At 38.5% G+C, this 60,948-nt stretch overlaps 3 protein-coding genes across 6 annotated transcripts; 2 read left to right on the top strand and 1 right to left on the bottom strand.

Annotated features, from left to right (window-relative positions):
* Window positions 1-1,370: 1,370 nt before the first annotated feature.
* Window positions 1,371-12,969, bottom strand: TATDN3 (TatD DNase domain containing 3). 4 transcript variants are annotated; one of them, XM_087717764.1, is made up of 12 exons: window positions 12,877-12,969; window positions 12,039-12,151; window positions 11,684-11,716; window positions 11,066-11,139; window positions 8,424-8,578; window positions 8,207-8,291; window positions 7,039-7,101; window positions 6,083-6,192; window positions 5,264-5,319; window positions 3,928-4,040; window positions 3,147-3,227; window positions 1,371-1,600 (listed from the first exon to the last, which is right to left on the bottom strand). In XM_087717764.1, coding segments are annotated over exons 5-12 (663 nt in total). In that variant the 5' UTR covers window positions 8,426-8,578; window positions 11,066-11,139; window positions 11,684-11,716; window positions 12,039-12,151; window positions 12,877-12,969; the 3' UTR covers window positions 1,371-1,447. The 4 variants fall into 4 exon arrangements, with proteins under 4 accessions (XP_087573890.1, XP_087573891.1, XP_013920614.2 ...); XM_087717765.1 differs by lacking the exon at window positions 12,877-12,969 and having other exon boundaries at window positions 12,039-12,870; XM_014065139.2 differs by lacking the exons at window positions 8,424-8,578; window positions 12,039-12,151 and having other exon boundaries at window positions 12,877-12,963.
* Window positions 12,970-13,031: 62 nt separating this feature from the next.
* Window positions 13,032-27,524, top strand: NSL1 (NSL1 component of MIS12 kinetochore complex). Its single transcript, XM_014065138.2, has 6 exons — window positions 13,032-13,304; window positions 16,033-16,108; window positions 19,241-19,371; window positions 23,373-23,424; window positions 26,420-26,487; window positions 27,229-27,524. The coding sequence occupies exons 1-6, from the start codon at window positions 13,032-13,034 to the stop codon at window positions 27,502-27,504; spliced, it is 876 nt and encodes a 291-aa protein (XP_013920613.2). The 3' UTR covers window positions 27,505-27,524.
* A 6,561-nt stretch (window positions 27,525-34,085) lies between these two features.
* Window positions 34,086-48,037, top strand: BATF3 (basic leucine zipper ATF-like transcription factor 3). Its single transcript, XM_087719113.1, has 3 exons — window positions 34,086-34,478; window positions 40,376-40,480; window positions 46,577-48,037. The coding sequence occupies exons 1-3, from the start codon at window positions 34,410-34,412 to the stop codon at window positions 46,760-46,762; spliced, it is 360 nt and encodes a 119-aa protein (XP_087575239.1). The 5' UTR covers window positions 34,086-34,409; the 3' UTR covers window positions 46,763-48,037.
* The last annotated feature ends 12,911 nt before the right edge of the window (window positions 48,038-60,948 follow it).

The raw sequence follows: 60,948 nt of genomic DNA, 5'->3' as shown, positions 1-60,948 counted from the left end.
CAATTTTTCCCACATGTATGCTGGTGACCTACTAAGTCTTATTGATAATTATACATCTTCTATACCAACATATATTGATGTGTGTTGAAATTGCCAACACATATACAGACCAGTGGTGGGTTCTGGATGGAACGGCCCCGGCGTCACCCACATGGACGGGCACTGCACACGCGTGTGCATGCGCGTGTCACACGTGCGATACTTCCGCAAGCCTCTGTGACACTCCAGCTGCTTGGCAGAATGTCGCACAGGCACCATATGTGCCATGCACATGCGCGGAAGTGCCAAAGGCTTAAAGCACAGGTAAGCAGCTCGGGCGGGTGGGTGGGCCCTTCGGAGCACCGTACCGGAACGGTATCCAGTGCTCCGGGCAGGCTCCGATACGCCCGTAGCCGGGCCTACTGCCTGCAACCCACCACTGATACAGATTCAGTCATAGTTTCAACTTGGAAACTCAGCATCCTAGACCAAGATGGATCCAAAAAATTCCTGGAAGAATCCCTAGACACAGTGATAAACCACATTCACACAAAATGAAAAGTTAAGGAAAGAGCAGAGCACATCCTCTCCTTCAGCCGAAATCCAGATAAGCAGGGATTAACACCAGGCACACAAGCAGAAAACAATACTCTAATCAAGCAACTACCAAGGATAAAACCATATCTCCAACAAAATTGGCAGGGCAACATAAATATAAAGGTAAATGTTTCCCCTGTCCAGTCATTTGCAGCTCTAGGGGACAGTGCTCATTTCTGTTTCTTAGCCATGGGAGGCAGTATTGTTGAAGACATTTCTGTGGTCATATGGTCTGCATACACTAAGGCACACAGAATCAGGGGTAGTATTCACTTACCTTCCCTACCACTTCACAAATGTCCACGCATGCGTTCCGCCTTCCATGCATGCGCTTTGCCTAAAAAAAGGGCCTAAATGGGAGCTGAGAGTGGGTGGGCGGGGCTACCTGCAATTTCCGCTACTGGTTTGGCCGAACCGCTCAAAACCAGCAGAATACCACCTCTGCACAGAATGCTGTTAGCTTTCCACCGAAGTGGTATCTATTTCTCTACTTGCATTTGCATGTTTTCAAACTGCTAGGTGGGCAGGAGCTGGGCAAAGTAAAGGGAGGATACCCCATCCATCGCACGACACGTGGGTTTTGAACCCGGGCTGTCAGTTTTCCAGCTAACAAGCTCAGCATCTTTAACTGCTGAGCCATCATGCCTCCAAAGAAACCTACTGTGTATAAACAGGGAGCAAGCTACACTTGTACTGATGATGTTATCTGATTTGGTAATAAAACATCTGCAATCAAACAACCAAGCTTAGCAAGCACCAAGGACTCCACAATTCAACTCTGAGCTACACATATGCTCTTCTGTTAGATATTTTAATATTATACATTTTATGTAATTACACATATTTAAATAATCTGAATTAATCTCAGATACTATAGAATATCATCTAGGAGGAAGTTTTTCAGTTTAGGAAAGACCTTCAGTGAATTCTGTGTTGTTGCATGTAAAACATCTTCCACTGAAATTCCTTTTATTTTAGCAATGTATTCTGCAGCAATGAAGATATTCTTTGGCTCATTTCTCACCTAAAATGCAATTATAAGATTATAAAATGTATTAAAAATTGATAAAGAAAATTACAAAGTTTATAAACATTTATAAAATTAGATAACAGGTTCCTATTTCCTATTTCCTAACGAATTTTGTTGTATTTAAGTACAATGACAATAAAGATTATACTATTGAGCAATTCCTTTCATTTACAACTCATCTGCAAATCTTCTCAGTTCAAACCTAATTCATTGAGTTCTGCAGTAATGCAGGCATGATGAAGGAATGGGTAGATATGATCACTGACAGTTGCTGTCATAAATCTTCACATGAATGGCTCTTGGACCAGCTCTTGGATTATTTGTTTTTGTAACCAAGACAGCAGAGATGTCTAGCAGCATTCAGGGCAACTGGGCAGTCCTCCTAGAATAATGCTACCCACCGTCGCATGAGGGAGGAGATTAGAAAAGGTACTCTAAACTTGGCCTGCCCTACAACAATATCTGGCTAGTTGGAATAAAAGAAGAGATTATGAAATTCTGCTTTTCTCTCAGCAAGTCCTTGTATATCACCATTGTCAGCACCTATGCACCAACTTTCACAAGTTCAAGTGAAGACAAGGAAGTGTTCTACAAGGACCTGGACCAGATTGTCCAAACAACATCCCACTAGTGACAAAGTCATCATTTTGGCCAATTTCAATGCTAAGGTGGCAACAGACAGTGATCATGGGTGTTACATGTGCTTCCAGATATGACTTATGGTCACTCAGTCACACACACTAAGCCCTAGAAAACAGCTACTTGTACGCTCAAGCCACTTTCAACCAAATACTAGGCACAACTGGTTCTTGAGACAGAAGCTGCCAAGTCTGGGTCCAAAGATGACTCAAAGAGTGGAAGGCTTCAGGACCCCTTTTATCTCCCAAAGTCCTTGCTTGTTTTGCTTTGTTGACTGAAAGACTACCAGCTACTCTTGTCTTGTTAATTTATAAGTCTGGTTATTGCTGTTGATGAGATTTGGGGGGCTTCCCCACAAGCTCAGGCTCAATTTCTTTTGTCTGGTTCATATGAAATTTTTCCTTTGTTTCCTTAATGACTTAGTTCCTTCTTAGTTACCTCCCTTAAGGGATGTCCCTTAAGACATGGGGTGGAAAAACAGTCTGCTGCTTCTGAGCACATGTGCCAAGAACAACCTATGCACCACTAACACAATGTTTAGACTTTTGAGCAAGTACAAACTACTTGGATGCATCCCAGGTCCAAACACTAGTAATAGAGTAACATAGGTATAGCCTCAATGTTTGCAGATGTGCAAAGATAATATCACAACCTAGAAACCATTTCCATATTTCCTATGGGTGGTATGCTCAAGCGCTCCATTGGTCAACAAGTTTGGGCAAACAACACCTGCAGTTTATTTCACTGAGATAACCTCCCCCTTTTTTACACTTAAAGAGTCTTTTTAACAGTCATTTAGTCTGTCATTTTAACAGACTTTAACTGATAAAATAAATTCTACTGTTACACTGTGTATGTTATTGCTGAACTTGACAAGATAGAATCATTGATGGGTCCTCACCTGTTTCTCAGGACCTAGGGCAGGGGAGTCAGTTTCCAAGCAAATGCTTTCTAGAGGTAGCTGTTTCACAAGTTTCTGCTTCTTAAAGGAAATCACAGAAAGGAATCAACATCTATAGCTTTTAAGCTGAAAAGGCAAACTTTTGAACAAAAGACGGTTAATCAGTTGATAATTTCCACATAAACAATTGAAATATGCACCTTGCCAAAAGCTGAATACTTTGTCTTTATATACATACACAGTCCAAATAATTTTTATTCCCTATTTCGGTATATTCAAATTTTAAAAAAATGAAAAAGTCCAAGATCCATTGAGAAACCTTGCTTCTTTTGTTTAAGCAATGAATAGAATAGAATGAATGAGCCAGAAGGGACCTTGGAGTCCCTTCAAGCAGGAGAACCTATACTATTTCACTGAACTGAATACTTTACTTGATTAACAACTGACAATTAATTTGATGTACTGTAAATGTAAAAGACATCAGGCTAGAGACCAGACTATGAGTTCTAATCCTATCTTTGAGATGGGGCTAACTGGATAATTTTGGCCAGTCACTTGCTCTCAGCCGTAGGGAAAAAAAAGAAATGAAAGTTACTTCTAAAACTGTTGTCAAGAAAACTAGGAACTTGCTTAGGTAGGTGCCAGGAATCAAGATTCAGTTAGACCTTTTTTAACCTGTCCTGGAATGTATTTATAAATATGCTTATGTGTATTTAGGTTTGTATTACATAATGCCATGAATAAAGAACTTTTGTTCAAGATTTTGCTCCTTGAGCCTTACCTGTTCACTTCTTACAATTGAAGGAGGGATAGAGAAAAAATATCCAGCCTTCACTCCTTCCATTGCTACAGATGGTTTGCCATCAAATGCATGAAGCAACACTTTCTCAGCACCTGAGTATTCCAATAGACAGGAAAGAAGTCACATTACCAGTAGAATTACAGTGTCAGACCCTAACATAAGCAGCCAAATACACACAAAGAAAGTTGGTGTGTATCAAAACCCATATTATGCAACAGAGGCAGATTAATGCCCTCTTGTAGAGTGAGCCACAGTGGCACAGTGGTTAGAGTGCAGTACTGCAGGCTCCTTCTGCTAATCACCAGCTGCCAACAGTTTGACAGATCGAATCTCACCACGCTCAAGGTTAACACAGCCTTCCATCCTTCCGAAAGGGGTAAAATGAGGACCTAGATTGTTGGGGTCAATATGCTGACTCTATAAACTGCTTAGAGAGGACTGTAAAGCACTGTGAAGCGCTATATATGTCTAAGTACTATTGCTATTACCTTTTCATATATTCATTTTATATTTTTGTATCATATTGTTTATGCAGTTGTTTCTAACAGGCTAGGAATTTTTTGCAAAAATCACACAAAGGCAAAAATAAATATGCATTAAATTTGGGGAATCAATTTGCAAAAAATACTTTATATCATATGATCCTTATTGAAGTGCTGTTTAATTTTGGAATAAATATTATATTCATTAGAATAGTTAGGAAATTTTAGACTTTGGGCTCCATGACATTATATCCCTCCAGCACTTAGTCTGCATAATATACTACACAGGTGTCAAACTCGCCGCATCACATTGCTGTCACATGATGTTTTCCCCTTCACAGAGCTGGGGTGGCCGTGGCCTGCGCATGTTGCATCCTGCCTGCGGGCCACAAGTTTGAAACCCCTGATATATTACATGATTTATTACATAATGTGGTAAGCTAGCCCCTAAATAAACACATTTATTTCAAAATGTGGCAAATGTGACAAGATTTGGGGATTTTCCTGTTTCTTTTGCAAAATAGGGCCCTGGATTTCATCACAAATTCTGCCAATAAGCAAATCTTGCTAAAATGTAATGCTCCAGATTTGAAAATGCCTCAGATTTTCAAATGTCTGTGCTTTTTCCAATAATAACGCATGGTTTTGAAAATTGCAGTGAAAGCAGATGAGTTAGCAACTACTAAGGGATATATTCCTCATATTTCTGATATAACATCTAAAGAAGAAAAGTTGACTTAGACTCCCATGGAGATGAAACCCGATATCAGGGGCACACATATTTTAACAAGTAACCTAAACAAACTTAAACCATTAAGTAAAATAAATGATACCTTGTTCCTTTAAGAGGTTAATCGTTGGCCTTCCAGCTGAGCGGGAATGAACATTTCTAGAATAAATAAAAAGAACAGAAACTCAGCAAGAGATTTTGGCAAAACTAGCATGATTTTCAGGGTCAGATAAACCAGCTATATACTGTATATGACTGAGATTGCAGCAGTCTAGGCTTTTGGATTTCAGCTAGATATTTTAATTTACTGTTAATTTGTAGCAGGACTTAAGTATAGGATAATTATTAAAGTTCTAATAAATATCATAATATTAAAAAATAAACATTTGGGGATGAGTCTGTTCTTTATTATAGCATCTTATTTATTTGTATAGCCATCCATTTCACATGAGTGCCATATGAAAAGGGTACCATAGTCAATTCACTCGTTTTTAGATCTAGAGTTCTCTATCTACTCCTCATAGTAACAAGGAAGAGTGAGCTTAGAATCCCTTCCGTGAAACAATTCCATGTAACATGCATGCACCTTCTCTTCTATGGCACTTCCACTATGGAACATCATTCCCACTCTGAGGTTTTCTAAAATCTACATATGATGTCTTGCTGAATTGCTAATTATACAAAATTGGAGGGTATGATACAGAATAATAAAAATTTGAAAACATTTGAAATCACTATACGACTATTATACAATAATGCAATTTGATGCATTATAATTACAGTACATGAATTAACCATAGGATCTATGCAAAATGCAATCAGATTTTTAGAATAATAAGTTCATTTAAAGAAACTAAGGATCGCAAAGAGACTAATTCTATAAATTATAATAATAGCTATATTTTTGCAACAAGTGGCTTACAAAGGTAAGTCAAGTTGTTTTGCCAGTTGAATTTGTTTTATCAAGACTTGTCGTTGCCCTTCCTTCTGTTCATCACTGCTGGCAAATCTGGGAGTAAAATCCAAACCAATCTATAGAAAGAGAAGAAAAAAAAGATGGGTTGTGATTGTGAGACAAAAACTAGAGGACATGTTGTGCTCCTGGAAGAAAGAGAAGGATCTATATCTATCAAATAATAATAATAATTATTATTATTTATGAAACACTTGCAATCTTTAATCATTTATTCAGGAATGTAAATAGTTTATGAAGCTTACTTCAAAAGATGACTATTCTGTGAGATCAAAAGCAACAAAAACATGCTTGTTATTTAAAGATAATTTCCAACATGGAAAATATTGATTACATGGAAAATATTTCCTAGATATATTGCAAATACTATGCAATCCATACGTATCCATACATATTGTCATTTATGATAAGTGCCATAGATATGTAATGAGGATGTAACATATTTATTTTAAATGATTTCTGTATTTGAACTGCTCAAAATATATAAATGAATATGTATTTTCACAGATATAAATACTTCAGCAATTGCACAGTTTCCAAAATATACACAATTACACACCCAGGAAATATACAGGGATGTTTTTGTCATGGCATACTGTACATTGATATCTTATTTTCCATTCTATCTGTACAATTCTGTGTGAGTCCATTTACATATACTATAAGCCATTTTATTCAATAGGATTTAATTCCAGATAAGTGTACTGCAAAAATGAAATCTAAAGTTATGTAATGTGTAAACACCACAGGCTGAGTTGCAGTGTTGTGTCCTAGAAACCTTTATCTAGACACAAATTTTATTCAACTCTTTGGGGCTTAATTCTAAGTGATACACACTGCTTTTGGCAGAGGAAAAAATATATATGAAAAAGATAAATTAATAAAAATGTTATGATGATACTTGCCTCCCCAATGGCCAGCAAATGATCCTGATACAGTTCAATGAGTGGGAATGCTTCTTCTAGATCCTGCAAAAAGATTTAACAATATGAAATGAATATTAAAGTAAATGTACATATTTGTTTCTGCTCATTTAGTTTCACATCTCTCTTGATTTCTCTTCTATTTATTCATTTATCTATCAAATTTCTACACTGCCCATCTCACCTAAGTGACTCTTGGCAGTTTAAAATAAAAACATCAGTAGTATAAAATCATAGTTAAAAAACAGAAGTCCATGCTTCTTAAAGGTTGAAAGCACTGCTACATTGAATATTTTAATCTACATTAAAACTTTGAATTGTTCATGGAACCAAAAGGTAGCTGGAGCTAAGGTGTATCTTGCCTTATAAAGGTTGAATTTTACTTTCAAATATATGTGAGGATTTACCTCTAATCAACCAAGTTCACAAAGATTTCTTCCTGGCACACTATAGGAGACTCCTATCTAAATACCAAGCTACATGCCTTAGTACTCATATACTATACTTTTAATGGAAAACATTGCTTCTTCCTTTGTTCTCTTTATAAAAATATTGATATAAGATGTGCCCCATTGCTTCTACAAGAAGAGTCTTAGAACTATACTTTCAATCTTGAAATTCTAAACTTTCATTAATAAGTATTCTTAACAAGACTTGTAATAAGCAAATTTCTCTCATAAAACTGATCTAAATAAATCAATAAGGGGTGTTTTAATTGTATGTTTTTATGTAGGTATCTACTGTAGATATTTTTTTATTTATGTGTTTAGTCTTTTGTGATGGTAACTATGAATATATGCCTTATTCATATATCCATACGAGGGAATTTCTTTTTGTCTAGTATTTAGATTTCACTTACTTCATTTATTTATTAGATTTTTTTGCCATCCATCTCACTCATACAGTGACTCAATTAAACCAAACTGATTTTAGAAATGTTGATGATTTTTAATAAGTTGTTCCATTCTCAAATTCATTTATCTGTGATCTTAGGCACGTTTTTACTCACTGAACTTTATTCGGTACTTGTAAGATTAAAGAACTACTGACTACAGTTTAATAAAGACTGAAAAATCTATAACAAATCAAGACACAGTATAGACTTTAATAATGTATAGAATTTGAAAGTTGTAATTTTATCTTATGTCACCTTTAAAGTAACACTGCGTTCACATCCACCTGGAATACTTTGAACTGGATGGATGCCCAAGCACGGAAAAATAAATCCTGGATACCTAGACATAAGCATTTGTTAAGGCGTGGCATAAGTCAGGTGCACATTATACTGAATCACTAAAATTACTGTCAAATAAATCAATACTTATTTCAGATAAAAAGTAAATTAGTTTTCTGTTCCTAATTCTTACATTTTCAATGCATTCCTTGTCTGAGTACCACTCGAAAACAATTGCAACTTTATTTGTTTTGTGCCAAAGAATATCAATCTAGGCAGGAGTGTACTGATAAATGTTTAAGAATTGATTCTGCTACCTCCGTTGTTGCTGTTGTGCCTCACTGCTAGCTGAAAAAACAGATGATCGGCACATTAGGCATCGTGGCTCAACTCTACTCTCAAACAAAACACAAAATTCCAGAAAATTTTAAAGGTGGCTCTTGCAAGCCAGTTCCAGCACACCACTGAGTTAAAGTATCTCAAGTTTCATGCAGCATATATTGAATAATTGATGAAGGAAAAAGCATGATGCCAGATTAACCAACCAGAAGAACCTGCTGAGCCGTAAAATACAAATGAATGCTGACTCAGATACTGAGATAGATGGAAAGTACAAGTATTTGATAACATCTAGAAAAAAATAACTTGTTAATATGCACAGGCTTAGATCCCTTCATACAACTCAAAGAAAGCCACCGTATTAATTCTCATTTTCCCACCTTCTGATCTCATTAACACAGATATTGTCATATCCCAATCAAGTACTGATCAAATGTACAGTGGGGCAAAAAAGTATTTAGTCAGCCACCAATTGTGCAGGTTTTCCCACTTAAAAAGATGAGAGGGGCCTGTAATTGACATCATAGGTAGACCTCAACTATGAGAGACAAAATGAGAAAACAAATCCAGACAATCACATTGTCTGATTTGGAAAGAATTTTTTTGCAAATTATGGTGGAAAATAAGTATTTGGTCACCTACAAACAAGCAAGATTTCTGGCTCTCATAGACCTGTAACTTCTTTAAGATGCTCCTCTGTCCTCCATTCATTACCTGTATTAATGGCACCTGTTTGAACTTGTTAGCAGTATAAAAGACACCTGTCCACAACCTCAAACAGTCACACTCCAAACTCCACTATGGTGAAGACCAAAGAGCTGTCGAAGGACACCAGAAACAAAATTGTAGACCTGCAGCAGGCTGGGAAGACTGAATCTGCAATAGGCAACGAGCTTGGTGTGAAGAAATCAACTGTGGGAGCAATAATTAGAAAATGGAAGACATACAAGACCACTGATAATTTCCCTCGATCTAGGGCTTCATGCAAGATCTCACCCCGTGGGGTCAAAATGATCACAAGAACAGTGAGCAAAAATCCCACAACCACACGAGGGCACCTAGTGAATGACCTGCAGAGAACTGGGACCAACGTAACAAAGGCTACCCTCAGTAACACACTACGCCGCCAGGGACTCAAATCCTGCAGTGCCAAACGTGTCCCCCTGCTTAAGCCAGTAATGTCCGGGCCCATCTGAAGTTTGCTAGAGAGCATTTGCATGATCCAGAAGAGGATTGGGAGAATGTCATATGGTCAGATGAAACCAAAGTAGAACTGTTTGATAGAAACACAATTCGTTGTGTTTGGAGGAGAGAGAATGATAAGTTGCATCCAAAGAACACCATACCTATTGTGAAGCACGGGGGTGACAACATCATGCTTTGGGGCTGTTTCTCTGCAAAGGGACCAGGACAACTGATCCGTGTACAGGAAAGCATGAATAGGGCCATGTATCGTGAGATTTTGAGTGCAAACCTCCTTCCATCAGCAAGGGTATTAAAGATGAAACGTGGCTGGGTCTTCCAGCATGACAATGATCCCAAACACACCACCCAGGCAACGAAGGAGTGGCTTTGTAAGAAGCATTTCAAGGTCCTGGAGTGGCCTAGCAAGTCTCCAGATCTCAACCCCATAGAAAAACTTTGGAGGGAGTTGAAAGTCCGTGTTGCCCAGTGACAGCCCCCAAACATCACTGCTCTAGAGGAGATCTGCATGGAGGAATGGGCCAACATACTAGCAGCAGTGTGTGCCAACCTTGTGAAAACTTACAGAAAACATTTGACCTCTGTCATTGCCAACAAAGGATATATAACAAAGTATTGAGATGAACTTTTGATATTGACCAAATACTTATTTTCCACCATAATTTGCAAAAAAATTCTTTCCAAATCAGACAATGTGATTGTCTGGATTTGTTTTCTCATTTTGTCTCTCATAATTGAGGTCTAACTATGATGTCAATTACAGGCCTCTCTCATCTTTTTAAGTGGGAGAACTTGCACAATTGGTGGCTGACTAAATACTTTTTTGCCCCACTGTATATTGCAATTTGCATAAATCTATAAAAAAAGGTTGCACTTCTTTCACTTATAGGCTTATCTTTTACTTTCAGAACCGTAACAAACCAATTTATCCCTCAGTGGAACTGAGTGCTAGTCTCCAATGTTAAATGAATTATTGGGAAGTTCTCCTGCACATGATATCAAATTACTCCCAGTTGTTAAAATTGCATTGTAAAATACTGCGGGTGAATCCAATATTCCAAAAGAAATACTCCAAAAATTCAATGCATTTTTAACATTTTCTCTGAACACAGTTATTTATTGAACAACAGCATAGCTCAATTTAAATTTGAAACTAAAAGAAGCACGACAAAAGTGCAAATGAGATGTTTATTCCAAAAGCCTGTTAAATGGATATAACTAACTGTTTAATTCTTTAAATCCTAAATTGTAACTATTTTCATCCCATTAAGTACAGACTGGAAACATTAGTACCTTTCTGAAAGTTGAATAATTTTTGTGAAATCTCCAGAATGTTCAGCAACTACTACCAGGGCCAAAACTTTAGACTGAAACAGAAAATAAATTAGATAGAATTAAAAGCAGTAAATCACAAAACTATTCCAAAGTAAATCTATCCCAAAATATTATTCCCACATTTAAATGACTTGTTCCTAAAGTAATCTGTGTACAGAAAGTTTACAAAAGGAAAGTTCTGCATCTCATATTATTTCTATGGCAATTCTGACTGTCTCACAAAACCTGTATATAGAACTGCAGGTTCATTCTGCTGAAAAGAAAAGAGTTGAGGAAAGGAGATGGAGAAGCATTTCCTTTCTGAGACTTCCTTAAACCATAAGTTAGGGTCCAGTTCCAATTTTGGTCATTTGCCTCATGCTTCAACAGTTTTCACCCATGCACTCCTTTTGTCAATGTTCAAAAAAGGCCTTCCAACACTTGGGAGTTCTCAGGATAGAATCATAGAAGTATAGGGCTGGAAGAAACCTTGGACGTCTTCTAGTCCACCCCCCTTCCCAAGGCAGAAAACCTTCTTGCATCCATTCTTTCTAGGGTTTGATAAAGGGAAAATAACAAGTGAAAAATACTACAAACCTTTTTGGCTTCTTCCAATACACTTTCAATGTCCTGGAAAAGGTTAAAATGTTATTATACTGGCAGATCACTGTGTTTAAGCATAGCATATTTGCCACGGCCATGGTTCAGCATGCTTTTCTTTCTACCTATAAAGAGTAGTGCTGTCTAATCCACACACCCCCCCCCGATTTTTATTATGAAGAGATAAAAGATACAAATCTTAATACAGAAAATACATTAAAAAGAATAAATATTGTAAAAACACTCCCCAAAAGGAGAAAAAAGGAAATATAATACAGGTAGTCCTCAACTTACAATAGTTTATTTAGTGACCATTGAAAGTTACAATGACATTGAAAAAAGTCACACTTACGACCTTTGCAGCATCCCCATGGTAACATGATAAACATTCAGATGCTTGGCAAGTGGCTCATATTTATGACGGTTGCAGTGTCCTGGGGTCATGTGATCAGCTTTTGTGACTTTCTGACAAGTAAAATCAATGGGGAATCCAGATTCACTTAACAACCATGTTACTTAACAAATGCAATGATTCCATTAACAACTGTGCAAAGAAAAGTCGTAAAATGAGGCAAACTCACTTAACAAATGTTTCACCTAGCAACATAATTTTTGGGCTCAATTGTGGTCATGTCGAGGACTACCTGTAGACTCTTTTCTTTGGTATTGAAAAGTAGATTGACCTCTTCCAATATGTTGACTACTGTGTCTTTATCCAGATATGCTGGCATAGTTTGGCTAGAACTTTTATAGATTCTTCTTCTGTTGCTTTCAGTATCCATTTAGAAGTGCTTCAGATTTCTGCAGCCTTATCAGCCCTAAGTAGAATCAGGAAGATATGCCTCCATAGTATAACCAGAGGAACCACAAATGTTTGCAATCTTTGGGGAAATCCTTGGTGTATTCTCCCCTGATAGGACCAACATATATATTTTCAGATTCACCTAATAATCATTTTCGTTTTAAATTGCAAGCTGCCCAGTCATTGACTGAATAAATAAATAAATGTCACACGGCAAGTTCGAGCAGACGTTGCCATGTCAAAGTAGTAACCTAAATCATTCCTAATCTTTACATAACAGTATTTCCAGATGAAGAAAGCTCGCAATTCCTTTGCAAAGATTTAAGATGACTAAATAAGAGTAAGGATTCTGGTGTTTCTTTTCCCCCTTTCATCCAAACCCACTTACCCTTTGAAATTCGGGTGCCGCGAGATGGCAGTGACAATCCACCGCTCCCATCCTGGCACTCAGAACTGCAGCTGTCCCAGTTGCTGTTTCTACCCGGACCTATTTCTGGATTCCACCGTCGTGGGGAAGGGGGGGGGAGATTGGCAAAGCGTCAAATGAGGATGGCTTACATCTACTTCCGGGTTGGGCGGGAAAGTCAGAACGGCTTTGAAAGAGAGCGGGAAACGGCCGCCGAGATGGAGGCGCTGCCGCCGACGGGGGCGGCGGCTGATCGTCCCCCGCCGCGTCAGGAGCTCCGAGTGCAGTGCCTCTCCCGCCGGTGGACTGCCGAGTTGCTGGATCACTGCAGGCCTTTCGTGCGCAGACTCGGAGCCGGCCAGGCTGTGGAGACGGAGAACTTGGAACAGGCTGTAGGGGAATCGCTTTGGGTAAGGCTAAGAGGGCTCGACCGGGGTGAGAGTTGGGCTGCTAAGGAGGGATGGCGGCAGCTTTATTTGGATTGCTTTTCATTCAGATTACTTCTACCAGAGGAAGATTTTAAATGTATACTGAATTGATTGCGGGGCGTTGTTTGGTTGAATAGAGATTAATTCTTTGTCCTAAATCAGAGGTCTTCATACTTGGCAACTTTAAGACTTGTGGACTTCAACTCCCAGAATTTTCCAGCCAGCATAGCTGGTCCTCAAGTCTTAAAGTTGCCAAGTTTCCTAAATCATGAGGCAACTGAACCTCTACAATCCCATTGGATTTGAAATGGACACCTAATGGACATCATTAAAAAGACACACCCAAAGATGTTTTTTTCAAGGAACAACTGGACTTTCTGGTTTTTCTTTGAAGATGTTTCGCTTCTCATCCAAGAAGCTTCTTTTTCTGAAGAAGAAGATCTGAAGAAGTTTCTTGGATGAGAAGTGAAACATCTTCAAAGAAAAAAACAGAAGTCCAGTTTCCTCTTGAAAAAAACACGTTTGGGACAACCATGGGCTGGATGTCTGAGAATCTCTGTAGACTCTTTGCCCTAAAAATTTTTTTTACTAAGGGATGAGTAACCTATGGCCCCAAATAATTCTTCTACCATTCTTAAAGAACTATTGCTGAAAAAAAGGGCATTTCCGATTCATGTATTTTTGAAGTCAGAAGCACACACAAAGCTGTCATATAAGTTCTAAAATAAGCATAATTATCAGAAACCATACAGAACCTTATATTTCCTCTCCACCAATATGTACTGTATGATACGATCCTAACCACTTTTCATCCTTAAACCCTAGAAATTATAAATGCAACATAAATGTTGCTGATTTTTAAATACAGTATGACAGTAAGTCATTTTATTTATTTGTGATTTGTTTTCTATGAAGATAGGAAAGGCTTTTACAACTATCAGTTGTAAAAGCATTGAAAAGCAATATGGGAGCAATAGAAACAAGTATTTTCACAAGAAGAAACACATTGTTTCAAGAGGGATGTTGCTAAGCATTCCTAAAGAGATTTCACAATTGATGCCAACAATGTTGTAGAAGTTGACACTTCTGACACTAATCTTAATTTTAAAAAAAAACCTGTATCAGAAGTAGCCAATAGAAACTAAGCTAGACTGGTAATTAATTACTAATCTTTAAAAGTTATTACCGTGTTTCCCCGAAAATGGGACAGGATCTTATTTTCTTTTGACCCCTGAAATAAGCGCTTGGGCTTATTTTTGAGGAGGTCTTATTATTTTTGAGGTGCAGGAGGCGGCGAGCGTGATCACCTGATGGCTGCTGCTATGTTGCAATATTTTCATGGAGGGCTTATTTTCAGGGGAGGGTTTATTTTAGCGCATGCGCTCAAAATCCCGATTGGAGGCCTTATTTACAGAGAAACAGTAATAGTATTTAAATTGAAGCGTTGGCATTAAAACAGCCAATAATAGAATAAATAAAACTGTGCAGATCATTCTGTTATGGAAAGTTGCTCTTGTGTACTGTATTTACATGTATTTGCCATGCAAGGTTTTTTTCTTAAAATTCTGAAATGTGTTTGTTATGTTATGCTTGGAAATCCTGAGATCTTTCCTTAGTAAATTTATTTAGATTTTGTGATTATGATAGTAGATAAAGTAAACTAGTATACATAGTATGTCAAGACTGGCTTGATTATGGACATCTAATGAGTTTATAAAAATTTGAAAAAGACTGATTTTCAAACTGATAATACCTCTGTCTCTAGCTTTGCATGCAAAAAAATCCCAAAAATAAAACTCTGTTTTGAGTTCCAGAAAGTAATTTCTGACAATTGAGTGCTAGAGTTTGTCTACCAGTTAGGATATACTTTCTCTAGAGCAGTGTTTTTCAACCACTGTGCCGCGGCACACTAGTGTGCCGTGACATAGTGTAAGGTGTGCCGTGGGAAAATTACTTTATATATAGTCAATATAGGCACAGAGTTAAATTTTTTTAACATTTTCTAATGGTGGTGTGCCTTGTGATTTTTTTCATGAAAAAAGTGTGCCTTTGCACAAAAAAGGTTGAAAAACACTGCTCTAGAGTACATGTCCGAGTTTCCCTTCTCTCATTTGGGGGGGATTTTTTTTTCTTTTAACTGGTAAAATTAATTGTGAAAACAGACAAGAGAAGTAAAAGGTTATTTGCAATTATTCCCTTCATAGAGATTAATAGTATTTTTCTGTATATGAAGTCCAATCTGAACTGGGCAATTTGTTTCAGAAAGGGCAGTGGACTTATTACATCCATTAATTTTCCTTGAGTTTTCTGTTTAGCAACACAGAAGGTAATTTTCCCCAGTATGTGTGACTATATATTAATAGAGTTGAATTTTGCATTTGTTTCTTCTTATGAAAATACTAGTATCTGTAATGAGCATTTATTCCCCATAATTCTGTGCATTGTCATGCAAAATGTTTGAAGCCTTGTTGCTGAATGTTGGAATGTGCTGAAGATTGGAAATTATCTTGTAATTTATCAACATGACAACATCATTATGCTTGTAAATATTGTGTTTTGCTGAATGGATGTGCTTTGTCAGAATGCTGTTTATCAATGTCATTCCTTGCTGGTCCATTTTGTAATACAGTATTGGCATTTAAAGGTATCTTTTTAAGAATTCTTACATTATATATTCATATCTTTATATATTTTTGTTCATTTTGTATAGAACTTTGAAACAGCTGTACACGAAAATATCACTGTTAATGGGCAGCCATGGCAGGAATCATCAGATCTTCAAAATGGTATATTAATTTAAAAGTATCTTTAGAGTTAATATGCAAGATCTTGACTAATACCGTTGGAAAATCTTATGCATCAGAAATTACAGGTAGTCCTCGACTTACAACAGTACGTTTAGTGACTGTTCAAAGTTTCAACAGCACTGAAAAAAGTGACTTATTGACCAGCAAAGTCCACTGACTTTGAATCCAGATTCACTTAACAACTGTGTTACTAATTTATCAACTGTGGTGATTCATTTAACAATTGTGCAAGAAAGGTCGTAAAATGGGGCAAAACTCACTTAACAAATGTTTCACTTAACAACAGAAATTTTGGGTTCAGTTGTGGTCCTGAATCGAGGACTCCTGTATTTTACTGTGAACAGAATTACTCAGTCCCTTTTGCAGTACAATTCCTTGCAATATTAGACTAGTTTAAAAATATTAGTTATAGATATAGTATAGGCAAAACTTCCATTTGTGATGAGGAGACTAACATCATATACTTTATATGCAAAAATATGTTGTGTTCTTTTCCTGTCATCTCAGATTAAAGAGTCTGCTACTGCCATCTGTTGGCCTGTTATAATTTGTAAATGACAGTTTATAATTACGGTATATAAGACTCTAGTACAGTGATGGTGAACCTTTCTTGGCTCGCGTGCCATAAGCGGGGGGAGCGCAGGGGGGTCGTGTATGGGCATGCCACACCCATAATGCAATGCACAACACCCCCCCAGCACACAAGTGCACATGACAGGTGCTCCCCCCTCCCCCATTTTTTGCATGCTTTTTTCGCCCTCCAGAGGCTTTATAGGAGCCTGGGGAGGGCGAAAACAGCCCGTCTGGAAGCTTCAGGAGCTTCCCTGAAGCCCCCTGAGTACAAAAAAATGGCCCTACGGGCAAATCAGAAGTTCGGGAACAGACTTTGGGTTTGCTCATAGGGCTGGTTTAAGCCCTCTGGAGCCTTCAGGGGCCTTCCGGAGGCTTCCCTGAAGGCTCCCGGGGACTAAAAACAGCCCGGTTTGTCTGTTGGGTCATTTTTTGTCCTCTGGAAGGCCCCTGAAGGCTCCGGAGGGCTTAAACCGGGCCTACAACAAACCGGAAGTCCATTCCTGAGCTTCCGGTTTGCCTGTAGGGCCGGTTTTTGGCACTCCAGAGACTTCAGGAAAGCTCCTGAAGCCTCGGGGGGGGGCTGTTTTAGCCCTCCCCAGGCTCCTATAAAGCCTCTGGGGAGGGCGAAAAATGGCTTTAAAAAAGGCTGAACCTGACAAATGGCTCCGCGTGACATGTGTGCCATAGGTTCATCATCCTGGCTCTAGTAGTTTAAAATGATGTGAATTAATAACATTAGAACGTTTGTAGAAAAGTTGTACTATATTTCATTTCAATTGAATTATTGACTCTTTTTTTAAATTTTGTATTTTATTTTAAGTAGCAGTTATGAATTCTATAGTGCCAGTTTGGTATCATGGTTAAGGTATAAGGCTAAAAACTAAGAGATAATGAGTTCTAATCCTGCCTTAGACCAAAGACAGTTGGGTGTCCTTGGGCCAGTCATTCTCTCCAGCCCTAGGAAAGATCTAGTGGAAAACCACTGTGAAATCTTGCCAAGAAAATTGTAAGGGCTTGTTCAGGCAGTCGCCAGGAGTAAACACTGGCTCAAAGGCACCAAAAATAAAAATCCTTACCAGACTAACAATTAGGTGGCAGCAAACCATTACACCATTCTATATTTCTTAATAGCTGGTTAGTTTCCTGCAGCCCATATCTGGTATCCATACTCAATAACAATTATGCTTATAATTTAAAACCACTTTTGGAAACTGAGGAATGTTTGGAATTCCTGATGTGAACATATTTTTATGAAACTGAATACTTAGGTATATGTACTTTTTTGGTTCAGATTTCAAGGTACCAAGCAAACTTAAATGAGTGTGTATATGTGTTTGCATTTTAAATGCCTCATATAGAAAGATGGATGGATGGTATGGTTATTTTGTGAGTTTTGGATAAAGTTCTTTCTCCAGAATTTCTTTAAAGTAACTCATATTTAACCATTGAGGCTTTTCAAAATACTTAGTAACATAGTACCAATACAGATAAACCTTGACTTATGCCAGGTCATTTAATGACTGTTTAAAATTACAACAAACTTGGAAAGAGTGCTTTAGAAGACACTTTCATCCGTCATAAAATGTCTCATCACCCTCTCCTTTGGTCAAGTGATCCCATTTCAGACACTTTGTAACTGGTTCACATTTATGACCACTTGTCAAGCACCCCAAAATGTGAACACTATTTGCAATCTTCTCTGCTGGCTTCCCCAGAAAGTCAACGCGGATACCAGCAGAGATGGTTGCAAGCAGAGGGGACAGAGAGGAATTTAGGTCTTCCATGGGCAGCATGAATAGAGCAAGATACTGAAGATTTCAGCACCATAGCCCACCAAAGCATTTTCCCCCACCCCAGTGCAGTGAGGGGAACTGAAGTCCTTCAGCTGGCTGCAGGAACATTTGAGAACCAAAGGGTTGCCTTCTGATGGATTTCGTCTGCCAAAAGGCAGACCTTTCACTCGCTCTCCTTAACAACCTAGGTTAATAACTGCAAGTGGAAGTGCAGGAATTGCAGGCATTGATTGAAGCAGTCACATGGGCATTTCACTTAACGGCCGCTTTGCTCAATGACTGAGATTCCATTACCAATTGTGGTCATTAAGTGAGGACTACCTGTACCTGTATTTTTATTTTTACTTGAAGAATTCCAGTCAGTTTGTTGGACATGACTCTTTGTTTCTTTTTCAGCTAAAATAATTTGTCAAGAAACTAGTCTGTTTCCAGGCAATAATTTCTAAGCAAAATTTTATTAGACAGTTAATTCTTACAGTTTTGCTGGCAGTAAATCATTAGTTGGTTTGCTTTTTATGGATTTATCATACAGTTTGTCATTTAACATAAATTCAAATTTGTTTCACAATTTTAATTTTAATAATGAATAAAAATTTTACTATAATAAATCTTTTCTCTTCCCTTTATACTTTCAGGTCAAGATGATGATATGCATGTATCTTTTTCTATACCGATTGAAGTTAAAAATAAATCCACATACTATACTTTTCAAATATTAAACATTTCTATTTTTGTTGTAAAATAGATACAGATATTAAACTCCTTGAAGACCAGCTTGATGAATTAATTGTGGAAGTGGCTTCCAAGCGTTCTCAATATCCTAGAAAAATGCAAATAAACTTTGTTAAAAGCATTAAAATGCAACAAAAATTGTTGGTGAGTAATTTGAATACTTAAATCATTGGGTGAAAATATTTACTTTGAGAGACTCAGATAATGATTTGCTTACTGCAGTAGCAGATAGACTAGAATAGAATAGCAGAGTTGGAAGGGACCTTGGAGGTCTTCTAGTCCAACCCCCTGCTTAGGCAGGAAACCCTACACCACTTCAGACAAATGGCTATCCAACATCTTCTTAAAGACTTCCAGTTTTGGAGCATTCACAACTTCTGGAGGCAAGTTGTTCTACTGATTAATTGTTCTGTCAGGAAATTTCTCCTCAGTTCTAAGTTGCTTCTCTCCTTGATTAGTTTCCACCCATTGCTTCTTGTTCTACTCTCAGGTGCTTTGGAGAATAGTTTGGCTCCCTCTTCTTTGTGGCAACCCCTGGGATATTGGAACATTGCTATCATGTCTCCCCTAATCCTTCTTTTCATTAGATTAGAAATACCCAGTTCCAGCAACCGTTCTTCGTATGTTTTAGTCTCCAGTCCCCTAATCATCTTTGTTGCTCTTCTCTGCACTCTTTCTAGAGTCTCCACATCTTTGTTACATCGTGGCGACCAAAACTAAATGCAATATTCCAAGTGTGGCCTTACCAAGGCATTATAAAGTGGTATTAACACTTCACGTGATCTTGATTCTATCCCTTAGGAGAGATAGATTCTATGAATACCAGATTATAGTGTTTAATACATTACTAAGGTGAGGTAATGTGATCACTAAAATCTATTATAAATTATTGTGATGCAGGAAAATCCATATGTCTACTTACCGTATTTTTCAGAGTATAAGATGCACTGGAGTATAAGATGCAGCAAGGTTTTGAAGAGGAAAATTGTAAAAAAGTTTTCGTACTCTGCAAATCTCCTAAAAATGGCCCGTTTTTCACAAAAACAGGCCCGCTTTTTTTTCTCAAAAAAAAAAGGCATAAATAGCCCTTAGGAGGTTTGTAGAGTGCTCTGGGGGGGTTGTATGAGGGCCAGAAACGAGCAAAAAATGGCCTATTTTCGCAAGAACGGGCCTGGTTTTTTTAAACAAAAATAGGACATGGATAGCCTTTAGGAAGCTTATAGAGTGCTGCTGGAGGCTGGGGAGGCAAAAAAACAGGCCGTTTTTCACTCATTTCTGCCTCCCCGGCCCCCGGGAACACTCTGAAAGCCTTCTAAAAGCTATGCATGGCCATTTTGGTGAACGGGTGGGGTTTCAGGAAGCAGAAAATGCTGTATTCAGTGTATAAGACGCACCCAGATTTTCAGCCTCTTTTTTGAGGGAAAAGGTGTGTCTTATATTCCAAAAAATACAGTACTTAAAGCTTTAAAAAAAGGTACTTATTGGAGAGAGGTTCAGGATAGGAGCTGATATAGACACACATACAGCCAATACTTAATGAATTTTATTGTGGACACTGTTGTTTTATATAGCCACCCCTTTTAATACATGACTCTGGGTTAACAAATAATGTGTGTGTGTGTGTGTGTGTGTGCACGCGCGCATGTGTGTGTGCTGCAGTGGTGGGATACAAACAGTACGCTCCGGTACGGGGGTACCGGTGCCTGCTGGGAGCACCAGGTACCGTTCTGGTATGGTGCTCCTGAGGGCCCGCCCGCCCACCCTCCTTACCTGTATTTGAGCCGATCAGGGCTTACGCGCACGGAGCGTACAGTGCCTGTGCGACACTCCATTGAGCCGCTGGAGCATTGCGGGCGGTAAGTATGCATGCTGCGCACGTGCATGTGGTGGACCCCCAGCCCCGTTGCACCGTACTGGTTGCAATGGGATCTGGAATCCACCACTGGTGTGCTGTATATATATGTGTGTGTGTGTCAGTGGTGGGTTATGTGTGGTACACCCCGGTACGGGCGTAACGGAGCCTGCCCAGAGCACTGGATACTGTTCCGGTACGGTGCTCCGGAGGGCCCACCCGCCCACCCAAGCTCCTTACTGGTCTTTTAAGTCTTCGGTGCTTCCACGCACGCATGGCATGTACAGTGCCTGTGCGTCGCTCCGCTGAGTAGCTGGAGTGTTGTGGAGGTGCTAAGACATAGCGTTGGAACGGGATCTGGAACCCACCACTGGTTTGTGTGTATGTGTATATACGTGTGTGTGTGTGTGTATGTGTGTGTGTGTATTCATAGCCAAGGTGACCACAACCATCCATAGCATAAATGCAGCCACTACACAGGCTGTAGTTCACTCTCCATGTCTTTTGGCAAAACCATGTTTTTAGGACCTTGCAAAAATTCTTAGCACTTCCACACAATACTCCTTGGATGACAGGATCAAGGTGTGTCCCTCCTGCCAGACCTGATGGAACAAGTAGTCGTAATTGGACAGAGGAAGCAGTCCGAGATAACCCTTGAATTACACTCAGATGCAAACTGGCAACTAACACAACCCACAGGGAGAAATGTAACATAGTCCAATCAAGGGGTGCTTATAAGTGCTTACAAAGACACATGTTGCATCCCCATTTAGAAAATATTACAGTAATCCATATGAAAGATAACCAAGGCATGAGTGATTGTAAAGAGGACATGATTTCTCCGCTAATAAAGTAGTGGGGTCTAGTGTTATACATGTGAAAATATTTACAAAATCTGTATGTACATAAGAACATACAATAATAAATCTTAACCAGTTAACTTTCGTTCCTCTCAAGTCTTTTTCTTTCACTATTCGTTTGTACTGTATGATGGCTTTTTCTTCCCCTCTTTATCTCAATTATTAAGACTGGAACACAAACAAAGGCATTAATTCACATAGTTACACTGTTTCACTTCTGAATCTCCAAACATCCATCACAAAACCTTTCTTCTGCTTCTTATTGCTCTTTTTATAATCTGTAGCTAAGATATATATGTGCCATTGTATAGGTGCCTTCTAACATTTTTCTCTTTTTGCCTATGTGCTGTTTATTTGGGGGATACACATTCTAGTTTTGTCTCACTGGCTTTCTGAGAGCACTAAGTTGCATATTTGAGAACACTTGCTTTGCAGATTTTTCTTAAATATATATTTAATTTTGTTTCAAACAAGATTAAAATACAAAATACAATACTCCAAAAAAAGGGTTTTGAGTAAAAGAAAAATATTTGTAAAACATTTTCAGGAAACCAGTAAGACAGCAGAAGTGATTGGCGGCTGTTCGGTTACTTACAATCACTAATAACATTTTTTTTATAAAAGTCTGATTTTTTTAAATAAGAAATTTACCTTATCCTATGTCATGCAGCAGGGGGCACTGTTTTATTAGTCATCCAAATTGCTGTAAAGTTAGATAATATAGAAAATTGATTATTCAGATTAGAATATAAAATATATTGTAATAACAGCATTTAACTCATCTAGTTACTACAGGTAATCCTCCCTTACCAGCAGTAATGGGAAACTTTGTCACTAAACAGTACAATTGTAACTTATTGCAGCAGTCCCAGTTGCCTGTTAGGAGAATCCTAAGTGGTCACACAGCATCCTGTAGTCATATGATTGCCATTTACAACCTCCTGTCAGCCTCCCTGTTGATTCCATTTGTCAAAAGCCAGCAGTGAAAGTCATGTGAGTGTGGGCTGCTGCAACATAATTATGAGCCAGTTACCAAGCACCCAAATTGCTATCCCATTATCGTAGGGACACTGCAGTGGTCACACCTACAAAGACCTGCCATAACCACCTCTTGTTCAGCACCGTAACTTCAGAAGGTCACTGTAAGATCAGTGAGGATTTAACAGGATAACAGAGTTAGAAGGGATTTGGAGGTCTTCTAGTCCAACCCCCTGCTCAAGCAGGAAACCCTATATGAGATGAGACAGCAAAACCTGCTTTTACTAAATTTACAAATCAAATAATGGCTGCTTTTACTGAGATGTATTACATATGCATATGAGGATAAGAATTTTTATTTGCTTAAGATTCAAATATATTTAACCACGAATTAAGTCACATTTTAGATGTTATCATGCAAAAGAGATTTTAAATGCATTTGTTTGTCTCTTTAGGGCTATCAACCTTTTGTGAATTGTCAAGACATAAAAGTGGAACCTTCTCAAGGTAATTTTCTAAAATGATGTGCTTCATTTCTTTTCATAGAATATGGCAATTGTATGTTTTAAACACTCCATAACTCTTTGTTCTTTTCCAGAGTGGACCTCTCTTGATTCATACCAAATACTTCATAACTTAGCTTATTCATATGACATATGTTTTTGTGGACTAGACAGCATGCCAGTAGTTAAAGGGAAGAGTATCCTAAAATTGGCAGGTACATAAAAGTGCTGTGTAATAAAGAGAAAGAGAAAGGAAGAAAGAAAAAAAGAGAGGAAAAGGAGACGGGATAAATATGTGGGAACATTTTATGCTTCTGATGTGAATTCTAGTGGGGAAAAAAGTATAATATACAAAGTGTCTAACATAGTCTTTCCCCAACCTTTTTGCTCTGAAAAGGACCTTGAAATAATATTCAGGTCTCAGGGAACCCCTGCATAACAATTGTGAAAATACAAAAACTTCACAATAAAATTCACTTTTAGCCTACACAGCGCACAATTTGCAATGTTAAAAGAACAGCAAACTAATCATTGTGAGCACTAGCATGGTCTGTGCAAAGTTTAAAAAGTGATGCTTATTTTTTTTTTCAGTCATGCTTTCACAGAACCCTGACCAAAAAAAAAAAAAAAAAACCTTCAGATTTTTTTAAAAACTATTATTTTGGTTCCAATGCTTTGCAGGGTAAAAACAGAATACCATATAAAGTTTATGGTTTAAATTCTACCATTTTCCAAGCCATAGTGTTTACGTCAGAGGTGGGCAATTAATTTTCTCAAAGAATCACATGAGAAACTGGGACAATAGGCTGAACTTAATTCTGCTCAATATTAATTTTATTGCTTTATAAAAAGCATTAAATGGTATCATTTTATTAGGTGCTACTAGTAAGAATGCATGTTATAATAAGGCTATGAAAATATGGAGTAGGTCAAATATAGCAGTAAAAAATAGCAAAAACACCAATACTATCACTATTTCACTTTATTTTTAGCGTAACATAAGAATTACTAATCGCACACTTACTAAGGCAAATAAGATATTTTACTATCAAGTTTAACTTGTCTTCAGGGAGCATTTCTTCTAACTTGAAAACATTGCTTATGGTAATTTATTTGCAATGAAGAATTATTGCATACAAATTTGTTCTGCATGATTATAAAGTAAAACGATCTGATCAATCACAATTTTTTTAAAAATTCTAAAGTAGAAATAATGTTTAGGAAAACATTGTGCAAATATATAGTGAATGAACTTATTTGCACAGTCTGGAATTTGCATCTATCCCTGTGCAATAATTACAGTCACCAGAAACGAAAGATAGAATTATATGCTTTCATTTCCTTATTTCATTTCCCATGTTTTGGAAGCAGTGTAAACATCCAGTTTTTTAAATACTTCTCTAATGTACAATCATGTAATATTCTACCAGGGCAAACATGTTTATAAGGATTGCTGGGATAGATTGATTGGAATAATCTAGTTTGTTTTCAAATGAAGTTAATTGACCTTGGAAAAACCTGCAAGCAGTTGTTTTGTACTGATTTTACAGTACATAGTATGCTGTAATTCTTCCCATTATTTCTATTTTATAGATGGAATGCAGAAGTAAAGGGTTATAACTAGTCCAAGTTATGTCAAGTTGACCCTAAATCATCCAGAAAGAATTTATTACTGTTACAATACTTTTAGTTTTCATTGAGTTTTAGAAAGTTCAAGAGAACAGTTCTCAGGACAATGAGTTTTTAATATAAAAGGTAGCAAATGTAAAGCGAGTCAAGATTTTTATTTTTATATTTGGACTCATTTTTTAATGTGCCTTTGGATGCTTGACAGTTGGTTCATATTTATGACGGTTGCAGTGTCCCAGGATCATTTGACCATCGTTTGCAACCTGACAAGCAAAGTCAATGGGGAAGCCAGATTCACTTAATCCGTGTTACTGATTTAACAACTGCAGTGATTCACTTAACAAACGTGGCAAGAAAAATCATAAAATGGGACAAAACTCACAACAAATTTCTCATTTAGCAACGTAAATTCTGGTCTCAATTGTCATAAGTCGAGGACTACCTGTACTTTATATTATCTCTTCTAATAGAGATTATTATTACAACTACAGTTTACTGTTCTTCATTACCGATGGGGATTTGATACACTGTACAGTTCAGAATGCAACACAGTAATTTCCAGATAGATTAATCTAGGGTTCATGCAGTTTTGGATTAAATAGTTCTAGGAATTTCCTCTCAGAATTCTGATTATTAGGGTTCAGGAGCTGCAAAAAGAAAAGCTGTGTCTGTTGAATTACCAGAAATCAGCATTTATGACATTAGATACAATAGCGATAAAAAATTTGTCCGTGGAAGAAAAGGCGTTTATGACAGTATAAATATATGTATATGTATAACAGTTTAATTTCAGAGGTTTCTGTCAAAAAGTCTTTTAAAATATGGTTTTGAAATAAACATTAGATTAAAATGGGATAATTATTAACAACTTGAAGAATTTTGCTCCTTTGTATAGCTTTATTTAAAAACACTATGAAATTGCGATATGACAATTTAGAGCAATGGGAAATTGAGTTGCGTGCTGAATATGGATTTTAAATGAAGTATCTCTAAGTTCCTTAGAATCTCACTATATCATCTGAGTAGTTATAGATGTGATAGGAAAAGGGTTTATTTTTAGTTTTGCATATTTCAGAAGTGATTGTATATGTAACACATTGAATGTCGTAGTATATAAATTCCATATCAAAAATAAATTGATAGTAAATTGCAGAATGAAGTAACGATCCACAAAACATTTGTACTTTTTACATTTTGAAACTTTTCTTTTTAGATGTTGAATAAAATAGCCTCTTTGGAATAGTAGATAGCCCATGATACTAACTTAATATTATTCCTCCTTTTCTCCATCTTTTACTTTATAATGCAGCAAATTGATATTTTTCTTGGTTTATGTTCTAAGAGAATACATGAATCTTTTTCCCCCCCAGATCAGTCTATGGTAGAATTGAGACTTTCAACAAAAACTATGTCTAGACATACTGGAGAATCATTTAAGGTGAGATTTCTAAAGATATAATGGTTTGTATCTAAATTTAGTTGATTAATTGACATAATGGTTCATGCATTAATGACTCAACTCCAACTGACATAAGATAGTTGTAAGTACAATAAAATCTGGTCCAATTAGTAGCATTTATAAGTTGGAAATATAACTGTGAAAAATTACACATTCCAGTCTTCAAATGTTCCACTACTCTCTGGAATTCAATGATATGCTAGTTCTAGAAAGGTTTGTGTCTTTCCAGAAGTGTATTTTCCAGGATAGGAAATGGTTGATGGTGTCCTACATAGAGTCCAATCTCTAAATATTCATTTTCAGGGAATGTATAATTTTACAAATTCCTAACATTAACTTATTGTCAAGCAATGTTATAGAACGCTTGTGAAGACCTGATTCATTAACTATTTTAAGAAAAAGACTACAGTAGTCTCATATTTTTCAACTGAATAGATCTATTCAGAATTTGTCTGCTATACTTACTGGCAGTATCACCTAAGTATGTTTTGAATCTACAGCTCTCATTAGAATCTACAATTTCATTCCTTTTAAATGTGTATTGAAATTACAAAGTGGTTTTAGGGAAGGTTTGTAATACATGTCACTTCTGAATTGATGTTTAATGTACTATTGCTAGAATTCATTAAAGCTGCTTAGAAATTCTAGTACTCCCAGGATATATAGTAGCTCAATTTGAATAACCTGGATTTTTTTTTTCTTCTGTCCTGCCATTTCCAGTCCCTGTCATCCCTCGTGGAAAGAGCAGAAGGCTTCTCAAAAGCATTGTCTTTACAACAAACTTTGGAACAATGCAGACTCCATCAAGAAATCATGTTTGTCTCTGAAGTTAAAAAAGAAAATAAAAATGAAGTCAAAAACCTTACATCACAAGTGGAAGTTCTACCTTCACAAACTGCTATCAGTAATTCTGTACTACTCAAAATAAAGAGATCATCATGTTCTCCACAGAGACGCTACCCACTCCGACAAAGAAAACTTAGTCATGATACATGAACACTTTTTTGAAGAGATCATTGCATAGCCATTCAGTTTTTCTGATATATATTTTTTTTTGGGGGGGGGGGGGGTTATATAGCATCCTTAGTAATCCCCTGAAATCCACATAACCAAACAAATTTTGTTTGATAGCGATGAAGCTGGATACTGGATCCCTTTATATAGCTACTCTGTAAAATACTTAAGCTTATTATTAAATCTGAACATTTTTCTTTTAAACTAAATTTGCCTACAGTATATTACAGCAGAATGATCTTCTACAAGGACTTTGACTTGTTTATGAATGCTTTAATGCTTAATTGTGTTAATGGTAATTTCTCCAAAAATTAGGCAAGAGCATTATCTATGCTCTTGATCCATAAAGTTGTACATTTCCACAGCAAAGATTCTTGCTGAGTGGAACTTTAAAAGTATTATGAGCAGAGCATCTGCAACTGGAGTTTCAGAGAAGAACTGAAATTATTTAGATCCACAGATGGGTATCTAGTTCCCTGTAACTGTTTGTGGATTTCTAGATCAGTATAATTTTTAAATGAGCTCAACTTCTATATATGTTCATTGTAGCTATAGGCTGGGGTTAAAAGATTAAAGTATTTAGCTGCAGGTTGTGTCTTCAGTGTAGTCTAAAAACTGAGGAAAAATGTTTGGTGCTAATATTCAGTTAGTCATTGACTTACAACAGTTCATTTAGTGACTGTTCAAAGTTACAAGCACGGACAATGACTTGTGACCATTTTTCAAACTTATAACTGTTGCTCACTTGATCAAAATTTGGATGCTTGGCAAGTGGTTCACATTTATGACAGTTGCAGTGTCCCAGGGTCATGTGATCACCATTTGTGACCTTCAGACAAGCAAAGTCAACGGGGAAGCCAGATTCATTTAAATCTGCAATGATTCACTTAACTGTGGCAAGAAAGGTTGCAATATAGGGCAAAACTCACTTAACAAATGTCTCAGCAACAATTTTTGGGTTGAATTGTGGTCGTAAGTCAAGGATTACCTGTACCTGCTCTTTCTCTCCTGTATTCCCGTTTCCCTGAGCCATGACAAATCTTCTGGGAATTTGATGGGAATACAATGTACTTCCAAATCACCATTTAGTAAATATTCAAGTTGCAAAGAAATACCAAGTTTTGTGCTCTCAAGAAACTATCAATAGTGGATGTTTTGTTTTATTTTCCTGATTTCCATGGTCTGCAAATTAAAAGAGGGCTGATTGAGTTGGCCTTCTATCTACACCTCAGGAAGATATAGTAATTGTAAGAACACTAGTCTATATATTTCTTAAAAACCACTTTGCCCATATTCTTGTGTAAAGTAAAAATATTTTTGTAATAGTTGATCTTTGAATATTTAGATATCCTTTTTCTAAATCAAATGAGACTATAATTTGAATTGCATACAATAAGCAAGTGATGTGGTAGATTCTAATAGGCTTGCTTAAGCAGTGTATATTCAAGGACAGCTAGACAGAAGCAATTCTGGGCTAAATTACCAGTATTTTCCTTAATTTTTTAAAAAACTCAGTTCCTCCAGGATTTCTGAACTCTAAATGCCTTTTCATTTTATAATTGTGATCTATAAATTTTCAAAATCAACATAACATTTTCTCTTTTTTATTAAATTTACTGCAAATATATTGTTTCTGAAAAATGAGAGATAGTGTTTAAGATACTGGGCTCAGGAGACTGAATTCTAATCTTACTTTAGCTATTAAAGCCAGCTTGGTGACTTTGGGCCTCTCTCAGCTTTTGACGTCATGCTCAGGTGAGAAGCCATTCAGTCAATTCCTGTTACACCAAATGGACACCCCCCACCCCTCTGAGATTGTTCTGAATCAGCAGGAGTTCCCCCCCCCCCTGCTGACAGACAATTGGTTTCACCACCAAAGCTGGCTGTTTGGCAGTACACTTCCCAGATTTGAATGAGAACTGCTAGGAATGGCCCAAGATGACCCTCAGATGACTGTGGACTTACCTGAGAAGAGGACTGTCCTAGTAGGTTGCAAGTTTCAGTGGGAGTGGTTGGAGGTCTGAGCTGTCATCTTTTCCTTCCAGCTGCCAGTTGTCTTAAGAACTCCTGAGTTTTAAAAGCATGTTTTGATATTTTCTTTTGATTTTTACTTTTAAATGTTAAATCGGCTGGTTGAGTGCTGATCTAATTTAATCCCCTGCTGGATTTTAAAGTGTTTTTTTTAAATGTTCTTTTTATTGTTTTATTAGTTGTTGTCACTTCCACTTCCTCCACAGCAGACTCTGAAAAAGATCTGATTTGATTTACCTTTGGATCAAACTTTCACTATAGGTATTTCATACTTTTGTAATTTTTTTAAAAGGTCTGGTTTTAAATTTCTTTTTAATTTTTGATGAAAATCTCTGTCTTTTTTATGCTGGGAAAGTTCTTTTCTGTTTTTCAAGGATAATTTGCTATGATGCTTTTCCTGTCTTTGAGAAGAGCTTTTTAATCGGCTGTAAAAGTTCAGCTGCAAAAGTTTAACTACTGAAGTATCCTGGACTATAGCAAAATATAATCAAAATGCATACAATATATCAAGACAAAGCTTTGGGGGAATACTTTTCAACTTACAAGCCCAATTTGAATATTTGGATAAAAAGCTTGATAAAATAACAGTGATTTTCAACCACCTCGAAGAAGATAACCAAATGCAAGTAACAGCAGTTGCAGCCTGATGGATTTGAATGTTATTTTTTGCCAGCAGACCTGAAGGATGAAGCTGATTCGGAAAATGCAAGTTGGTTAGAGGTATGAATTTTAAAGACAAAATGGATAGAATTGTCCAGAGATGAACTCAATTCTTCTCAAGAAGATTGATGGAGATTGGACAATGGATTTATTATATTCAATCAGAAAACAAATGTTAAGAGATGCTGAATTACAACTTACAGGAGACTCTTTGAACAGCAAATGCTGTGGAGATATACACAATAAAAACATGACGTTGGGGAATAAAATCCAACAGTTAGGAAAGATTAATAACTTAAGGGAAAATGTTAAGAATCAATCAAAGGTATTTGATCCTGGCAGACCAGAGATGATTGTGGTGATTTATGGTAGATCATAAGCCGTCATGGACTTTCTGCTAGACTTTTAAGAGGGTTTTGAAGTTTAGCTGTTTGTTTTTTACCTGTTAACTATGTTTCCACATAGTAAATAGATGTCAGGCCAAGGGTGGGTGGGTTAACTGTTCTAGAAATTTATAAATTGTGTGGCTGCTTTGCAAGGGAGGAGGAGGTATAATATTTCAAATATATTTATTAGTATTCATGGAACAATTTACATATGTCTGGGGTGTTTTTTTTCTTTAAATGCACATTTTTGTGTAGATTTACTTAGATTTGTTTTGAATTTGTATTACTTTTTTCCTATTTTGGAGTTTGTATTTTAATGTTTCGGATAAAATAAAATAAATATTAAAAAGGGTAAAAGGAACACTAAGTTTATAAAAAAATGAAAAAAACAACCTCAGGAATTCATTATTTCTTGAAGAAAAACATCCTGAAGGAAAGAAAATGGCAAAAATACATGTAAGAAATATATTGCTTTTAGTTTTTTAAAACTGATGATTTATTCTTTTAATAACAGCTTAAAGTTCAGAATTCAAGTATAACTAAGTTATCATGACAACTGAGTTATGTAATCATTTAATTTAATGAATATATATCCCAAAATTATTTAATAAAAATACAGTATAGTATTCAGGATTCAAACAGTGGCTTAGCTACCCTGGTACTAATGAATATAGGTTTCTCAAAAACGAGGATCTTCCATTAATTTTAAACAGGAAACTAAAAGAGTAATTGTACATCTATGGATGTACAATATACTCCCATGCTCCTGCTGTTTTTATAACAGCAGGAGTATGGGAGTATATATTAAGTTTTGTAGAGTATAACAAGGAATTTCAAATCTGGGAGTGTGTGTGTGTGTGTGTATGATTTTGAGATGAGTAATGTTGCCTGGTTGGGATAACACTAAATTCCAACCGCAGATAGGTAATGAGGATATCTTGGAAACTCAGGAAAGATAAATCAGTACACTTTTAAATGACTTATACAAGAAAATTCTGTTTCTTACTTGTGGCATTATTTGGCTGACTCAGAAGAAGTCAGCCCTTTTTTTAAGGCTTAAAAAATCTCTTCACTTGAAATGTCACAACATTCAACTTTATATTTTTAACTTGAGTGTAAACTGGCATTGCATCAGAGGGCGTCTGGTTGTTTTCTTAATATAGCTCAGGTTTTCAGATGGATACATAATAAAGCTGATTGCTTAATCCCTATATGCATGTAGTCTTCATAGTTATGGTGCACAGAGCTTCAACAACAACAAAAATACTGAAGTTTAGTGGTGAATAGAACAGAGTATAGAATTTGGTTTCCATTACTAACTAAACTTCTGTATCCTATTAACTGAATTTAGTTTTTAATGGCTTCTTGACAATATTCACAAATACAATTTTATTTGTCCATGATGTTGAACCTTGAGAAATGCAGGTTCTCTCCAAGGTACTTGATACTAAGAACATGGAGTGATAATTATCAAGTGTCCTATAAATAGAATAGAACCTAGATCTCTATTATGTAAGAGACAAAGGAGAATAGTCCTTTCTGCTCTCAAAATCCATTGCATCTTAATTTTTTTTTAAAGTTGTCTTTTATATTTGCTTTTCTAATTTAAGGTTGTAGGGATGTGGTGGCTCAGTGGGTAAGACGCTGAGCTTGTCGATCAGAAAGGTCAGCAGTTTGGTGGTTTAAATCCCTAGCGCTGCATAACGGAGTGAGCTCCCATTATTTGTCCCAGCTTCTGCCAACCTAGCAGTTCGAAAGCATGTAAAAATGCAAGTAGGAAAATAGGAACCACCTTTGGTGGGAAGGTAACAACGTTCTATGTGCCTTTGGCATCTAATAGTGCTGGCCTTATGACCACGGAGACATATTTGGACAGCGCTGGCTCTTTAGCTTTGAAGCGGAGATGAGCACCGCCCCCTAGAGTCAGGAATGACTAGCACGTATGTGCGAGGGGAACCTTTACCTTTACCTAATTTAAAGTTATTGATTAGGGCAAAAGTCTTTTGTGTTTTACAAAACATGGTTGTGATGTTTTAAAATTCCGTTATTCTAACAAAATGTGGAAGTGGTCCTTTTTTCTCGGTCTGGGAAGAACAAAGCCTAGAATAGAACCAGGCAAATGAGTTGAGTCGGTAGGGTGGGATTAGAAAGTCAAAACTTCTTTGAAGGAGGCAGTAACAAACCACTTCCATATTTCTGCCAAGAAAACTATATAGCCCATGAAATCTGGAATTGAGCTCCACGTGCCTACATTTTTCACAGTATATCCACATGGCATGCAAAAACTTGCTCAGTTTAGTCTCTGATACCTTTAAAGTAGGGTTGTGAGAAACCCCTGTTGGAAATCCAGTGGAGTTGTTACATGCTAGTATAAATTACAGAAGTCTAACAGCCTTACTGCACAAGGCAATTTTCTATGTAGAATTTGAATGTACTTAGGATATCCAACAACTCTTAAGCTTGGTTCAGAAGTAGCCTAGGAACTCTGCAACATTTGAAGGTTCCAGGGGTAGTTGAGCAACAAGTCAAACACGTGTGGATTTTTTCTATTTTTTTTCTTTATGACACCTTTTCACGTTTCATGCCTTTCAAAGCATGTTTTGTCCATCAGACATTTCACCTGCAAGCTTGTGCATCTAATAAAATGCAAATCAATGTATTGGTTAATGATGGACTAAATCCCAGAGATCAAAACTGGAGGTTTCCACAGCTGAGTAGACACCCTCTCACAACTCAACTTTATCCTGTGGACAGGACTGAGAGGAAAAGGCAAGAGAGTGACAGGGACTTCATCTTGAGCTTCTGAAGGAAAAGCGATAGTCTAATTAGATAAGCAATAATCATGTTATGTTTTAGGTGGTTAATTTATAGCTTAACTTTCTACAGAAATAAAGGTAGCTGACAATAAAAGTGGATCAATTAAGGTTTTAAGATAAATTATTAGCTGACATACATGTTTCATAATGCAATTTATTTTGTGCGGGTCTACACTGCCTTGAGCGGTACTTTTCGTGAAAAGGTGAGATTCAGGCATCTCGGCACAGCCATCCTGTCCCTTCCACGTTCAAGTATAACAACGGCTTCCCGCTTTATTTGACAGTGGAAACGCTAGAGGCGATTTCCTATAAAAACCACTTCAGGATTTGCTCCGGGTTTCCTCCTGTTCTCCGCAAGCATAGCTCTCTTTATCAGATCTCTTCCCCACCCCCGCTACAAGCGCGGCCCCTTTAAACGGAGAAAGCAGACGGGCGAGAGAACCCCCACGTTCAATTGGAAGCGTTGGAGTTGCCCGATCATCAGCCGAGCGGATTCCGGCTCTAGAGCCATCCCAAAACCCCACAGCCCGCGAGCGGGGCGGAAGAAGGGAAAAGCCCCTCTCTTCTCAGTTCCCCATCGGGCTGGCTCCGCCAAAAGCCGCCTCCCGGTCTCACAGCCAGTTCCCTCCTGAAGTTTCAAGGGCCGCCACGTGATTTCCACGAACTTGGGCTTGCGGCGCCGGGCAGGGCGAAAGCGGCGGCTCCTGGTTTTCCCGGCCGCTCAGCGCTCACTAGAGAAGAGCAGCTGGGGAAGCAGGCGCGGCGCGGTAGCGGCGGCAGGCAGGCAGGCAGGTGTCGGGGGAAACGCCGAGGGCTGCACGCGCGTCCGGGATGCCCCTCTTTGGGCTTTCCGCTTAGGCAACGGCGGGTGCAGCGAGTCCCGTCCCCACGCGCGTCCCCGGCGCTTGCTGTGGCTACGCTGTTTCCTCCGGAATCTTAAACGCCCTTTGGCCTCCTGACCGGCCGTCCAAGCTCCTCTTTCTCTTCGGCCAGGATGTCTCAGGGGATCCCCGGTGCGGGAAGCATTTTGGAACGAAGTTCCTCGTCCGAGGGGACCCTGCAGGTAAACCGAAGCCCGGAGGGGGTGGGCGGCGGGGTGGGTGGGTGGGGAGGAGGGAGGGAATAGAAAAGTTGGACTGACAGACGCGCCTCTCTAAGAAACTTTCCTCCGCGATTCAAAAATCGCCTGGGATCGCGCTCTTCCAATCACGGCTCCTTCTCGGCGTTCGCGGGGCAGGAATTCTTTCACCGCTGCCGTTTGGACGCGCCGGACCTCGCTCGCTCGCACGCGGGCAGCGGCGGGGATGGAAGGGGAGCGATGGCACCTCGAAAGGACTTGGGGTGGTAGATTTCCCCGGAGGAAAAGACGCTTTTTAAATAACGTTTCGGGTAGCAGGAGAAACCAAAACCACAGGAGAAGATAAAAGGGGTGCGTAAAATTATGGATCGCGCCTCATGCCCCGCATGTCCTCTTCCCTTCGCTTCCTTTCCCTTCCTTATTACCAGAATCTGCCTTGTTTTGAGAAACGGAGGAGGTAGGAACTTCTAGTCAGAAGAAGGGAGAAAAGGATGGAACTTCCCACTGCTTGAAATGACTTTAAAGTTCTGCAACTGGGAGGGAAGGTGTTTTGAACAATTAATATTTCATTACCAGCTACTGATCTTGTTGCATATACATACATTTGTCTGCAGGATTTTATGCGTGGTGAGTGTCCAGGCTGGCCTCCACCTACATGTTATAGTTAGGATCTGTGGGGAACCAGATCTACATGCCCAGATCCTAGTCTCCTGTTCTTTGGTAGGCCTACCTAGGTAGGTGGCTTCCAGACTAGAGATTGCTTTGTCTGACCCAGCAGATATCCTTAAACTTCAGTTCCCCAGCTCTGTCATCCAGCAAGTGGCATCCCCAAAAGGGCCCGTTTGAACAGTGAAGAACATACTTGCTGCTGTTATTAGCCTGTGTCCAATTAGTTCAGTACTAACTCTACCAGTCTGCCCAACCCAGCACACTGTACATGTGTTGGATTCAAGTCCCCATCATTCCCAATTGAAAGTTGAGAAAAAATGATTTCTACTAACTAGCAGGGATCTGCAGAGTTCAGTAAGGGGTCTTTCAGAAGCCAATTGGAAGAAGGGAGTTATTAATACGCTTATTAACTTTATTGAATATACTGAAACCACAAGACTAAATGTTTATACTGAAGGAAAAAAATAGGGTGGGAGGTTGTCACCTGAGCCAGAAAAATTATACTTACTACAGTGTCAATAACAAATGGGTGTTCTTTGTTCTTGCATGTAGTAACCGAGTTGAAGTAGGAGAGATTAGTAGAAGGAAATCAAAGTATGAAATAAAGGATCTAGCAGGACCAGAGATCCATCTTCCTTTTCCTTCAAGGGGCTTCTACTCTTCCATAAGTTTAAATGATCATAATCTTTATGAGGTCTTTTGATTGCTTATGTACTTAAATTGATTTTAAAGCTACCTACTCTAACAAAAAGCTAAACGTGGCATTTCAGCTCATGAAAGATAGATAAGCTGTAAAATAGGTAAGCTGTACACTATAGATTGAAGTGTTGGATGTAAGCATGACTGATTAAATTTACCCAGGGGTGGGTTCCGCCAGCCACTACTGCTGGTTTGCTCATGGGTGCTTCATTCGCCTGCCCTTGATTTGCGCTGTGTGCACATGCACAGTACAATAAAATTCATTCTGTGCATGTGCAGAACCAAAAAAACAAGATGGCGGTGCCTATGGCAATGCCCAGAGAACTGGTTCGAGGATGTGGCAGGCCTGGGCTGCCGGTTCCAACGACCCAGCCACCAAGCCACTACCGGTTCGGCTGAACTGGTCCGAACCAGTAGGAACCCACCACTGAATATACCGCTGCAAAGCTGGTTACAGCAGTTATGTGGTGTCCCAGAGCAATTTGTCTATGAAGTCAAGTGATGGCTTTGCACTTTCGCCTTTCTCACCCGCTTCCTGCAGGGGGACATGGAAACTCCTCTGACTGTAACATGTAGCTGAATCCAGGCTGAAATTCAATTTCTCAAGAGTTTTCTTATGCAAAAGGAATTTCTCATTTTTTTCTCTCTCATTCTTTATGGTGCTGCAAATATTCTTTAAATGCATTTTTTTATTTTTGAACTTTTGTGTGTGCTTTTGAGTCAGCAGTTTCCTTGGCAAATTATTATTTTTTTAAATTGGAAGTGGTTTGCCATTGCCTCCTTCTTAAAAAGAAGAACAGGGACTGGTCCAAAGTCACTGCTGATTTATGTGCCTTGTATACTTAGCCAGGATTAGAACTCATTGTCTCCCACTTCCAGCCAAACTCTCTGTCTCTCTTGCACTTGTTTGATATAAAAAAGGAGGATTTTGGTGAAGGCCTTCCTGCCAATACTAAATATCAGGAGACAGGGAGACTGCACAGCATTGCAGAGTATAGGATGAGTGTTAGGCCAGTTAAGATACTTAAAATAAGAGTAAGAACACCAACTTACATAGAAGAATTTTATTTCCCCCTACCTCAACCATTGCTCTCTTGGAAAATTTGAAAACTCTTTGTTTTTAAGCAATTAAATCTAGCAAATATTTGGTAGATTACAATATTTATTTCCTGGCAATTATTTTCCCTTATCATGTTTGGGAAGGCAATGGTTCTTGCATGTGATATCTCCAGCATTATTTGTAATGTCTTCTTGCTTTGGAGTTTTGGGCATTTCTGAGCACCCTGGTGAGGAAACAGTTATTAGCCTCTCCAGTGGTGTCATGGCACTGGAGATCACACACATGTAGAATAGAAAAGAATGGAATGGAATGAGCTGGAAGGGACCTTAGAGGTCTTCTAGTCCAGCCCCTTATTCAAGCAGAAGAAACTATACCATTTTAGATAAGTGACTGCCTAGAGTCTTCTTAAAAACCTCCAGTGATGGAGTGCCCACAGTTTCTGGAGGTAAGCTATTCCTCTGGTTAATTGTCCTCACTGTTAGGAAGTTTCTCCTTAATTCCAGGTTGCTGCTTCTTTGATTAGTTTCCAATCATTGTTTCTTGTCCTGTCCTCTGATGCTTTAGAGAATAATTTGACACTCTCTTCTTTCTGGCATCACCTCAAATACTGCAGTACCATTATCATGTCACCCTTAATTCTTCTATTCTTTAGACTGACCAGACCCAAAACCTGCAGCCATTCTTCGTATGTTCTAGTCTCCAGGCCTTTATCATCTTAGTTGCTCTTCTCTCAACTTTTTCCAAAGCTTCAACATCTTTTGTGTAATATGGTGATTAAAATTGGTTGCAGTATTCCAGGTGTGGTCTTACTAGGGTTTTATAAAGTGGTACTAGTACTTCACATGATCTTGATTCTATGCCTCTGTTTATACAACCCAGGATTGTATTAGCTTTTTTGATGGTGGCTGCACACTACTGGCTCATATTCAAGTGATCATCCACTAGGACTCCAAGGTCCCTCTCACAGTTACTGTTTTTGAGCCAGGTCTCACCTTATCTGTACTTATACCTTTGATTTTTCCTGCCTAAGTGTAAAACAAGGAGGCTTGTTGGTACTTGAGATGTCTTACTGCATTTGAGGTGGATATTATCTCATACACTACTTCTAGATTTAAATCAAAATATTTTAAATTAGATTCCACAAGCAGTTTAAATATAGATAAAAATGGTGGCATTGCTATTACAGGATGCAGACGTGATGTAGGCAAGATGATATTTTGTTGGACTAAAATCAGACCTATATACTGGCAACAGATGAATTATGAGAATTTCTCAGACTTCAAAACAAAAGTATAAAATAAAACAAGAATATTGGTGTATCGGATGTAGCCATTAGGAATAGCTAAGTCAAACTTTAATTTTATCAAACAACATTATAAACACACATGACCGCTTCTGAAAACAGAATTGCATGTTGTTCACTATATTTTAAATAGCACTATACCATATAGAATTTGCTTATCTTTCCATCCATCCACCTCACAAATATAAAAATGTTATTACCATCAAGAGTACATTAACATGATTCTTTTAACTGGTACTGTGGTCTCTTGAACAGATCTTGTGTTACTGAAATGTCCTAGACATCACTTTATGGCTCTACTCTTTTTCACACTAAAAAAAAAGCTTTTTTAAAGAAACAGAAAAACAAGGAGAGATAAAAGAATATATGAACAGGGCAAAATCATGAGTTAAATTGGGAATGTTCAGCATACCTTATGGGGATTTCCCTTTGGATATGCAAAACAGTTACCATCTTAGTAGAGCAGAAACCCCATTACGATACATATGGCAGTTTGTCTGACCTGCTACCCCAAAATATGATCTAAACATTTTATATTTTGATTCATGATTTTAGATTTAATTATGACAAACTTTTTCTGACCCAGTTTCCAGTAATATTTGTTGTCCCCAAAGCTTCTGAGATCATGCATTAGAAAGTGGATAGTAAACTGCCTTTCTAACTTTCCCAACCTTTCTAACTTTCCTTCCTAACCAGCATACTTCTGTCTCTCCCATTTAAAAGACCCACAGGTTTCAATTCTACCAGTTTTGGCGTCACTACTCTATCTATTGATCTCCCCTTTACTTTTCTTTCTTTACTGTTATTTAAGAGAAATGAGGCATGCAGGCAATTGGATCTGCTTTGCTTGAAGCCTATCAACAGAGGGAGCGAAGGAGGTAGGCAAAGAAGAAATTGGGAAGAGCAGGGATATGTCCTTGATTTCTTTTTCCTGTTCTCCCTCCAAATCCTTCTCTGTTGCACTTGTGTATTTCAGTCGTACATCAGGACCAAATACATGTGTTTCATCTAGGCATGCTCCACTCAAATCTGGCTCTTTTATGCACCAAATGATTTGCACTGCACTAACTTAAACTTGATCCTGATGTGCTCTAACCAACAAAGCTGCTGAACATGATTTCCTGTGATTCAAAAGTGTGTATGTGAGAGGGGGGGAGGAGAGACCTCTTAAGATATCTCTACAAGACTTTACACATGGAACTTGTTCCTAAATGTCGAATCAATGTCTATTTCTAACGAAATAAATTTCGATCAGCAAAGGGTATTGCACATCCAATTAATTAACAAGGGAGCTGGAGAGTTATGTTTGTAGACAGTGTCTTTTTACTCAAAAGTAATTTTATATTTACTAGTTGTACTGGGCTCAACTTTCAAATGCTTCTACATAAGGGCTCCGAGAACAATCAAAAAAGCATAATGGAACTATTTTGTTATAGGTAGTTCTTGCTTAGCAACTGCTTAATTTACTGACCATTTGTAATCATAGATTAGACTGGATTTGGCTTCATTCACATGACACTCTTAATCTGAATTGAACTAGCCTGTTTCTAAACAAAAAGATTCACTTCACACAGCATTTTAAGCTGCATAATATTAATAAATGTAACACTAGGCAAATGCAAGCCATTGGGTCTTTGAGTTAATTATGCCTGCTATGTTATTGCAGCACTACTAACTCGACTCAGACTTACCTGACCTCACAAAACGATAAAATAAAAGACTTTCTGCATATTTTCTATTTTTCTTGGAGGAAAGATAGGATCCAGGTGTCATTAACATATTCCAAAACCTTGATGATCTGGTTTCCTTCCTTTTGTTTTATTTTTTAAAACAACCGTTCAAATTTCCCAGGAAAAAGAAAGCAAACTCCGGCTCACTCACATCCTCTTGAACCAGATACAGCCACAAGAGTTCTTGTAACCAGTCTTTACATATCAACAACCTATCTGTAAATTACTTTTCCACGCAATATAAGGGAAATATCAATATCAGTCACTCTTGGAATATGTCTTCAGGGCTCACAAGATTGTCAGTGGTGTGTTTGTGAAAGTATAGCTTCCTTGATTTTCTGGATGCTGAGCGGGGGTTTTTTTGGTGGGGGGGAGAAGGAAGTCATTAACTAAACAAGCATATTCTGATTTTATTGACTAGAGCCATGATGATGATGAAAGACGAGTAAGACGGAGAGAGAAGAACAGAGTCGCTGCTCAGAGAAGCCGAAAGAAACAAACTCAGAAAGCAGATAAACTCCATGAGGTGACTGATGCTCTGGCCTTCTTTAGGATTAACAATTATTATCATTATCAAATACAAAATGAGTCCTGGGTCACCTTAAGAATTAACACAGTGTTAGTTCCTTAATTAGGGGCATCCACAGTGGGAGGAGGAGTATGTGCGTTTCAAAGCTCCACCTCTTTTATGTGTGTCACATATGCAACACACATATAAATGATGGGACTTTAGTTGGTGTCTAGATTTTTTTTAACCTTCATGCAGATCCTCTTGGTTTAATCAGTTTTTATGGACCAAACCCCATTTTGTCAGATGCAGGGAATGCCATCCTCAGTTAAAAACAGTGCAATGATCTAAGTTTGTGTGACAATGTTTTAGCTTTAAAGGTAGCCTTTCCAAGTGAGCATTCTCTAGACCAGGGGTGTCAAACTCACCACATCACATTGCCGTCACATAATGTTTTGCAACATTTCCCCCCCCCTTTGTAGAGCTGGGGTGGACATGGTCTGTGCATGACGCATCTGGCCCCCAGGTCTCCAGTTTGACACCCATGCTCTGGATGGATCGAGTCTTAGGGCCTACAGCAACATCTGGTTACCCAAGTCTGGGAAAGGCTGAACTAGACAGATGCTTAGGCAAAGATCACAAAGGAAATCACCATCTCTTGCAGGTTGCATATAACATGCTGTGATTGGCAGTACGCTGCTTCTAATCATAGAGCATCCATATTTAGATGTTGTTCCTCCATTAACACTTTTTTGATGTTGCTAAGCTATTGACTGTCACGAACGCTTGAGGCCCTGAATTTCACAGATATACCGTATTTTTCGGAGTATAAGACGCACCTTTTCCCCTTAAAAAAGAGGCTGAAAATCTGGTTGTGTCTTATACACTGAATACAGCATTTTTTGCTTCCCAAAACCCCGCCCCCTTTGCAAAAATGGTCATGCAGGATGTGGATAGCCTCTAGGAAGCTTTTAGAGAGCTCCAGAGGGCTGGGGAGAGCAGAAATGAGCAAAAATGCCTGTTTTTTGTTCAATTTTACCCCCCCCCAGCCCCCAGGAGTACTCTATAAACTTCCTAAAGGCTATCCGTGCCTCTTTTTTAATGAAAAATGGGCCCGTTTTTGAAAAAAACGGGCCATTTTTTGCTCATTTTGGGGGGCACCCCCCGCAGGAGCACACTGCAAGCCCCCTGTCCATGCCATTTTGGGGGGGAAATGTGCTCGTTTTCGCAAAAAATGGGGCAGTTTTTGGGAGGTTTGCAGAGTGCAAAAACTTTGTAATTTGCCTCTTCAAAACCTTGGTGCGTCTTATACTCCGGTGTGTCTTATACTCTGAAAAATACAGTAGCTCATGAAAAAGTACAGATTTGTCTGGATTTACACGCACTGTAAATTTTGGAAAGTGACAGGGAGTTTTATCATATTCTGAATCAGGATCAAGTTATTTCTCTCTTTACTTACCCTCTTTCTCGATTAAGAAATGGAGATGATCACCACCCAATAAAGTCAGCCATGATTGGACAAAGGAAACATTTACCATCTTTTTTTTTTTACTCTTCATCTCCCTGGTTTATACTTTTATAAACTCCCACCCTGTCTCCTGTTGCTCATATTTTTCTTCAAAACTATGTGAACTAATACACACTTTCCTCAGCAAACAGTTAGCAAGCCATTGTGGCACACAAGGCAAGAAGGTTGTGTGGATGAGCCCCTATCTTACCATCAGCATGCTGAAGTCATTTGTCACCTCAGAGCTTATGAATATGGAATGTCCATGTGTGGGTGCCTTTTTATCCTGTTTTTCATACAGTTTAGTGTTTTGCTCCAGACCAGCTTGGCATTTTTAGAATAGCAGCAGGGGTGGGATTCAGTCGGTTCAGACTGGTTTGGGTGAATCAGATGTTAATTTTAATCTGGTTTGCCGAGCTGGTAGTTGTAAGGACTGGCTCACCCTGCCCCTCCCAGGAGTCTCCACACAGCCTGTTTTGGATGCCAGGTAAGTGCAGGGCCCACGTGGAGGCTCTGGGAGGGCAAAAAACGGGCCTCCCGGAAGTTCTGGAAGTCAGGAAACAGACCCGTTTCCAGCCTCCATGGGTCTTTGGAGCCTGCGGGAGGCTGTTTTTGCCCTCCTGGAAGCTCAAGAAAGCCTCCAGAGCCTGGGGATGGCGAAAAATGGGCTTACCAGAATTCCAGAAACAGGTCCATTTCTGGCCTCCGGAGGTCATCTGGAGCTGAGGCCATTTTCACCCTCCCAGAGGCTTGAGGAAAGCCTCCAAAGCCTGGGGAGGGTGAAAATGCCCCCCCCCCGCCAGGGTGCAGGAGGCCGATTAGACCACGCCCCAATGGCCATACCCACTCAGCAACCGGGCAGTGAACTGGTTGCTAAAAGTTTTCTATCCCACTCCTGGATAGTAGCCTAAACTATGCAAACAGAAACAGGATATTAGAATCTTATTCTAATATCTTATTATGCCCAGAAACATCTTCCAAACAGTCTTGTTCTAACTGATAGTCATACAACTGAGCAGGAGAAGCAATTTGTAATATTATTGTGATTTTAAAAAAAACACCAAGTCTTCCCCCGCCCTTTCTTGCATGTTTAATCATTGCAACATTTGTTCATGTTCTCCTTTCCAATTGAAGAATTGATGCTTATAAGCTGGCTTCTAAAGAATTGAGTTTAAGTGTAGAATAGCACACAACATCTTGGGTGTTGGCCAAGATTGAGATTGTTATCAATGCTTCAAAGCTTTCATATGAGCAATTATGAATATACCTGAGTAAAATGATGAATAAGGGTGGTGGACCAGAGTCCAACATGTCCTTTCCATGGAAGAAAGCACATTATTCATCCATTCTTGTGACTTCATGTATACAGTAAGTCAGTTAATGAATATATTGGTCATGGTGGCTGAGCAGTTTTGGCTTTTGTTTTCTATTTCTTTTTTGTTAAGGACATTGGTGCATTTCTGTTTCAGCCACATTCAAATCAAGGGGGAAACTAGCCACTTGATGTCCATTTGCCTTGTAAAGTAATTCTTTACTAAGTCCCACTTGCTTTCCTTTCTTTTGCTGGAACTCAAAAGATGACATCTCATTCATGCTTTAGTTGAAATTGACATCACACAGGCACGGGGAAATTTGATGTTTCTAAAAGTAACTTCTCTTTTTTGCTAGAAGTCTAGTGCCAAAGACCCTTCCTTCCCATGCAAGAGAACTGAGCTCATTCAAGAAGGCTCTGAGGGTCCTTTGGTGATTGGATCATCTGGTCCTTTTTAAGGGTTTCCAAATGAGAGTCTCTTTGGTTTATCCTGGCATGCAGATCCTTTCATTGTGATTTGTAATCCACTCTTTATGGATGAGGAGATTGAGCAAATTGATTGAGCATCTATGGATTACTCAGAAAACTGTAGGTTTACAACTGGGATGACCAAATTCCTAGGCGGGCCTATAATGTCTCATTGGCTTTCTTATAGACCCCTGCCACCATTCCAAAAGCTCAAAGGTACATTTCTATCCCCTTACTTTCTGCCTCTGCTGTCCTACTTCCCCAGTTACCCCCTTGGTCCTGAAGAATATGCATTTGTATGTGCATGCTCAAATGTGCACGTCTGGAATTTTTAAAGTTCAGCTCTGACCATTTTTTTAAAAATTCAGCCCCACCTACTTCTGAAGGGTAGTCCCCCAAGTGTCTCTCAAAGATATCCTTGCCTTGGCAAGTTTCACTTTCTTGCTGTAAATCCTAAATAGGTAATGGTTTAGCGAGGTGCATAAATCCATATCTATGGTTGGAATTCTGTCTTTTCCTTCCAGTTCATCAGTCTTTTTTGCTTACCAGGAAAATAAGTTAGTACAAGGTGGAATAACAGCAAGAGATGTTGGACCACACTAAGAGCTGTCATCTTGAAAACATATATGCCCATTCTGAGTTTGTTTCATCTTCACGTTTGTTTCATTCCATCAGAATAATTATTGGAGATACCTTTAGTTCTGCTATTCTTAAAGAATTGGGAATCCTTGCTTATCCAAAACTTCCAATGTTCAGTGTTCAATCAGTGGATTTATCTTCTACTTTTTTGGTCTATATCTATGCCCTCATCAGCCAAGCAGTGAAGTAAATCCACATTTGATGACCAAGAGGTGATTTTCACCGAAATAGTCCTTTCTCTGAGGATGATGGGTCATAATCTTTCCCCTGTCTCCTTAAATTACTGTCATTTAACGATATATCTTTACATGTAAATTAATGCATGCTTTCTTTTTAAAAGAAAAAAAATCTCTGTCCCTCTTTTGTTTTGTGCTGCATTTCTTTTGGAATGGTGTATTAACACACTTCTAAGAGCCGCCTTCATGACAGAATTCACAAATGTTTTGGACTGAGAATGTCAAATAGCCATTCAGTATTTGCATCCACGAGTTTTGCATTTTGAACTGTGACCACCTGTGTGCTGCTGAGAGCTGATTTAAGTGCTGTGTTCCCACAGAAATAAATCAGAAAAGCCTGCTAGGTCATTCCAAGTTAAAACCTACAGCCAGTTTTTCTTCCCAATTTGCCCCACAGCTGTGACATTTAAAGCTACAGCATAACACCTCTAAATATAGAGGTTTTATTTATCATTATATTTAATGCTTGTTTTCAATTCAAAAGTTTCAAAAGTTGCCCTTGGTGGTTTACATCAGCACCTAAGCAATTTTTTCATGGGCCTACATTATCTGAGGAACTGTTTCATCCAGTGATGGGATTCAATTTTTTTTACTACCGGTTCTGTGGGTGCGACTTGGTGGGCATGGCAAGGGAAGGGTGCTGTAAAATCTCCATTCCCTCCCCACTGCAAGGGAAAATTACTGAAAAATCCCCATTTCGTCCTGATCAGCTGGGACTCGGGAGGCAGACATTAGATGTGGGTGAAGCCAGTCAGAGGTGATATTTACCAGTTCTCCGAACTACTCAAAAATTTCTGCTACCGGTTCTCCAGAACTGGTCAGAATCTGCTGAATATCACCTCTGGTTTCATCCCTATCACATCAATTTGTCTCACTCAGGTAAGGAAGGCATGTTCTGGATCCTGTCACTTAAACACTTTCAACTGGGGGGTTCAGGAAAAGAGTCCCCGCTCTCCTAGCCTTTTGAAGTGTCTGAAGACCTGACTCAGTCAACTCACATGAGGCTCATGAAACAGCACAAAACCCAGGGAAATCCAGGTAATGGCCAAGAGCCCCCTCCAAATATAGAGAATAAAGCAAAAGCAGAATTTGAGCTGATTTAATTTAATTTATGTTCAAATAGAAGTAAAACCAAGTTAGCTTAATTATCTGTAAAATTGTTCTCCACATATTTTGTGATTTTTTACCATTGTTGAATTAAAAAGTACAATTGCAATTTTTACAGCAAGGAATATGAAATCAGAAATCTTATATTTTATACCCCTTGTTTAAACTGATAATATAATAAGATATCAGTGCAGTTGAAAAGAACAGCCAAAGCTATTCCTTTTACTGGATGCTAAAGATAATGAAGGGAGATTTCCTTTATGGTAGCTCCTTCTCTAGATACTGACCAATAAAGGACTTTCCCAGCTAGGCTCCTCCCCTTTGGATTGTCCAACCCCATGGTTCCACTTCTGAGAACATATTTGCCTTGGCTGAGATCTTCTGAGATACTTTCTGTTGATTTTATAATATTTATTATACAAATTATGTTAAAAGTAATGGTTGGCTTGGAAAAAAAATATCCACTGTATGATTTACTCTATTTGATTTTGCTCCACACTGCCACTTAGATATTAGTTTAATGGTAATTTCCTATAGAAATATTTTAAATAGCACAATATAAATAAACTATACCTTAGGTAGGTAAAATTAAGATACACTAAAAACCTGCTGGGGAAAAATGTCTTGTGTAAACCAGATTGGGAAGAAAATAAGTTAGGAGTTATGTAAATTTCAAGTTAAATATATATTTCAGATTATTCTACATTTTAATTGTCTTTTTGGTTATTTTTAAACTTCCTTTTGAGAATGTAAGCACTTCATGAAGAATAGTTCAACAAAAACAATAAATAATCATGGATTCTTGCTTGCATGCTTGATCTTCTTATTTTTATCAATTATTTCAGGAATATGAATGCCTTGAACAAGAGAATACATCTCTAAAAAGGGAGATTGGAAAGCTGACAGATGAAGTGAAACATCTGAGTGAAGTGCTGAGGAACCATGAGAAAATCTGTCCCTTGATACACTGTGCCTTAAACTTTGGGTTGATTCCCAGACATGAAGCCCTTCTTGGTCCCTTGCCAAGATAAGGCTCCCTCCTGAGCAACCTGAATGAATGAGAAGATTTCAAGACCCTCCATTATCGTCATTTTGGACATCATGTTGCATGACTACACACATTCTTAGAGCAGCATATGCTACATCTAGTATTACCTTGGAGTCCTCCAACCATCAAGAATCAATGTTGATGTTAAAAAGCCACGAAATGTAACCTTATGGGAGCAATTTTCAGCTAAGCAGGATGTCTTCACAGTGTTTCTACTATGCATTCCATACTCACCACGGAATAGGAAATCTTGTGTGCTGGAATTGCTAGACTATGAAATATTTTAACTTCAGTTCAGGCTTAACCATAATGTATGGTCCTTATAATAATAGAGAATTCGGTGGCCATCATAGGAAATGGGGAAGATGGCTTGAAACCAAAAGGATCATAGATATGACAATCTGTAATCAAAGGCAGGGACTGCTTTTGCTTCCCAACACTCTGATTCCACCTGTTTTTCTCTCTTCCATTTCCTTTTGTGACAAACACCCCAAGTTTTGTGAAAACCTGATTACCGTATTTTTTATATAACTTTAGGATTGTTTTAAGGTGTGAACATATTGTGCGGCATATGAGGTTTGGAAAGCATATCTTCATGCTTCAATATATGAGTCTCTGCAGTGATTATCAACTTACATATATTTCCAGCTGCCCCACAATGGAGTTGAAATTGCAACAAAGCTAGTATTTTCTTTGAAGACCCTTTTAAATTATGTAACTCTATGAAGCCCATGGGAGCCCAAAATTCTTCTGGGAAGAAACTCCTTCTCACATTCCTTTGTCTTCTTCTCTAATGGCGGCTGGCCAATTTTGCAGCAGTTCTGGCAAGATTCTTTACACATGACCAAACAAATTTACACAACATAAAGTAAGGACATGAATGGTAGTTACTAGAGGTTGTTTTCATTTCTCTTTTCTGTAGAGTGGAATTGACCGATCGTGTTTAGTGGCAGAACCCACAGCACCAGAGGGCAGAGTTTTGAACGGGTGATAATCTTTGCTGTTTTCTGACTTCTCGAGGTCAGCAGTGTGAGAACAACTGAAGTTGGTTTGAAACTGTTTCTGACAATTGGGAAGTGAAAACGATGTGGCATGGGAGGTTTTAATTTAGCATCCTGAGTTTGCTTTGAAAACTCCTCATAAAGAAGAATTGATCACTTTCCATGGCAGTTTATTCCATTGTTAAAAGGTTGCTTGTTATATGTTCTAATGTTTTCTATGTAACTCTGGTATTCTAAACACATTGGACCACATGAAATGGCCTCTCTCCTTCCCCTTATTTTCTCCCAATCCCATTGTCAGGGCATAGCTGGTATACAAGATGTGCCACAGAATATATGAAAGAACAACAGTTTCATGAAAAGAACAGCACAGCTATTAAGTTGAAGCAACACTTCCCGAAGAAGTACACAAACCCACATCCCTCCAAGTAGTTACATTTGAAGAGCTTAGCGGGGGAGCAAAAAGGTCTATTGTGTTTTTTCTGATTTTTAAAAAAATTTAATGGTTGTGTTATTTGGTTAACTTTAATCCTAGGACCAACTCAGAATCACAAATGGAAGATTAGCAGTTAGATTGATTGATTGATTGATTGATTGAATGAATGAATGAATGAATGAATGAATGAATGAATGAATGAATGAATGAAATAAAAGAGCCAAATACAAAAATAACTGACAAGGAGGGAATTTCAATTTTATTCTCCCTACATGCTTCTCCCACGGATACCCATGGCTTGGGTATCCAGAGGAGTCTGGGTGTATAGTGGAAGTATAGCTCCCATTTACCCAAACCTAACTGTGCTTGATTTAACAGCCACAGTCCACATTCTTATTTCTTTCTGGAGACATAACAGACTTTTTAGGAAATAAGGTTGCAGCTGAAAATTCTTCTCATTTAATCTTTGTTCTTGTGCCTTTATAGTTAATTGCCTTTGACTTGAATTTTTTTCTTGGCAGTGCAATTCCAAATAATCTTTCCTTTTTTACTTAATATCATACATATCTTCCCTGCATACATAAAAGTTCTCCTTTTGCTTGCTATTCATGTAATAGTTTTTAAAGTGGTTTTTTAAAAGTTTAAAGTGGTTTTTTAAAGGTATTACAATAATAATAATAAAACCACTTTAAACCCTTAGAAACCCACTTTAAAAACAGTCTATTACATGTAGTGAGTTTCTGTTTCCTTATAGTTCAAAATTTAAAGTTAATTGTATATAATTGAATTTTCTGGATTGTTTGAGTACCTGCACTGTTTTTTCTCCTTGAGAAGCACTGTAGGGTCCTGAATATTCTTCATCATTCATGCCCTTGCCTTACCATCCTTGATAATTTTTGCTTTTGATATACTTCTACACCCATGATGCAGGACTTCTGCACAATGTTTATACTGGGAAAACTAATGATGCAATTATTATGCTTGTTTTATCAAGCCCTAATTCTATTCAGTGGTGTTTAAGCTCCTAGTAAAATATATTGGAAAAATGCTGCCTTAGCAGATTAATATGGTTGTCTGCAAACTGGTAAGGGTTTCTTAGCAGCTACGGGTGCTCATAGACTGCTAAAGTTGAATATGCCTTTCTATAGCCTGAAATAGATGCCAGTGGAAAGCCAGAGCCAGCTTTAAGAAGCAAGCCTGACTTTCAATACCGTAATTACAGAGACAGGAGTCATTGCTTCTTGCTTTACAATGCTGTGAAAGGGAACTCATATTCCCTGTTACTGTTAAATAGTATTTAAACCATTCTCAAAACACTCCTGCCTAAATCCATTGGTTTATAGTGCACTGATTCACTGGCTGCTGTTAAGGCAGTTATTCATTTTACATTCTGATCATTTCTTATTTCAGGCTGTGCCCCTTGGCTGTTCATTTTATTTTATTTGTACAATTTAAAAGCTGGTAGATGACAATTCTGGACAATTTACAATTAACCAGTAATAAATAAAATGACCCTAAGTGACTTAAAGCAAGCAAATACACAACAAACACACACACACACACACACACACACACACACACACACACACACAGACCTTACCCCAAAGCCCAGGAGATCAGTCAAGTCTTTAATAGTTTCCTGTATGCACTGGGAAGCAATCCATAGGTCCCAAACAAGATCGCTAGTGGTTCAGAGTATAGAAATGGCAATCCAAAGTATCTGAATAAAGTCAGATTACCTAGTGTTATCAACAGAAATATTAATATATTTCCATTGGTAGCAAGTGACAGAGCAAGAAAACATACCCATTTATATCAAATCAGTTAAAAATAGCTAAAAAGTCTGTGATTTACTATTGGCTCATTTTCAGGGAAGGTTCAGAATTTTAGTCCAGCAAAATCAGACTTTAGTAAATCTGAGTCCGATATCCACCAAATACCATTTACAGAATTGTGGTAAAGGTATTAAGTATTCTAATATCCAAACTAAAACATGTACTTATTTACATAAGTAAGAACCCAGTAAATTATTTGAATGAAAGTCATGATGTTCCCCTTTTTGGCAAAACCTAGATCCCTGTTATCATAGGAATAATAATTGTGGCTGTGAGATATATATTTCAGGGGCCTGATAATGGAAGCAGAATTGCTTCATAAAGGACAATTTCATATGATTCTTACTCTTGGATGATTGACTGTTTTTTAGGGAAATATTCAGTAGAACCCTATTTCTATCCATTTTGCAATACTTTTCCTGCTTTAATACTATTCGAATTCTTGTGACTTCCATAAAAAAAATCCTGAGAATTTATGAGATGACAAGAGTTTGGTAGACATTCCATTTGTCTCTTTTCCAAACCTGAGAGACCGCTTCCTGCCACTTACCTCCCAACAACCTACAAGATCGCACAGGTTGGGCCTCCTCCGGGTGCCATCAGCCGGACAATGCCGGCTGGCGACTCCCCGGGGAAGGGCCTTCTCTGTTGCTGCGCTGGCCCTGTGGAACGATCTACTTGCAGAGATCCGGACCCTTACCACTCTCCTGGCCTTCCGTAAAGCTGTCAAGACCTGGCTGTTCCAGCAGGCCTGGGGCTGTTGATTGATATCCAGCCCTGCTTAGATGGAATGGGTGTTGTGAATTTTAATATTGTATTTTTAATTTTTATTTCTATTTTAAATTTAAATGTTTCTTGTCTGTTGTGAGTTGCCCAAAGTCTCCTGGGAGTGGACGGCATACAAATTCCAATAAACTTGAAACTTGAAACTAGTTTTCAGGATTCCTGAAGAGAAGAAACAGTAATTCAACTAGTTCCTTTTAAGTGGTATTTTACTGTACAAATGTATCAGAGTTATATCTTTCACTAAACAGATGTTTATTTTCTGTCACTAAGATCTGGTCCTTTTTTTTCATCACAGTTTTAGGAGCTAATCAAAGGATGGTTGTTTCAGTTTCAGGAAAATCTATTAGAGAAAACTTGTGAGCTTATATCTGAGGAATGATGCAATTATTTCTTTATATTGTTCACACCACTCTGTGAAAAAGTTCAAAGTTATCTTTCAATAAGCGGAACACTTCATCACACCAAAGCCTGAATTAAACATATTGTCCACTTCTGGAGACCCACTCATCTGGGGAACATCTGGTTGGAGGAAACTCTGCAATTTTCCTTAAAAGAGGGTGCTCAACTCCTACCCTAGAAACACACTGCCAATTTCTGAAAGGGGAGTACAGGATGCCCATTCCATTTTTAGATGAAGAGCATGCATTTCCTGTTTTTAAAGTGGTAAATTCTGTGGTGTGTAGAAGAGGCCCAATCAGAATAATGAAGATCCTTTTTTTTAATATGCTGCTGTAATCAATAGTGACTGACTAGTATTAATTATGGCAGAAGTCTGATACTAGCAAGGTTATTTTTAGATATATTGTTTCCTGAGTGCTTCACCACCATTAAAAGATCTGAAGAAGTCTCTGTGTTATGCAACTCTCCCCACTCCCAAGTATTCATTAGCATTACAGCAAATGTAATCCACTCATGGCTGACTTTGACATTCAACTTTCGGTAAGTATTACTCTTTCAGTAAAAATGTTTCTCAACCAGCATTCATGCTGCAAGGGGGAAGAAAGGGGAAATTTGTGAGAAAAAGAGGAAGGAGAGAAGAAAACACACCATCCCATGGGACACTTGCAGTATCTTATAGAATCCGTTTTCTCCAAAGTGATGCTCTCTATACCTCTTTGAATAAAAATATGAAATTCTCAGCCATCATGGACAATAGTCTGGCTGGGTAGGATTTAACCTATCAGGTAAGCTATTAAAGTTTGGCCCACAAGTGCATTTTCAAAAGGCAACTGGACTTTCTTTTTTCTTGATGATGTTTTGCTTCTCATCTATGAAGCTTCTGCAGTTCAGACTGAACATTGGAGGATGGCAGGATTTATATTTCTTGAAGTCACCTGGCTGTTAGCACTCTTTCTGAGAGTCATTGGGATCCTTTGGAGGTTTATCTGTGTTTCCAGGGTCACCTGAATAATGCAAATGGGTGTGGAATCTTGGAACTACCAAAGGGACTATGTTGTAAACAGGTAAATCTCCAAGTGGCCTCAACAATTCTCAGAAAGAGTGCTGACAACCAGATGACTGCAAGGAATATAAATCCATCCATCCTCCAGTGTTCAATCAGAACTGAAGAAGCTTCTTGGGTGAGAAGCAAAATGTCTTCAAAACAATAACACAAAGTCTGGTTTCCTCTTGAAAAAGAACCTTTGGGATAACCAGCACTTGCATTACAGAGAATCTTCATAGACATATTAAAATTTGGGAAATTAGTCAAGAGATCTATGAACTTAATGCTATGTGTAAGACAAAATAATGATAACTAACTTCTTGGAGATAGAATCTTTCCTAAGTTGGAAAATCGTTTTTTTGGTTTTTTTTAGAAATTGTTGATTTTCAAGCTGGAAATCTTGACTTTTACCTTATTAATCCCTGCAAAAAAATAGGATTGATTAAATTCAGTAATATTTGAACCACATGTTCCTGGTTCCAGGTGACATTATCCTAAATTCTTCTGCTTTTATTCCACATTACACTGAGAAGAGGATGGATTTGACGGTGGAACAATGTTGTCTCCTGCTTCTGATAATTTTGTTACTTGTTGATTTTGTTGATTTATCCAGCCCCATTCTAAGCTATATGAATGTTGTGAAATTTTAATGTCTGTTTTTTAATTTTTATATGTTCCCCTTCCTGCTTTTGTCTGTAAGCCGCCCTGAGTCTCTCGAGAGTGGGCGGCATACAAATCCTAATAAACCGTAAACCGTAAACTTCTTTGAAATTGTAATCCTCCTTTTCTTATAGCTCTTCTACAAAGAATAACTGAGTTAAACTAGTTAGATTGATATTATTGGAGCCTAGGTTTAAATTCCCACCTGTCCATAATGTTTTTGATGTAACCTTAAAGTAATGTGTTCCAGTGGTGGGATTCAAATTTTTTTTACTACTGGTTCTGTGGGCGTGGTATGGCTTTGTGGGCATGGCTTTGTGAGTGTGTCATGGGAAGACTACTGCAAAATCCCCATTCCCTCCCCACTTCTGGGGGAAGGCTACTGCAAAATCCCCATTCCTTCCCCAGCCCAGTAGCCTGCTTTCCAGTTCCATTCTCCTGTTCAGGACAACAAAAGAAGATCAGCTGGGGGGGGGGGGGCAGCCTGTTTGCCAGTTCTCTGAACTACTCAAAATTTCTGCTACTGATTCTCCAGAACCTGTCAGAACTGGCTGAATACTACCTCTGTTCTGTTCCTCAGAATAATCTACCTCACCCGTTTATTATGAGGAGAATGGAAGATGAACTGTTGTATGTATCACCTGACAATATTGGGAATCAATCAAAAATGAAAATACGTAAAGCACAGTGATGAAGAAATATATGTAGAATGTAATTTATTTTTTCTCACATATTTTGAAACAAAAATACTGATTGGGTCATTCTATAAATCCTGAATAATGTGTTTGGGCACTTGTGGGAACTATGAGAGTTACTACTAAGATCTGATTCTGTTAATGGCTTATTGGGTTATGTGAGTATAAGATCAGTAAGATTAATAAAATCTGAATCTAATTAAGCTACAGTTTCACAGGTAACCCCAGAAAACAGAAGCCCCAAAAGCCTTATTCAAATGCTATGCATATGATATACATATTAGGCACTGCATAGCATATGATATGCTATGATGATGCAGGAAGATTTGAAGATCTGAGGCACAAGGAATCCATGGCTTAGTTCATACAACATACTAGACTGGTGAAAATGGAATTGGATAGTTTCTAGTTTAGAACAATCTAGGAATCTAGCCATTATTAAAAGTTTTTTGGGTGGATCATGTAGCATTAAGCTAAAATATTTTAGGTTTATTTGTTTGGAGACAACATGTTAAATAAACACAGCTATGATAGTCATTAAACATACTTTAGACTTAGTAAATTGTGGCCATCAGCCATAGGTAGAAAAGGATGAGAACAATAAACCAGCAGAAGAGAAGAGGTTGGAGTGTCTGTGTGTGTGTGTGTATGTGTGTGTTAAAAATCATAATGGCAACCATGACAGTAGGATTAAAGCTCTGCCTGTTCTTAATTACTGTGCCCATCTTGATTTTTTGACCATAGGCTCCAGACCTCCTTGGCCCCTGATTCTAAAACATTGTTTACATACAATGAGCAGTAGAACATATTAAAAAGCACAACTCCAAAAAAATCCAAGGGGGGGGATGACAACAGAAGAAGCCCATGTGGTTACATAGATTTTGATGAAGATCTGAAAATGAAAGAAGATTTGTAAGAGAAATGGAAGAAGGGACAGGTGACAAAATAAGACTACAGACAGGTATTCTGCAACTACGGAGCTAGTATTAAAAAAGTGAAAGTTCAGAATAAGAATCCCCCCCCCCAACAAAAAATAAAATATTCTCTTGTACCACTAAGATGGTACAGGTAGTCCACGACTTACAACCACGATTGAGCCCTGAATTTCTGTTGTACTTAACATTTGTTAAATGAATTTTGCCCCATTTTACAACCTTTCTTGCCACAGTTGTTAAGTGAATCACTGAAATTAAGTTAGTAATATGGTTGTTAAATAAATCTGGCTTCCTCAGTGACTTTGCTTGTCAGAAGGGCACAAAAGGATATCATGTGACCCCAGGACACTGCAATCATCATAAATATGACACTGCAAGAGGCAGTTACCAAGCATCTGAATTTTGATCACATGACCACTGGGATGTTGCAATGGCCATAAGTGAAAAATGGTCATAAATACTTTTTCAGTGCTGTTCTAACTTATAACGGTCACTAAATGAACTGTTGTAAGTCAAGGACTACCTGTATTGCAGTACCTCACTTTGTCACAATCTAGCTGTCATATTTTAAATAAACAAAATGTAAACATTTAAAACCCTTTTTCAGTCACAATAAACAGGAAGCCAATGAAATTTTAGGCACCATACTGGAGACTGCAACTTCGGTTGAGGCATTTACTAACTCATCTGGGAGTGATTCCTTATAGACATGTAGAGGATTGCAATAGATTACCATTTCAGCAAGGTATTTCTGGGAAATGCACAAGTCAAATATGAGTTCCCCAGAAATCTCCAAACATTAATATTTCATTTAGCTATCATTGAATGTAGCTGACAACAACCAAATATAATTCCTTTTGACAAAAATATAACAAGGTGAAAATTAATCATGCCAATGACCATTCCCATATTCCAGCTTTTGAGGGGCTGTAATGAAGATGAGGGGGTCAATTTATTTTCCAAAGCATCAGAAGTCAAGACAAGAAACAATGAATGGAAACCAGTCAAGGAGAGAAACAACCTGGAATTAAGGAGAAATTTCCTAACAGTGAGGACAATTAACCATGGAACAACTTGCCTTCAGAAGTTGTGGGTGCTTCTTCACTGGAGGTTTCCAAGTAGAGACTGGACAGTCATTTGTCTCAATTTGTATAGGGTCTCTTGCTTGAGCAGGGGGTTTGAATAGAAGATCTCCAAAGTCCCTTCCAGCTCTATTCTAATTGATTGATTGAGTCTGTTGGATCTTCTAGAGCAGGGCTTTCCAACCTTGGCAACTTTGTGGTTGCCAAGACTTGTGGACTTCAACACCCAAAATTCCTCAGCCAGCTTTGCTTTGATCTAGCGAAAGGCTCTGCCTATGCTACAGATTAAAAAAATATAACTCATACAGGCATTAATAAGAAAATTAACTCATTCAGGAATAACGTAGTAGATATGCCAATCAGAGCTTTAACTGTGAGTGGGTCCTCCTGATCAGAAAAATGCACACTATCACTGTCAAAAATACTGGGACTTGACCCTATAGATATAATTCAGTCCTTTTCATTTCAGGCATTCCCGAGTTATGCTGGAACACACCCACAGACCCACACACCCTGTGGGGTGTTAGGGGTGTCTTATCCCCACAGTATTTGTTTCCAGAGAGTATGTCATCTGTGTACCAAGTTTGGTTGAAATTCTCAAGGCACTCCAGAGTTATGCTGGAACACACACACACACACAGAGTGCCGTGTGTGTGTGTGTGTGTGTGTGTGTGTGTGTGTGTGTGTGTCTTCAGTGAAATAGAGCAGAGTATCTACTTCACAATTCCATCCGTCAAATGAAATTAATTGTCAAGTTAGGGAAGAGACACAGAATTTCAAAAGTTTCTTCAGAAAGCTTCCTGGCTCATTTCAGTTATGAAAGTTTTCTGCTGGACTTAAAAAAAAAAAACAAAGTCTTTTTCATCAGAAGGCACAGAATGAGTAGAAAATGCAATATTATTTTGCTTTCTGTTTACTATAAATGGCTGAAGTACTCAGACTTCATACTAAAGTTTCCGTTTATATTATGTTGTACTGGCTGGGTATGAAAACTGTCCAATGAATTGAATTAACATGCTTTGCTTTAGAACTCGGCGTCTCCAAAACATTCTGCATTATTCAGAAACTGGAATATTTAGGATATTGGCTATGTCATTCTGTCTCCTCCTTAAATATTTTTGTTTCTTCTTCTTTCTCTCCTCACCAAAAACAGTTAGTAAGCCTCCTTGCTCAATTTTTATAAGCGCTTGGTCTCACATAGGCTATTTTAAGTGTTACTGCTTATCTGCAAAAAAATTTAAAGGCATTCTCATGTTATGTGCAATATTAGGATCCATCGCCAGCAAGTGTGGAATCCCAACCTTGCCACATCATCCAAGTTTTGCTGTGATGACCAAGCACATTATTTCAGGCTTTGAACAGAGTCATTGCTTAGCTCAGAGGGAAGTTTTTCTTTTAAAATTTATATCTCACCAGTTTTAACATAAGAAATGAACATGCTGAATATTCTAGCCACCTGTCATGAATACAGCATATAACAGCTGGAAGGACTTACAGACACGTACTTCCAGTGATGGAAGTTTTATGCCTATCACTTATGCAGTAAAAAGGAAAGAGTCACCAATGTCATTTCGCTTTTTCTTATGCCTAAATTGTTAATCCCAGTATTGATTTTCTGACCAGAAATAATTGTGAGCGCACAACCTCTGAAGCTCAGGTCTGCCATATTTATTTGCACATTCATGCACATACGTATCTGTATGTATAGCTTCATAGAGCTTGACTCTATCACTTGTACTCCACTGAGTTAGAGGAAATATTCTATCCACATAGTGATTGCAGATAGTCTCCTAAAGGTAAAGGTTCCCCTCGCACATATGTGCTAGTCATTCCCAACTCTAGGGGGCAGTGCTCATCTCCATTTCAAAGCCAAAGAGCCAGCGCTCTCCGAAGACATTTCTGTGGTCATGTGGTCGGCATGACTAAACAGCGAAGGCGCACAGAACGCTGTTATCTTCCCACCAAAGGTGGTTCCTATTTTTTCTACTTGCATTTTTACATGCTTTCGAACTGCTAGATTGGCAGAAGCTGGGACAAGTAACGGGGAGCTCTCTCCGTTACACAGTTCTAGAGATTCGAATCACCAATCTTTCTAATCAACAAGCTCAGCATTTTAGCCACAGAGCCACCGCTTCCCTCTTCTAGTCTTCTAGTCATTTATTATTTTAAAAAATTCTCCAAGTCAAAGTAAATTTAGAAATCAATATCCCTGTTTCCTTTTCATGAGTTCTCATGAACTCAGCATACTCTATAGGTCCACAGGGCTGTGGTTAACCATAGTTTTTTTATTTTAATAACTTTTAACTTTTTAATATATTATAAGCTGCCCAGATTTGTTGTATGGTGGTATGGCTGGCATATAAATTTAATAAATAAATAATAAATATATGCAGAAAGAAAAAGAGAACAAGAGAGGGAGAAAGGGGAAAGAATGTTTAATTATTACTAAACAAAATGGAAGAAAGCTCATTCTCTCTACCTAGCAGATTTTGCACCCCAAATTTGGAAGGAAACAATGTGTGTTAGAGAAAAGACTAACTGTGGACTTACTGTACTTATTTGAAGCGAAAAACAAGGAACGCACTGTAGGATTATGGCCAGAGATTCAAAGGAACTTGTGCTAGCACTGGTTAGCTAGCTGATCTAAAATATCAAAACAAAAGACTTCATTTAATTCATTAAAAAAGGAAAGGAGATACATAGGTAATGAAGAGCCAAAAGGATGACCAGCAGGCATATTACACTGTGTGGTTCAGTGTAGACATTAGCACCAACGGTGGGATTCACTTATTTTCCCTACTGTTCTCAAATGTGAGCGCACCCTTGCACACACTCACTTCATTCACCTATCAGCACATGTGCACTGCCTCCTGTGCATGCACAGTGCTCATGCATTATATTTCGGTGGATGGGCAGAGCCTCCCACAGCCACTGCTACCGGTTCGCCCGAACCAGAGAGAGACAACTGAATACCACCTCTGATTAGCACCAAGGAAAACGATAGACGATATCGTTAGACGATAGAAAGCTGCTAAACAACTTTAAGCATATACGTATCTATTCTAACTGTTCATTATTAACTTTTTTCAGTTCAAGGTGCAATTCACTGTTCAAAAAGTAGTCACTCCATTGCTCCTCAATACTGCCTGACTTTCTTTGATCATGTTCTCCTTAGGATGTTTAATGGTTAATCTACTTGGAAGCATTGGTACTAAATGACTTGGGATTTGAGTACTTATGTGTGTACTATATAATAAGATGTGAGCAAAGATATTTAAAGAGAGGGTAAAAAAGACAAGACAGAGGGCATGGTGCATGTAAAAAGAGCCAGGTTTTGCATGTTTGATCACGGCATCTATCTTGACTTTTGTTTAAATCACCCTTTCTCCACAAGCAAAAGTGCAGCATTATCCCATGGAAGCATTGAGCCAGAAATACGTCGATCAGCCCTGCCATGCATGGGGGGAATCAACCAGCTATAGGTAATGTTATGGGAGAGGAAGAAAAAAATCTGCAGCAGCTCTTAGTTGGGTGGTTGAAGGAGAATGGCTTTTAGGATTTGTTTCATCCAGCAAAATGTCAGGCGACCACTTTCTCAATCTTTCTCTGTGTTTGTGTGTATGTGTAAAATAATAAGGAAAATCCTAGAAGAGTTTTCTGTAAGTGTGAAATGGCAAAATGAGTAACAAGGAGCCACTTATCGAATCAAAACAAAATGATTAAAGGCGTGGTGTGTATGTGTGTGTGTGTGTGTGTGTGTTTGTGTGTAGACAAAACTGTGGATTTGAATCAGCCTGAGAATACACTTGTGTCTTTACATTGGCAGCAGGGAGGTAACTACTTGGCTTTAGGGCAATAAAGATTCTTAAAGAACTGGGTTAGTGAGGTGTCTCTTGAATCCAGCCAGGAAAGAGGTTCTGCTGTGTAAAATCAGGAGGTCAGTGTGTTAAGTACTCAGGCTGCCGACCTGGGCTGAGCCGGGTTTCTCTGATTGCTAAACGTAGCCGTGGATTGACTGACTGCCTGGGAGCGGTCTTACAAATAGCCATCTGACGGCTGCTCTTTTCTGCCTGTTGTAATTCAATGCTAGCTTGTTAATAAATGGTTCACTGCAACTTGATGTCTGGCGTTACCTCGGCTTGCGAACAAAGCATTGGTGACGAGGATGGCAGGATTCTCGACCACACGTTTGTTTGCTGAGTACAGCCCTGACCATGAGGCATGGGATGCTTTTTTGGAGCGGTTTGAATGTGTCCTGCAGGTGCAAGATTTGACTGAACTCTCCCTTGATAGGAAACAGGGAATTTTTTTTTTAATTCCTGTGGGCCTGAAATGTTTGCAACTGCCTGCGCATTGGTCGCGCCAACCCCAGTTCATACTGTTGCCTGGGATGTTTTATTGGATAAGTTAAAAGGGCATTACGCCCCCACTCCCTCCTGTTATGCCCGGAGTCATGCCTTTCAATATTGCCTGCAGCGGGAGAACCAATCTATAAACCATTATGTTGCTCTCCTCCGTGCAGCGGCGGTGAATTGTGAGTTTGTAAACTTAGAGGAGGCTCTATTAGAGCAATTTATTTACGGCGTTAGGGATGTACGGTTACAAAGGCGTTTGCTTTCTTGAGCGGAATTGACTCTTTCTCTAGTTGTGGAGGTAGCGCGAGCCTCCGAGATGCTGAATACACGACTTCCATCCTGCAGAAGTTTCAGCAGGGTCATGTGCCATTTGTCCAGCCACCCTCAGTTCACCACCAGACCAGCGATGACGATTTCAGTTCTGAGGCTGCTTCCGGGATCAGCCGCCTAAAGACAGCAGCTCGACCTCCCCAAACCCAAAGGGGGGGGGGAATTGCCTCAGCTGCGGTGGCAAACATCTCCGCTCACAGCGTAAGTTTAAGGCTGCTACTTGTCACCACTGCAGAAAGAAGGGGCACTTGGCCACAGTATGTAGGGCTCCTTCGCCCTGCCCCACCCTACCCATTAACCAGCCCATGGGCCGTCGTCGCGGTAGCATTTGCTCGGCCCACGATGATGGTGACTGTCTTTCTGACAACGTGTGCAGGTTCGATGAGTGGTCTGTAAGCTCCGCATCTGTTGCACGGCGCACCTGTTCAAAGATCTACCTTGTGGTTTCGATTGAGGGACATGAATGTGAAATGGAATTGGACACGGGCTCCACGAAGACTATCGTGTCAGAGCAGACCCTAAAAAAGATTCTACCCGCCATTCGTCGGGACCAGCTCACTTCCTGTCCTTGCTGCCTCCGTGATTACCAAGGAAATGCCATCTGCATCCT

Source organism: Thamnophis sirtalis, unplaced genomic scaffold (assembly GCF_051295495.1).
Source record: "Thamnophis sirtalis isolate CommonGarterSnake01/CBP01778 unplaced genomic scaffold, rThaSir2_p1.2 scaffold_6, whole genome shotgun sequence".
In the NCBI taxonomy this organism is placed as follows: domain Eukaryota; kingdom Metazoa; phylum Chordata; class Lepidosauria; order Squamata; family Natricidae; genus Thamnophis; species Thamnophis sirtalis.
This window is presented reverse-complemented; position numbering and strand designations above follow the sequence as displayed.

What these genes read in the sequence shown, in the direction of transcription:
- TATDN3 (XM_014065139.2), bottom strand. Translation starts at nt 12,927, where the DNA reads ATGGGAGCGGTGGATTGTCACTGCCATCTCGCGGCACCCGAATTTCAA. An exon ending in AAACAACTTGACTTACCTTT is followed by an intron (nt 5,320 to 6,082) that starts GTAAGCCACTTG and finishes TATTTATTCTAG; the next exon opens with AAATGTTCATTCCCGCTCAG. An exon ending in CCCTAGGTCCTGAGAAACAG is followed by an intron (nt 1,601 to 3,146) that starts GTGAGGACCCAT and finishes ATTGCATTTTAG; the next exon opens with GTGAGAAATGAGCCAAAGAA.
- NSL1 (XM_014065138.2), top strand. Translation starts at nt 13,032, where the DNA reads ATGAGGATGGCTTACATCTACTTCCGGGTTGGGCGGGAAAGTCAGAAC. An exon ending in CTGTAGGGGAATCGCTTTGG is followed by an intron (nt 13,305 to 16,032) that starts GTAAGGCTAAGA and finishes CATTTTGTATAG; the next exon opens with AACTTTGAAACAGCTGTACA. An exon ending in ATCATCAGATCTTCAAAATG is followed by an intron (nt 16,109 to 19,240) that starts GTATATTAATTT and finishes GTTGTAAAATAG; the next exon opens with ATACAGATATTAAACTCCTT.
- BATF3 (XM_087719113.1), top strand. Translation starts at nt 34,410, where the DNA reads ATGTCTCAGGGGATCCCCGGTGCGGGAAGCATTTTGGAACGAAGTTCC. An exon ending in CGTCCGAGGGGACCCTGCAG is followed by an intron (nt 34,479 to 40,375) that starts GTAAACCGAAGC and finishes TTTATTGACTAG; the next exon opens with AGCCATGATGATGATGAAAG. An exon ending in AAGCAGATAAACTCCATGAG is followed by an intron (nt 40,481 to 46,576) that starts GTGACTGATGCT and finishes CAATTATTTCAG; the next exon opens with GAATATGAATGCCTTGAACA.